Below are 55,234 nucleotides of genomic sequence, written 5' to 3'. Positions count from 1 at the left end.
ACAATGGCAAGAGCTGAGCCGATCTGAAGCCAGGAGACAGGAGCTTCGTCCAGGTCTCCCATACAGGTACAGGGTCCCAAAGTTTTGGGCCATCCTTGACTGCATTCCCAGGCCACAGGCAGGGAGCTGAATGGGAAGCAGGGCTGCTGGGATTAGAACCGGCACCCGTATGGGATCCTGGTGTGTTAAAGGTGAGGACTTCAACTGCTACGCTATCGCACAGGGCCCTGCCCTGGGATTTTTGATCCAGAATTAACAGGGCAGACTTGATTCTTTGGTTAGACACTGCAAAGACATGCGTTCAGAATGCTGGCAGCCAAGTTCCCTGTCTAGTAGAGAAAATCTCAGGGTTTAAGAGTTAAGCAGATAGGGCCCGCCGGTGTGGCCTAGCGGCTAAAGTCCTCGCCAGGATCCCATATGGACGCTGGTTCTAATCCCGGCAGCTCCACTTCCCTTCCAGCTCCCTGCTTGTGGCCTGGGAAAGCAGTCAAGGACAGCCCAAAGCCTTGGGACCCTGCACTCGCGTGGGAGACCTGGAGGAAGTTCCTGGCTCCTGGCTTCAGATCGGCGCAGCACTAAGTCATTGCACTCACTTGGGGAGTGAGTCAATGGATGGAAGATCTTTCCCTCTGTCTCTCCTCCTCTACGTATATCTGACTTTCCAATAAGAATAAATAAATCTTAAAAAGAAAAGAGTTAAGCAGATAGAGATGAGATGAACAAATGTGGGTGTGTGGGGCTTTGCCTGGAGGCTCTGGTCCCAGATTCCCAAGGACACCTGGCAGCTGTGGGTCTACCTTAAGTGCGGGAGGGGCCAGAGTGGACTCCAGATAAATCTTTTGGTTAAATTGGTTTGATTTGGGCTTTTGTGACTTGTAACTGTAACTGATAGCGTAGACCCATGGAGAGATCACCAACTTCATGCTGTTAGGATCCCAGAGCTCTGGGTTCCCCACACTTCCAGGGAAGAAATCCCATCTTCACAGCAATGAAAGCCGAGGCAGTGAGCGCCCATCCGTCTGTCTTTCCTCACTGCCAGATCAATTCATTACCACTGCTTTCCCATGTGGGACAGTGCAGGAAAGACTGCTAATGGGTCCTGAGGCTGTGGATTCTTATTCTGCCACAGGCTATTATTACTATGTTTACATATTTACCTTTACATTCCTGAAAGGAAGAGTGAGAGCAAAAGCCAGTGAGAGCTAGCAAAAAAGAGAGATCTTACATCCACTGGTTCACTCCCCAAATGACCACAACAGCCAGGCCTGGGCCAGACCAAAGGCAGGAGTATGGAACTCCATCCTGGTTTCTTATGTTGCTGCTGGAGTCCACGTACTTGGGTCATCATCTGCTCAAGGAAGCTGGATCTGAAGCAGAGCAGCCAGGATTCAAAACCAGCACCCTGAAATGGGGAGGCAAGCACCAGGTGGCAGCTTAAACTGTTGTGCCATACGCTTGCCTCTGCCCAAGGTCACTGACAATTCATACTGATGCCACCTGGGAGAAGAGTGATACTGGGGGTGGGGAAGAGCAGCACTGTGGTGTAGTGGGTGGCATCCCATATGGGTAGTGGATCATGTCTCACCCACTGCACTTACCATCTAGATCCTTGCCACCGGTCTGGGAAAAGCAGCAGAAGACGGTCCAAATATTTAGACCCTTGTCACCCACATGTGAGACCCAGATGACGCCCCTAGCTTTAGCTTGGCTCAGTGACATCTGTCATGGTCATCTGAGGAGTGAATCAGGGGATGGAAAATTCCTGTCTCTCCCTCTAACTCTTTGAAAATACAAACAAACAAACAAACAAACAAAAAGAGTGGTATTTCAATCCGTTGGCTGTAAACCCACTGAACTCTGGGTGGTTCCAACTGGGCCACCAAGACTTTGTCCAGGAGATGAATTTTGATAACTAAAACTGCATTCGTTTTTCAACAACATAGAAAAAGTGGATTTTTCCTGAGCTACAATCTCAGGATCAGCTGCAGGTGACCTTTTCCCCTGCAAGGAAAGGGGTGAACAAGCAAACGGAACAGAACAGCCAGTCTACTGAGAGAAAAAAACAAATCAGAGGCACAGAAAGCCACAGAGATAAAGGCGAGAAGCAAAGGGCTCTGGTTTCTCTCCAACACTGCAGGTCCCGACTTGTCTGCTTCAAAACTCAGCACTATCCTTGCCAGTTGAAGGCTATCAGATACCTCTGTACCCTGAAAACAGTTTTTTTTTTTTTTGGGAGGGGGGGACTCGGCTTCACTGAACTTAAGTTTTTTATGCCTCACTCAGAATTTCCTCAAGTGAAAAACAAGGGGGGCTAAGTGAGATGAGGTGTTGGTGAAGGTAGATTGGGGAGGCTAAGGCCATTTGGGTATATATAACAAACATCAGTCATGGGCCATACATTATTATCAACTTAAGAATCAGCTGGCTGTAGATTTACTGATTTTTGAGTTCTGCCTGTGGTTGCCCTATCAGGGTCACACCTAATTGTTTCACGGACCTCAAGTGGTCTGTAAGCTGAATGGGAAGCAATATAACGGGGACATGAACTGGCCCCATATGGGATCCTGGCACTTGCAAGGGGGAGGATTAGCCAACTGAGCCATCCCGTCAGGCCCACGCAAGACATTCTAATAATGGTATGAAGTAAAACAGAATGCAGAAACAGATCCATACATCCATCAGTCAGCTGATTTTTCACAAGGGATCAATATCATTCAATGAGTAAAGAAAAAACTTTCAACAAAACTTTGCCAGACACATGGAACAGCTTGACAGCCATCCAAAAAAAGTGAACCTTGACTTGCATCTCACACCATACACAAAGACAAATTCATGACTGGCTGCAGAACTAATATAAAACTAAGCCTACTGAGCTTGTAGAAGAAACCAGAGAAAAACATACTTGCAACCTGAGGATGGGCAAAGAGTTCTGGGAAGATAAAGCACTAATGATGAAAGAACGAACACAACTAAGAAATTGGTTTACCAAATTTAAACTGCTCATCGAAGAGTATCATCAATGGGTAGGTAAGTGGGTCAGTTGCTGCTCAGGATACGCCATCCTGGAGTTGACTGAGCTCAAGTCCTAGCTCTGCCTCCATCCAGCTTCCCAAGAATGCACAGACTGGGAAGCAGCAGGCAATGGATCAATGAGCTGAGTCCCTGCCATTCATGTATAAAATTCAGGCTCCTGGTGTTGGCCCGGCCCACCCCTGGCTGTTACAGGTATTTCAAGACTGAACCAACAGGTGGAAGATTTCTCTGCCTTTTGGTATACACACACACATACGTATATATAATTATATTTTATTAACTATATAGTATATATTTTCTCAATGATATGTATTATATTTTCTTAGTTATGCATACACACATATAATTAGGAAAGTAAAAATGTAGGAGCTAGAATGGAAGAACATATTTACAATGCATGTATAAAGGGACTATACCCAGAATATCAGAAACTAAATTACAACAACAAAAAATCACTAAAAAATAGGCAAACAAGTAGAACAGAAACTTAACAAAAGGAAAAAAAAAAAAAAACCACCAAGAACCCAATAAGCCCACGAGGCTCAGCATTATTCATATTCATTGTGGGTTGAACATCCCTTATGAAATGCCGGGAATGTTTCAGATTTTGCATTTTTTACATTTTCAAATTTTTATATACACATAATGAGATATCTTAGAGATGGGACCCAAGTCTAAACATGAAATTAATTTTATGTTTCACATATACCTTATATACATAGTCTGAGTATAATTTTACACCACATTTTAATTAACTTTGGGCCTGAAACAAAAGTTCCATAGCATGAAACTGTCCACTTATGGCATTTCGTTAGGGGTGGGAGGTCAAAAGTTTCAGAATTTGAAGCATTTCAGATGTTCAATTTATCCAAAACCAGTAAGATATCACTTCACACACTAAAATGGTTAAAAAAAAAACCACTAAAGCTTCAAAGTGATAAAGAACTCACACACATTGCTGTTAGAGGAGTGCAAATTTCTAGAATTGCTTTAAAAACTATTTGGCCATTTTTTCTTTAGCTGAAATATATATATATATATCCAGGAATTCTACTTTCAGATATTACACAAGAGAGATAATGTATGTTTACAAAAAGACTTTATTTCGTAGCAGGAAAACAAACTGGAAACAACCCAAATGTCCATCAACACAAGAGTGGAAAAACAAACTGTGGTGCATCACCAAAAGGGGAGGAGGTGTTGATACAGCTAAAGACACGGATGGACTGCAAACAAGACATGCAGGGAGTCTCAGAAGCTACTCACAAAGACTACATCTTGCACAACTTCTTTTAGATGAAGTCCAAAAACAGACCACATTAATCTAAGGTGATAACAGGGTTTGTCAGTGAGGTAAGGACTGACTTTGTACCTTGATTGGTGTATTAGTAACACAGGTGCATATGACAGAAAAAATACTGGATTATAAACTTCAGTTCTGTGCATTTCATTGTATGTGAACTTCATCTCAAAACAAATAAGGCTCTCTGCTTTCCCCGTGCTATAGACAGCCGACACCTCTCGTGCAGTTCATCCCTGAGACAAGATGGTGAAGGTCGGAGTGAATGGATTTGGTCGCATCGGGAGCCTGGTCACCAGGGCTGCTTTCAACACTGGCAAAGTGGACATTGTGGCCATCAATGATCCATTCATTAACCTCAACTACATGGTCTACATGTTCCAGTATGATTTCACCCATGACAAGTTCCATGGCACAGTCAAGGCTGAGAACGGCAAACTTGTCATCAATGGAAAAGCCATCACCATCTTCCAGGGGCGAGATCCCGCCAACATCAAATGGGGTGATGCTGGTGCCCAGTATGTGGTGGAGTCCACCGGTGTCTTCACTACCATGGAGAAGGCTGGGGCTCATGCCACAGTGCACGCTATCACTGCCACCCAGAAGACAGTAGACAGCCCCTCCGGGAAGCTGTGGCGTGATGGCTGTGCGGCTGCTCAGAACATCACCTTGGCTTCCACTGGTGCCACTAAGGCCGTGGGCAAGGTTATCCCTGAGCTAAACGGGAAACTCACCGGCATGGCCTTCTGCGTGCCCACTCCCAATGTGTCTGTGGTGGACCTGACTTTCTGTTTGGAGAAAGCTGCTAAGTATGATGACACCAAAAAGGTGGTGAAGCAAGCTTTCGAGGGCCCCCTGAAGGGCATCGTGGGCTACACCAAGGACCAGGTTGTCTCCTGTGACTTCAACAGTGACACCCACTCCTCCTCCTTTGATGCTGGGGCTGGCATTCCCCTCAATGACCACTTTATCAAGCTCATCTCCTGGTATGACAACGAATTTGGCTATAACAACAGGGTGGTGGACCTCATGGTCCATATGGCCTCCAAGGAGTTAGAGCCCCCAGGACCATGAACCCCAGTGAGAGCACCAGAGGAAGAGCGAGGCTGCTGGGGAGTCCCTGCCCCCACTCAGTCCACACCACACTGAGAATCTGCCCTTTCACAGTCTCCACCCAGACCCCCTGGAGAAGAGGAGGGGCCTCACGAGCCCTATCTTGTCATGCTACCATCAATAAAGTCCACCTTGTACCCAGAAAAAAAAAAAAGCAAAGAAACAAAAACCCAACCAAACAAGAAAACAGCATACAATCTCTCTCTCCACGCACTACTCTATCACCTGTATCTCTGTCCTTCCAGATAGCTGCCCAAGTCGCTAACCAGGACAAACCCTGATTCCTCTCCTCTCTCCTTCCCAAGGCAGGCGCTGGAGTCCTGGGTTTCCACCTCCAGGAGCTCCTGTAGCAGTCCTTTTCTCATCTTGCCCGTCTTACCATCTACGGTCTGGATTACTCCGGCAGGCTCTTCCCTGGTCTCCCTAGAGCCAGTTCTGTCCCATCGTGTTCATGGGACACAGCTGCCCCAGGGTTCTTCCTAAAATACAAATCTCATCATGTCACATGTGGCCTTCAAATTCCACAGTGGCTCCCCATGTCTTTCAGGATTAAGTTTAGTACAAAACAGAAATGAGCTCGAGTGCTCTCTCTAACCTTATGTCTGACATTTGTCCCATCCTGCCCCTTGCCTTTCTTATGCCTCCTCTGAGCTCCCACAGTAGTCTGAGAATGGGTTCTACCACAGAATTTTTTTTAAAAGTAAGATAAAAACATGGAGATAGCATGGAGGTATAGCAAGCTATCCTCTGCCTGTGGCACCAGCATCCCATATGGGTGTTGGCTCTGGTCCTGGCTGCTCCACTTCTGATCCAGCTCCTTGCTAATGGCCTGGGAAAGCAGTAGAGGATGGCCCAAGCCCTTGGGCCTCTGCATGCATCTGGGAGATCCTGGCTCTTAGCTTCAGATCAGCCAAACTCTGGCTATTGTGACTATTTGGGGAGTGAACCAGCAGCTGATAGATCTAGTTCTTCCTCTCTCTAATTCTTTCAAGTAAAATTAAAAAAAACTTCAAAAAGCAGAGTACATAAAGCAAAAGGATAGTTTAATGAGTCATTTGTAAAGCAAGCATCCTACTAATCCTCAACTTAGTAACAAAAATCAAACCCCAGAATCTCACCAGTCACTCTGGAAGCTTCTCCAGAAGGCCCATTCCAAACCCAAGTATTCCTGGTTTCCATAATAATCACTTCCTTGCATTTCTTTATAGCTTCATCACTCATTCTTACAAGGTTTTCATGCTTTATGAGTCTCATTCCATCTGTTGCTTCACTTCAATCTTTTTCTTCACAATTTGCTTGTTGAAGAACCTGCTCCATGTGACCTATTTCTCACAGAATGCTGCTCACTGCACATACACTCACATGAGGCTTCAACCTGATTGTCTTTCAACAGAATTTCCTGCAAATTGGCAGGTGGATTCAGAGGCAATGATCTGACCAGATTGGATCCCCTTGGGCAAGGCTCCAGGGAGATTTATTTTTATTGGACAGTCAGATACAGAGAGGAGGAGAGACAGAGAAGATCTTCCATCCACTGATTTACTCCCCAAGCAATTGCAACAGCCAGAGCTGAGCCTATCTGAAACCAGAAGTTTGGAGTCTCTTCCAGGTCTCCCACATGGGTGTATGGTTCCAAAGCTTTGGGCTGTCCTTGACTGCTTTCCCAGGCCACAAGCAGGGAGCTGGATGGGAAGCAGGACCACCAGGATTAGAACCAACACCATATGGGATCCTGGCATGAGTGAAGCGAGGACTTTAGCTGTTAGGCTATTGCACAGGGCCTCAGGGTGTATCTTGGTATCAGGAAGCCCATTTCTGGCTGTCTCTGTTATCGAGTGCCCATTGGCACTGTCGAGTGCTCAATGCCTTGATGTGCTGATTCGTCGTAGGCACCCTCATGTGCTGCTCTATCGTATCATTTGCTTTGATTGACCTACTAAAATCAGCTTTCAAGAAGATGCTTCCCTTGTTTGGTTACCCAGTGGTACAGCACATACAAGAAATACCTGGCTTGACTTTCATTTCTGTCTTTAAGGGAATCAATTAGCTCCTTGCTATTTTTGGGAGATGAGCAATTCAGGTTGTTTTTAAAGTTTGGAGAGTGTGTGTATGTGTGCGTGTGTGTGCTTTTAAAGTGGTTATAAATTCATGCATTTAAGCACATTTTATGGATTTCAGTTCTTTGGAATTACTCCTCTTACTGAAGTTCAAATTTGGCTCAGTCCTTAGGTTGTGAGACAACCTCAGGAACTGTCAACAGCTTTTTTTATGATCTGGTATACCAAGATGTTTCTGGTTCATTTTCACATGTCCTGCACAGACACATTAATCAGATACTTAACAAATTACTTTATAAAATAATATTACTGAGCACGGGGAGCTCCTTCAGATGTTCTGTTCAATTACCCAGAGTGACAACATTTAGCAAAACTGTAGATCATCACAGCCAGCATAATGACCATGATACCATCCACCATCACACTCAAATCTCCCCAGTTTGCACTTGTGTGCTTCTATTAAAGGTCTCTATGGTTGTATTTCCTGTGTAGGTTTGTGTATTCAGCACCACAGTCAAGCCCTTGAACAGTCCCAACACAAGGAACCTCGTGTTGCCCTTTTACAATCACCCCCACCTCCCTTCTGCCTTACAACCCTCACCCTAATCTCTGCCAGTCTGTAACAAACTCTCCAGTTCTAAAAACTGCATCATTTTAAAAAATGGAATCACATGTATTTTGCAGTGGACCCCCCTCATGCAGCATAACTCCCTGGAGAGCCACCCAATTCACTGTGTATATCAAGACTTGATTTCTTTGCGATGGTGAGAGGCACTCCATGGACATAACACAGTGTGAAAACACAGAACTGGGACAAATGTCACATGAGTAATCCAGCCCCCATCAAGAAATAGAATACTCCAAAACTTTCTCTCATAATTCTTAATTCTAATCCACTAAGAGGTAATCACCTTTTCATTTTCCAACATTGACAATTTTCATCCTAGAATTTCATGTAAATGGAATCATGCAGTATATTTAGTTTGGTGTATGGCTTTTTTCACTAAGCAGAACAGTTTTCAAATTTCATGTTTTGATGCCTACAATTGTAGTTAACATCTTTTTATTGCTAAGTAGTAGCACATAGCATGTTAACATACCATAGTTCCTATCCCAAGAAAATGAGATCTGCCTAAAGGGATCTGTAATTCTATATTTATAGCAACACAATCTACAACAGCAAAGACATGGAAACAACCCAGATACCCATCAAAGAGGAGTGGAAAAAGAAACTGTGGTACATCTAATCCATGAAATACTATTCAGTCATCAAAAAGAATTAAATTCTACCATTTGCAATCAAATGATCCCAACTAGAGACCATTATGTTCAGTGAAATAAGCCAATTCCAAAAGGACAAATATCATATATTCCTCTTATATAAGGCAACCTTCATGAAAAACACAGGATCAATAGTCCTTTCAGTACTCTTTTTGCTACAACTCGTGATTTTGGATATTTTTGTTTTTATTTTCTTTTCTTCAAAACAGTTTCTTTTCTCTTATTAAATTCTTCTATGACTCATAGGTCATATAGTAGGATCATTTTCTCCGGGAAAGTTTTTGATTTTCTTTTTCATTTCTTCAACACATTGGTCATTTAGCAGCATGTTATTTAATTTCATGGTGATGTAAATTTTTGAACTTTATTTCTGATGTTGATTTTGTTTTATGGATATTCATTTGAGGGAATGTATATAGTAAATGTGTAATAGAGACTATCCTATCCAGATGTGAAGATACAATGCAGTATGCATCTCTACTTCCAAACCAAAAACGGACTCCCAATGAAAATGTTAGATATATCTAGACAATACGATCCTGGACTGTCTGCCATTGTCTATACCCACAATGTCAGGATACACCTAGATAACAGAATGATAGACTTATGACTGATTATGAAGGACTATACTATTGTAAAACTAAGGGGAAAATCAGTGCGGGGAGGGATCTTAAGGAATGGGTTAGGGAAATCCCAGAACCTATGGAATTGTATTATAAAATAAAAAATAAAATTAAAAAATAATAGTTCTTTCAAAAATAAATATTCCTGTGGTGGGAGATTGAACTGCTTGGGTTTGGGGGTATGATAAGCTGCTGTGAATATTCTTTAAAAGTGCTTTTAATTTCTCTTAAGCAAATACCTAGGAGCCAAAACAGCTAGGTCCTTTCCCAAAAATTTGGACCATTTCACACTTCCAAGACTAATTTGTAAAAAACTGTAGCTGTTCCTCAACTTCACCACTTGCTGTTATCCATCTTTCTTTTAAAATATTTATTTATCTATTATTGGAAAGGAAGATACACAGAGAGGGAAAGATAGAGAGGAATATCTTCCATCTGCTGGTTCACTCCCCAAGTGGCCACAACAGCCAGAGCTGGGCCGATGCCAAGCTAGGAGCCAGGAGCCAGGAGCCAGGAGCTTTTTCCACATGGGTGCAGGGTCCCAAGCTTTGGTCCACTCTTGCTGCTTTCTCAGGCCATAAGCACGGAGCTGGATCAGAAGTAGAGCAATGAGGACAAGAACTGGTACCCATGCAGGATACTGGCACATGCAAAGCAGGGATTTAGCCACTAGGCTACCATGCTGGGCCCTGTTGTCCATCTTCCTAATGTTACAATTCTGGTGAGTAATCCGTGACGTATCATTTTGGTTTTAATCTGATTTTCCCTCATGACTAATGCTATTGAACACTTTCTTCATGCACTTATCAGAAACTCATTTATTTTCTTTTGAATTACTCATTCAAATGTTTTGTCTGTTTCAAAACATTTAGTAATTTGTTCTTTAAAATGTTTTTAATTTTTCCCCTTTTAAAAAAAGCTTATTTTGAGAAGAGATCAGATATACAAGAGTAATGCTTTGGGTGGAGTGAGTAGGGAGGGGAAAGGTGGTAGAAGGAGATGTTTCTGCCTTCCATCCTGTGTCCCCGGGAAGAGAGCTCCGCAAGTTGGCAGATTTCACATGCTCTTGGGAAGGGGAGAGGGCTCCTGAAGCCATCCCAAGCCTCTGTGAGGGGGAGGTACATCCTGGAGGCAGGAGGCATTTCAATGATAGATAATTGAGCAGGATATACAGAGATCAGGGTAAGCGTGGCTTCTAGCACACTCTCACATGATCCTGAACTAGCTACCTATTTGTACCATTCCACTCTCCCTTCAGAGATTTATGACTCTCTTTTTTAAGATTCATTTTAAATTTTTTTATTGGAAAGTCAGATATACAAAGGAGAGACAAGAGAGGAGGAAGATTTCCATATGTGAATTCACTCCCTAAGTGGCTACAACAGCCAGCGTTGTGTGATCCGAAGTCAGGAGCCTCTTCTAGGTCTCCTGAGTGGGTACAGGGTCCCAAGGTTTTGGGCCGTCCTCGACTGCTTTTCCAGGCCACAAGCAGGGAGCTGGATGGGAAGCAGTGCCTCTAGGATTAGAACAAGAGCCCGTATGGTATCCCGACACATGCAAGGCAGAGGACTTTAGCCACTAGACTATTGTGCCAGCCCCAGATTTCTGGCTCTTAATCTAAGGGTTGACAAAGGTATATATTAATCACATCTTCTGTAGTTACTTCTTGCTGATAAGGTGCATAGGGCTTGGCTATCCCAGGTTCATAACTCTATCTCATCTAACTGATCTCACCAGCTGGAGAACTTCCATTCAGTGCCAACAGCTATGTCCCTGCAAGTTCATCATTATTCCAAGATGTTTTTGGCTTCTTTGCACAGGAATCACCAACATGGGTGGTCTAATCATGCAACTTGTGCTCCAAGATCAGACCATACACCCACAGTTCTGGTTCCTGAGGTCAGAGATCCTGAAGTATCTGAGGCCATAACTAGATGAAAAGATGTGCTGCTTGCCAATGCCAAAAGCCATTGGTGGGCCTCCACACCAGTGGGTGCAGAGGCTTGGCCTGGGGAGGCTCCCTGCCTGGCATACTCCCAGCTCTGGCTCTCACACACACCAGCAGGTACAGTGCCTTCGTTCAGGGAGGTCCGTGGCTGCACTTCTGCCCAAATCAAAAGTCCTCAGTGGCTTTCACCCTGACCTAAAGACTGGCAAGCAGGAATAAGGGATCTGCTTGCTCCCTGCTCCTGCCCTCACAGATTTAGCATTAAATAGGAAGCTATGCTGGCACACTGGCATAGTTAACATCGGGTTGGCATGAACACAGCCCAGGATGCCAACCAACTATTGGCTGCTCATCTCCCAGCAGTGTAACCTTTACCAAAGCACAAGGCAACCTAGGCAGTTGCCAGTGGCTGGTGTATTTTGTCTATTTTTAACTGGGTTGTCTAATTACTGAATCCTAGGTTTTCTTTTTATATTCCTTGCCAGATTTATGTTTTGCAAATATTTCTTTCCAGTCTGTGATTTGCCTTTTCATGTTCTTTATAAGGTAATAATTTTTATGAGAAATTTCTAGTTGTGATAAAATTTATCATTTTCTTCTTTTATAATTATTGATTTTTTTTAAACCCGGAAAACCTTTAAAAATTACAAACATGTTCTACATTTTCTTCTAAAAGTTTTGTGGTTTTTGCTCAATGATCTATCATGAATTTTTAAAAAAAGTTTTATTTATTTGAAAGGCAGAGTGTGACAGAGAGGTAAGGAAAGACAGAGACAGAGGAGAGAGAGCTCTTCCCTCAGCTGGTTCGCTCCTCGAATAGCTGCAATGGCTGGCTGGGGATAGGTCAGAAGCTTGCAACTCCATTTGGGTTTTCCATATCGACGTCAGGGATCTAAGTACTGGGGCCATCTTTTTTTTTTCCTTCCCAGGGGCAATAGCAGGGAGCTGAAATAAAACCCTTGCAGCTGGGTTTCAAACCAGGACTTAGATATGAAACTCAGTGTTGCAAGCAGCAGTTTTATCTGCAGAATCACAACTTGAGCCCCAAGAATTATTAATTTTTTTTTGTTATGATTGGAGGCGGTGGTTAAGAACCACTCCTTCTCCCCGAAATCTGGCTATCCAATTATTCAAGCCACATTGTTACAAAGTCTCTTTTCTCCACTGAGTTGCATCATTAGTGTGTGGTCTATTTCCTTATTGTTTATTGTTTCACTGATTTGTTTTCAGCCAGTTATGTTTCTGACATCTTTTTTTCCTATGACTAATTGTGTCTCTGGTGTCAAGTCTAAAAATTCTTTACCCAGTTCTAGCTCTTGCAGACTGTCTGCCATGATCTTTAAAAAAAAAAAAAAGGTTCATGGATTTAGATTGTATTTTTAAGCCTAAGATCCCTTTTGGTTGACTTTTGACTAAGTGGACGCTTCAGACAGCAGGGTTTCATTTGTTGTCCGTGGCTGCTCAGCCAATCCGGCACCATTTGTTGAGAAGGCCCTTCCTTTTCCCTTCAACTACTTTTACATTTTTGTCACAAATCGGGTGAGCATATTTTTGTTCTGGTTTCTGTTCATGGAAATAATACTTCCAGACCACAATCTGGGTTTAGAGATGTTGATGTCCACTGCTGCTGTCACTTCTGGTCTACTCAGAGGATCTCTGTGTCTAATGGACTATGGGTTTCCTCAGTGTGGAAACCAGGTACTTTGTGGGAAGATGTAATACCAGGTGCTGAATCTCTTTTTCTTCTCCACCCATTCAGGGAAAGCATTCACAGTGACAACACATCTTCTTTGCCCCACTTGTCCCAGGCACTCTGAGAGCAGGATTTGTACTAAGTGATGATTTATTAATGCCTACTATGGTCTTGACGACAGTGTCTGGGAGAAGACATGGGTCAGCAGTACCTCTGGCTTTTCTCTGACTTTTGTGTAACTCACTCTTTCCCTCACAACTTCATGTCTCTGTACTCAACAACCCCACCAAACTTCATCCTATCCCTTTTCCAAGACTTTGGGTGGCTCTACCTCTAATTACTCTCCCTAATTTGAATGTTGCTCTTTTCATCATAATCCCATCGCTAAAATAAGGAGTTCTGACATCATTTAGGTCGTTCCAACTACAGCCAGGCCTCCGCACCCATGGGAATCCACACTCAATGATTCAACCAACTGCAAATAAAAAAACACTTGGGAGAAAAAAAAAATCATCTCTGTCTGTACTGAATGCAGGCTTTTCTCTTGTATACTGCAACTGCACTTTATTTGGTATTCTAAGCAATTCAGAGATAGTTTAAAATATATGGGAAAACATACATAGGTTACATACAAATACACTATTATATTTTAAGCAATCTTCTCATTTATTTTAAAGGCAGAGAGGGGGAGGGAATGGGAAAGGGAGATAGAGGAGGTGCAGGAGACGAAGGGGAAAGGAAAAGGGATCATCCATTTATTGACTCACTCTCCAAATGCCTGCCACAACTGAGGCTGGACCAGGCCAAAGTCAGGATCCCAGAACTTAAACTAGGTCTCCCATGGGAGGGGCAGAGACCCAAGCACTTGAGGTATCACCTATGGTCTCCCACGGTACACATCAGCAGGAAGACAGAATCTGAAGCAGAGCCAGAACTTGAGGTCAGCTCTCTCCAGGTAGCATCTAAACCACTGCATCAAATGCCCATCCATATACACCATTTCTGAGTGACTTGGCCAGCAACAGGCTTTAGTATGCATGGGGTATCCTTGAAGCAACACACACAGATAACGAGAAATGACTGTTCTTGGCTTGCCTCACTTACAAAGTAATTTTAAAGATTTATTTATTTTTATTGGAAAGCCAGATCAGATTTACAGAGAGAGAGAGAGACAGAAAGATCTTTCATCTGCTGATCTACTCCCCAAATGGCCACAGTGACTGTAACTGAACCAATCCAGTAGTAGCCAGGAGTTTTTTCTGGGTCTCCTACACAGGTGCAGGGTCCCAAAGCTTTGGGCAATCTTCTACTACTTTTCCAAGGCATAATATGCAGGAGCTGGATGGGAAGTAGAGCAACTGGGACAAGAACCAGCACAGGCATGGGATCCTGGCACTTACAAGATGAGGATTTAGGGCCCGGCGCGGTGGCGCAAGTGGTTAAAGGTCCTCGCCTTGCATGCCCGGGATCCCATGTGGGCGCCGGTTCTAATCCCGGCAGCCCTGCTTCCCTTCCAGCTCCCTGCTTGTGGCCCGGGAAAGCAGTCGAGGACGGCCCAAGGCTTTGGGACCCTGCACCCTCGTGGGAGACCCGGAAGAGGCTCCTGGCTTCGGATCGGCATAGCATCGGCCCGTTGCGCTCACTTGGGGAGTGAATCATCGGACGGAAGATCTTCCTCTCTGTCTCTCCTCTCTGTATATCCGCCTTTCCAATCAAAAAAAAAAAAAAATAATAATAATACAAGATGAGGATTTAGCCAACCAAGCCTTTGTGCTGGGCTCATGAAGTAATGTTAAAGATGTTCTGCTGCCTCTTCCTAAGGTCTTGGTGACCTGTAAATGATTCTCTGAATTCTAAGACTTCCCATATGACATCTCTTCTAATTATCATTGGCTCTTCACATCACCTATTTCTGCTAACCAGCTCTGATAGTGTCTCTTCTGCTTGCTTTAATCAGCAACCTCCTCACACTATCTTATAGTTCACGTTCATCTTTCTAAAATTTAAAATAGTCCTAAAAAATGAAGCATAATTATAATACTTATTTTTGGCTTCTTCAATTCAAAACCAGTGACTAACACTGTTATTGCCACTTTAATGTAAGATAGTATGAAAACTATCAACTGCCCTAACAGCTCCTCCCAGATGGTGAGTTCATTGTAAGCAAGAACTCTGCTGCATCTAAAGAGCTCTGAACCACTTTAGATTCCCGTTCTCCCCATGCCCACATCTCACCTTCTAATCTCCAAGCTCCCTTGTGAATGATGACAATATTCTTTCTGGGATACCATATACCATGCATTTCCTGAAATGTCTTATTCATATTCTTTCTTTCTGCAAAGGTAATTCTGACAGGTGTAAAAGAGTGAATCAGCTAACCCTTGATGAACCACATCTACATAGCCTTCCAGGCCAGCATGTTCCATGTGGCCTTCTGCAGGTTTATCCAAGAGGAGCCGGCTTCCCTGGGACCTACTGCCGGTGGTCATTTTTCTGGCGCTCAGGAGGGGCGTGCAAGAGACCCAAATTATAACTGTCAACACTGATAACCATACTGTTTCACTGCTAACTTAAGCCTAGTTTACTACATAAGGGTGTCTGACCCAGCCAACCTGTAGTGTGCCCCAAGAGATATCCCCACAGCAACACACACTGCGAAATTCTATCCCAGATGGATTTCCCTAAGTTACCATAGCAGCCTATCAATAAGGAGGTAGTTAAGCCATCACAATCATTTACAGAAAACAGAGCAAGAGCCCAAGACACCATTCTAATATCTAGTACAAAGTACTCGATATGATGCTTTCAAATTAATAAGTAGAAATGAATCATCATTACACATTCACTCAACCTTTAGAAGAATTAATCAACATTTTTCTCAACCTTAAATGGGTTTACTATAAGATCATAGCTTTGAGCATCTCCTAACACACACTCAAGAGGATGCTGCATCTACATAGAAATTCCATCACAGTTTTCAAACTTTGCTTACATTTTCATTTATTTGAAAGGACACAAGAGACAGAGAGAGGGAGATTTTATATCTCCTGGTTCACTCCCCAAATACTTCAAGCAGTTGGGGTTGGGCCAAGATGAAGCCAGGAGCTAGGGAACTCAAAGCAGTCTTCCACGTTGCTGTAGGCAGTTTGTAAAAAGAACAGCATGACTTGATATGGAACAGCAGGACAGACTGTGTCGGGAATCTTGAGTTCACAGAGTGCTGGTGCCAGAGACTGAGGTCAAATTCTGCAGGCAATGGTCTACGAGTGGGCAGAGTTCAAGAACAAGGTTGAGGCCTGTAGGCGAGGGTCTGCAGCTGGGCAGTGTTCCAAGGTCACAGGACTGTGTGCTTTAAGCTATCCTGGAGACAGTTATGTACTGGCTTCTAATCATCAAGCACTGGCTGGTTAACATCAATATGGGATGAAGCTATCAAGTTTATGTCACATCAATTCCTGTAATGTGACTCTCCAAGCAGTTCAATAAAAGATTGAGGCAACAAGCTTTCTAGGTCGACTTTCTTCCTCAGAGAAGGGGGCTTCCCTCTGGCTGCCTGCTTTTGTAGTCTTTATATTGTGCTTGTCTTATTTTCTCAATTGTACATTGCCCCCTCTCCAACCCTGGTCATGTTGCAGGCAGTACAGACATGAAAGGCAAGGATCCAAGTCCTTGAGCCAATCCCTGATTACTCCCAGAGTGCACATTAGCAGAAAGCTAGTGAACTGGAAGCAGGATCAGGGCTCAAATCTGGCACCACTTCATGGAGTATGTCTCAACCAAAGCACCAAACACCTGCCTCAACAGAACTTTTTAAATTCTCACTGTGAATATGAAGTGAAAGAAAAAATACCCTCTTCACTCCCCAGTTCAGGTGTTTTGCAAAAACAGCTTCCACAGAAATGGGAAATACTGAGATGAGAAAGAATTGATGTCTGCCCTCTAGATGAGAGGAAGTAGACACAGCTAATAACCCCAGTGAATAGAAAGGACTGAGCATGACTGCGACTTAGGAGCAAAAAAAATCTTGGACCTGAACTTGGTAGCACTTTCCATAGAAATGGTTCTTTCAATGTGGCTCCTGGCCCTCAACCTAAGATAGTCAACCTCTACCTGGAGCCTGGCCCTGGCTCCATTATAGACCTCCAAAATCAGAATTCCCATACTGAAGCCAATGATGTGCACTTTTAACCGTTTCATGATGACTGCATTTAAACAATTCTCAGTAAGTGATTGCTGCTCAACTGCAACCCTTTCAAGCCTCACAGCTCTCCCATGTCAGAGATCCAGTCATCTCAAGGGCAGAGCTGTAATCAAGTCACAGATGACCCAAGCAAATCCCATAACTCCCCTGGGCCTAGACTCCTTTTTACAAATGGGGGTGCTTGATACTACCCCAAAAGCTTGTTGTGAGACAAGAAGTTCTAATGCACACTGTACTGGCAATCAGGACTCTTCATTAGCTGTTTCCAGTTTTCCTGCTGCTTGGCCCGTGGAGGAGGACATTGTGTGGTCCCCCAGAACACTGTCACTAGTCAGTGCACTTTGCAAAGAGACCGATGTTACTCCTTGACAAAAACACTTCACTGCCTATGTGGGGCCCTCCCGGGCTCACTTTCCTCTCTGGCACAGCAACTGTTAGCATGTGAGATGATGGCTATTCAGGCAGTTTGCATCCTGGAATTATTAGAGTGACCCAAAATGGACCTACATCATGCATGAAAAATAATGTTCTAGGTTAGGGCATGAAGAAGTTAGGGCTAATGGTGTATGCTGGCCACTCCAGACATATAGCATAAGAAGCCCCAGAAGACACCATATTGAGGCGTTTGGACACTTTAAGATCACCGATTTCTTGCTTATTCTGAGATAATTTTAGCATTCTTCCAGAAACTGTGGAGGTGTCCATCTCTTACTGCCCCAGCAGGTCTCTGTTCTATCCCTCTCTTAGACACACTGCATGTTGGCAAACCCCCTCAATGTCAGTCTCAGCAGCTTGTACTTGTCTGTTACAGGACCCTCAGAAGGTAGCGGGGGATGGGGAGTGCTGACCTGACCTATATTTTTAGAAAAATATAGGTCATCCAGGGAAAGTTGGTTAGGTACATCAGTAAGGGCAAATGCTCACAATTTTATGGACATCAAATGATAGCTTCTTTCCCTTGGGATGTCGTGGGGCTGTTTGTCTGGCTCTTTGGAGCAAAGGCTGCAGTTTTGGTCTGGGATGTCCATAGGAGACCACACACTGAAACTTAATCTCTAAGGTCACATGGTAATGGAATTTGGTGGGGGGATGTTTGGGTAGGTGAGGCTCTAAGGGCGGGGTTCCAATGATGGGATAAGTGACATTATAAGGAAGAAAGACCTGAGCTAGGGCTTTGCTCTGTCTCACTAGTTGACACCCTCTGCCATGTCACGACCCAGCAGAAGCCAAGGGCCAGTGGATACCAGCTGCATACTCCAGGACTTCTTGGCCTGAAGAACTAAGCAAAAACAGACCTTTAATCTTTGTACATTACCTGGATTTGGGGATTTTTTTTTTGACAGCAACAAAATGCAGACCAAAAAAGCACCTGCACTGCATCTCCTTGGCGGTCAAAGAAGCCCACCTGTGGCAAATGGTCCTCAGCTGGCCTCTCAGGGCAGTGAGAGTCCTCCAATGCTTGGCTTCCCTCAGACTTGTCTGTGTCCCCAATCTGCAGTGTTTGCATCTAGAATAGTTCTCTCCCAGGGCCGCCCCCTGAGCAGAGGTGAGGATTCCCTTTCATTGATATGTCACGCTCCCCAGTGTTCCATTAGCTTTATTTACTGTACTTTTACACTAACCCACTGAGATTTCTATAACCAGGTAACACTTTCAAAAAAAAAAAGTACTTAAGCTCTGTCCTTCCTTTTTAGCTACTGGGCCTCCTGAGTGTGGAATCATGAAGTAACCCAAGTAACGGATGTCCCCAGCGGCTGTATACCTGGAAAGACCTGAACAATAGCTGCAGCGTATCTGGGATGGGTGGGCTTCGGAACAGATCCGACCTGTTCCACATTTTATGTGTTCTTAAGGATGTGAGAACTGGCTGGTCTGTGTGGCATCATCCTGTTCTTCCAGCAGCCCACCTGGAGCCCCCAGCCTCAGTGGGAGAGGCAGAGATCCCTACTGGGAAGTGAGCCTCAAGAGACGTGGCTCTCAGCAAGCCAGCTCTACTGACTCGAGCTGCTTTCCCTGCAGCTTAACTAACATGGTGATGTAGCAGCTCTACAGACTCACAAAGATCCTGAGAATCTCCAAAGGGGGAAAAAAAAAACACCTCTTCAACAAGTATTCAGTGACTGCCCACTGGGTCCCAAGCAGTAAATAAGCTGCCACCTTCTGAAGACACCAAACTGAACACACATTCACATAAAGGCTATGAAGAAAATGCAAAGTGGGTGGAGGGCTGTGTGTGTGTGTGCATGTTCTATTTTAGACAGGGATGTGAGGGAAGGCCAATGAGGGCGGGGTGTTTCAACAAAGTTCTGAATGGCTGCTAAGCCATGACAAGGGATGAAAACCTTGTGACAATGAAGAGAGGAGAGAGGAGGTGTGATGGCCAAGAACTCTAGTAGAAGGCTGACCTCCGAGGACATGAAATGGAAAAGGACTCAGAAGGGAGAAAGCAGGAAGGGACACTCTGAGATGGCTGTGAGAGCCCCAGGGGGAGTGCACTGGAATAAAAGTGATGGCTTGGTTAGGTTGTCTGAACTCCCACTGCTTCTGAGCAGGGTGGGCTCTGTGGGTGGCTTGATTTACTAGGCATCATGACAGGCCAGCAAGATGGGAGTATCTGCAGTGCGAGCTGCAAGGTGAAGGGGTCGGCAGGACACCCCTGGATTAACAGCCTCAAAAAGCAGGGGCTCTGGAGAAGTCTAAAACAGATGTCTGAGTTGTTTGCTGTGGGCTGTAGAATGACGGCCCTTCTCCGATCTCCCATAAAAGCCTCTGGTAAAATCTTGGTTCGCTTAATATCTGAGCGTGAGTAGATGTGTGGGGTAGAGGAAAGGAAGCTGAGAAAGGACTGAGCGATACCTAGGGATGAGCCATGTGAAAAGTGACTTGGTGTTTGCAGACCAGATTGGCAGCTGGCACAGCCATCTGCACGTGCCAGGAGGAAATGCACTGTGATGGTGGGAACACAACCTCTCACCTCCAGGAGCTTCATGAATAATATGTTTTTCTTTGTTGTCTGGTTCCTTTGAGTGAAGTGCTTAAGGGCAGAACCTTTGTGTTACTTTTCATCTTATGCCTAGAACCATAATTTGCCCATAGCAGATGCTCTATCAACATGAACAATCACCCTGTCATTAGCTGGTATATCAGTACAACTGACACGAAGATGATTAGCTACAGACTGTCCACTGCCATACAGGTTACTATGAACAAAAAAAGCCCATGAGCATCAGCAAAACTCAAGAACACATTCAACACTTGCTGTTTATAAGGCTAGGAGGAGGGTACCACGTGGATGTCAGTTGAGAACCCACCAGACAAGGATTCTGCTCTTAAGTCTGTGAATCCCAAATCAGGGATATGTCTACTCTAAAACAGAATCAAGCAAAGCAAAACCCTACAACATAACCAAACAGGTGCTTTGTGCTATACAAGAAGACAAAGATTTTGTTTAAGGAGGGGTGGGAATAGAGCCCATAGAGCATATAAGGATTATAAAGTCATCTAGTCTGGTCCTGCCAAGGCAATCACAGGAGGGACTCGAAATTCAATAAATCTGGGGTTGATGTTGTAATGTAACAGGTAAAGCTGCCACTTGTAACATTGGTATCCCATATGGGCACCAGTTCAAGTCCAGCTGCTCTACTAGTGATCCAGCTCTCTGCTAATGTGCCTGGGAACGCTGCAGCAGATGACCCAAGTGCTTGAGCCTCTGCCTTCACCTGCCAGACCAGGAAGAAGCTCCTGGTTTTGGCCTGGCCCAGCCCTGGATATTGCAGCCATTTGGGGAGTAAACCAGCAGATGGAAAATCTCTGTCACGCATCCTCTCTCTGTAACTCTGCCTTTCAAATAAACCAAATACATCTTAAAAGAAGAAGAAACTGAGCCTGAGAGAACCTCCATGACAAATGACTTGCCTTGGGTCACTCTGCTTGAGAGGGTGTCAGCCAGACTCCAAAGACTGTGCCATAAACCACAAGGCCAAGCTTCCTGGAGGAGCAGGCAGCTGGAGCTGCAAGCTGAGCAGAAGACAAGGGCATGTGCGCAGAGGAGCCAGTGTCAGCCAAGCCCTGACAGGCTCAGAGCTCCTGGAGGGCAAGCCGAGCCCTGAAGGGGTTAGTGAGAAAGGTCAGCTAGATTAGTTCACAGGGAGCACCCTCTACCAAGGGGGAGGGGGTTCTAACTGGCTGAATCCCAGTACTGAAGGTTCTGTCCCACATGGATGACTCAGAGATGGGGGACCCAACAGCCACTCCTAGCCTGGGCTCTGTCTCCCGCTCACTGGCTGGCTAGTCGTGAGGGCAAGTGACTTCACTCTGATTCCAAGTCCCAGGTTTGTTTAGTGAAGAGAGCACACATGCACTTCTACCTGGGGGAGGCTGGGGAGCATCCAAGTGGCAGGAACTAAACAGTAAGGGAGGATGGAGACTGCCCCAACACTGTGGGCAGACAAAATCCAGGGTAGGAAACTAGAATTGTTTTAACAGAATAGCTGCCATGGGTTAACTTCAAAGCCTTGTTCAAGGGCCTGCGTGGTAGCCTAGTGACTAAATCCTCGCCTTGCATGTGCTGGAATTCCATTTGGGTGCTGGTTCGTATCCTGGCTGCTCCACTTCCCTTCTGGCTCTCTGTAGTCTGGGAAAGCAGTCGAGGATGGCCCAAAGCCTTGGGACCCTGCACCTGTGTGGGAGACCTGGAAGAAGCACCTGGTTTGAGATCAGCATAGGTTCAGCCATTGTGGCCATTTGGGCAGTGAGCCAGCAGACGGGTCTTTCTGTTTCTCCTTCTTTCTGTACATCTGACTTTCAAAAAAATAAAACAAACAAACAAAACTTTGTTTGAACTGAGTAACTTGCAATAATTTACTCTAGTTTTGAATTTTTTAATTTATAAAGAGCATACTTTTAAAATTTATGTGACAGAAAAAGGTACCAACAGCATGAAACAGACAGTGCGCTGACCTGTTGGTTCACTCGCAAATGCCTGCAACAGTCTGGACCAGGCCAAAGCTGGAAGAGGAAGACTCAATGTAGGTCTCCCATGGAGGGGCCAGGAACCCAACTACTTAAACCATCACCTCTGCCCAGGGTCTGCACTGGCAGGAAGCTGGAGTCACGAGCCGGGAGTTAAATCAGGGGACTTTGACACCGGAATGCAGGTGTCTTCACTAGAATCTTAGCTGCTGGTCCACATGCCCATCCCTAAACTGATTCTAAAGTAACAGAGAAGGGGCAAGAGTTTGGTCTAGTGGTTAAGACACCAGTTAAGATGCTGGCATTCCATACTGAAATGTACAGGTCCAAGTCCTGGCTTTACTCCCAATTCCAGCTTCCTGTTGAACACTGTGGAGTTGAGTCCCTGTCACCCATGTGGGAGACAGTGATGGAGCTCCTGCTTCCAAACCACTGTATTTGAGAGCTCTCTCTGTTTCTCAAAATAAGCTCATAAAAACTAAAATAATAAGGGAAGATACCATGGCATTGTAGGCTAAGCCTTTACCAGTAGCATTGGCATCTCAGATGGGCACTGGTTTGTGTTTGGCTGCTCTACTTCTGTTTCAGCTCCCTGCTTGTGGCTTGGGAAAGCAACAAAGCATGGCTCAAGTCCTTAGGTCTCTCTGCACCCACGTGGGGAGACTCAGAAGAAACTCCTGGTTCCTGGCTTTGTATTGGCCCAGCTCCAGCCATTGCAGCTGGATGAGGCTGCTGGCTCTTGGCTTCAGCCTGGCCCAGCCCCTAGGACCCATAGGACCATCTAGGGAGTGAACCAGTGGGTAGAAAATCTCTCTGTGTATCTTTCTCTAGCTCTACCTTTCAAATATATAAATAAATCTTTAATTAAAAAAAAAAACTCAGGTAGGATTTCCACTATTTCCTAAAACCCCAGCTCTGTTCAGTTCAAGAAGTTATCAGCTGTTTCTGATTTTTGGTTTTGAAATTTGATGACAAAACCCACAGTGCTGTGTTCTGATGCAGGTACAGCACTCTCTGAGTGGGGCTGGAGCCCTAAGGGCCTGCTCCGCCCTAGCTATTCAGCAAGGCTTGCCTGAGATGACAGAACAGGGCAGGAGTCCCAAGATCTGAGCTTCATAGGGAGCCTAACCCTAAACATGGCATTCTTATCCTCAGTTTCCAACAGTGGTTATGCTCCTTTCCCTTACGAAGCAGCACTGCTGGCTTCTTGACCTGGACCATGTCTAAAACCTGTCCCCTCCCCACCACCTGCCTCCCAGTTCCATTCTCTCAGTACTGTGGTTCCCAGCTTGTGAAATGTCAGTGTCAGATCAACTATCACCAGATAAGTGAGATTACAGTTCATAAAACAAGAATGAATGTAGTCCTGAAATTCTTATGCACGAGTCACACTATGTCTGCACTGGATGTGACACTATAGCGCTCAGTTAGAAATCCACCCCACAGATCAATTACCCCACGCCAGCATCTCCGAACACCAAAGAGCACCCCTGCTGGCCAGCAGCCTTCTGGGTCTGCAGAAGCAATGCAGCCCCAACAAGGAATGTCTATGAGGGTACTTTGGAATGTCCACAGAAAATTCATGCTATCTTTTAATTTCATTTTTCCCTGAAGGTTCTGAGGTGCTCTGAATAGAGCTGAAGTGGACCCCAACCAATAAAGATGTAATACTCACTTTCCTCTGGCCTCGTCCCTGCTGGCTGGTGTAGTCTGCAGAGGGAATGGTCTGGCCAGTATCACCTTCTCACCACCTCCCACTTGGCCGCACACTACTTTCCAGCCATGTCTCTTTAATTACTCTGTTTCAGACAGTTCCACACTAAATGATTGTTAATTAACCTGTGAAATTACACATCACTTGAGGTTGGCCCATCTTATCCCAGCATCCTGATCTGTCAAAATGAGGCCAATACCCCCTCAGGGAATTGTCGTGTGTGGAAAGAGAGTGGATGGAGAGCAGTTAACATTGCGTGCATGCACACACACACACATACGCACACACCCACACACAGTGAACACACAGCATCTGGGGATGAATGGCCTCTCTCCTGCCCCTAAATTCCTTTCTCTTTCTGTGTTACCAAATTTCAAACCAACTCTCTCCACAGGCTAGAAACATGAACTATAGCCAGTAAGTGAAGTTTGGCTTTTCTGTTGTGGGCCAGGGAATAAACATGACAGGTGTAGAGTTCCCACCCCCTCCATCGCCACCGGGCCAAGCAGGTAGATGAGGAGTTTTTATTTTACTTGAGCCAACAAGGTTTGCAGCTCCAGGCCATTTTCAGTGATGCAGACAGTAAGTTGTATGATTCAGAGCAGGATGAACGGCACAACCCTGGCAACCAGAGAAACTCCCCTGTATAGGGACTGTCCCCAGGCTCCGCAACGTGCTCTTGGGAGTCTTGATTACAACTGCAAATAACGGAGAGCTCGTCACAAAGGTATCCATGGGTATTAAGGATAACAGGATCCCATGGGAATGCAGGAACAGGATGGCAGAAGGGATGGTCTCCCAGGGTCTAGAGCAGCAGATGTGAGCCCAGCAGTCCTGTGGCCTTCAGCAGCTGGAGCTCCATTCTCTCACCTCTATTTCTGCTTCTGTGCACCATCAGCTTATCAGAATTTCTCAAGGACCCGACTCAGAAGCCACTTCAGGCATTGTGATGTAGTAGGTAAAGCTGAGGCCTGTGATGTATGGCATCCTATAATGGGTGCAGGTTCAAGTCCTGGCTGCTCCACTTCTGATCCAGCTCCTGCTAATGGCCTGGGAAAGGCAGTGGGAGATGGTCCAAGTATGTGGGCCCCTCGGCTTTGGTCTGGCCCAGGCACAGCCTATGTTACCATATGGGGAATGAACCAGAGGATGAAAGATCTCTGTCTCTCCACATAAACTCTTTCAAAAAAATAAATCTTTAAAAATAAATAAATAGGGACCGGTGGCGTGGCCGAGCGGCTAATCCCACCAGCTCCACATCCCACCCAGCTCCCTGCTTGTGGCCTGGGAAAGCAGTCGAGGACAGCCCAAAGCTTTGGGACCCTGCACCCATGTGGGAGACCCAGAAGAAGTTCCTGGTTCCGGGCTTCGAATCGGCGCAGTACCGGTAATTGCGCTCACTTGGGGAGTGAATCATCGGACGGAAGATCTTCCTCTCTGTCTCTCCTCCTCTCTGTATATCTGACTTTGTAATAAAAATGAATAAATCTTAAATAAATAAATAAATAAAGCAATTTCAGCTGCTGCCTCAGCAGCCATAGGTCCTACAGTGGTCCCCAGTACAAATACCTAAGGGACACCATGCATACTTTCCCCATACGATGTCACATACAGATCCATGGTAAGCCTAGAAGTTGGCATGGCTTGTGGGTCTAATATCTTCCTCTCACCCCATCAGTTCTGATTAGGAAGTAGGGATGGAGTAAGGTTTTAGGGCAAGAGCTTGGCTGTCTAGGGCCATAAATTGGACTGCCCAAGTTTGAACCTGGGTCTGCTTTTGACTCTGGATTCCTGTTAATGCACTCTCTGGGAGGCGACAAGGCAATGGAGCAAGTATGTGGGTTTCTGCAACCCGTGGGAGAGATGCAGTTGGAGTTCCCAGCTTCCCCTTTTTGGTCTGGCCTAGCCCTGGCTATCACAGGAATCTAGGGAGTGAAATAGCAGGTTGAAGAGTTTTAATGCCTTTCAGACTAAAGTCAAAAGACATAATAAACAAATTCATATTCATAACTGGATAGTTTAACATATTTCCCTCAATAATTTCCAGAACAGGCAAAGTTATTAACAAGGATGAAGTGGATCTGAATATTAATAAACTTGCTCTAATGGTAGTGCATGAACCACAGACACAGAATACCTATGTCTTGGCCCTGGCCTATTACTGGTCGCGTGGGCATCTGACAAGTGAACATCAAATGGGAGTTCTGTCTGTCTCTGAGAAACTTTAAAAACAAACCAAAAGCAAAGCCTCCAGGCTTATTCCCTCCAAAGTCCTAAAGTGTCTAAGGCCAGGAGACTCTATATACATTTTTTCCCCTTTGCTCCCACTTACCCCTGCCACCAAGGCATGTTACTTCCTCTAATCAAAGATGGAGGGAATGGCTCTGTGGCACAGTGAATAAAGCTACGGCCTGTGTTGCCAGCATCCTATAGGGGTGCTGGTTTGTGCCTTGGCTGGTTCACTTCCTATCCAGCTCTCTGTCAATGGCCTGGGAAAGCAGCAGAGGATGGCCCAAGGACTTGGGCCACTCACTCATGTGTGAGATTCAGATGAAACTCCTGGCTCTGGACTTGCCCAGCTCTGGCTATTATGTCCATCTAGAGAATGAACCCGTGCACTGATCTCTTGCTCTGTCCCTCTCCCTGATCCTTGGACTCTGATTTTCAAATAAAATAGATAAATATTAAAAAAAAAAAAAAAGGAAGGAGCGACATGTAAAGACTCATGGCATGGGCCCAGCAGCGTGGCCTAGCAGCTGAAGTCCTCGCCTTGAAAGCACTGGGATCCCATATGGACGCCAGTTCTAATCCCACCAGCTCCACTTCCCACCCAGCTCCCTGCTTGTGGCCTAAGAAAGCAGTCGAGAACGGCCCAAAGCTTGGGACCCTGCACTCGCATGGGAGACCTGGAGGAGGTTCCTGGCTCCTGGCTTTGGATCAGCTCAGCTCTGGCTGTTGCGGTCACTTGGGGAGTGAATCAATGGATGGAAGATCTTCCTCTCTGTCTCTTCTCCTCTCTATATATCGGACTTCGCAATAAAAATAAAATAAATCTTTAAAAAAAAACCTGCATGGCAACTGAGAAAAAAAAAAAACAACTAGAAAACAGACCACTACCAGAAAACAGAAACCCACAGGGAACAAGTGACTGAATAGCCAAAGTACCACTTAATAGCTACTCGTGCTATCATGAAAACACAACTGCTCTGATATCCATGGAAACCAAAATCAAGGTGTTAGGATGAGGGTGGCTCTTTCTGCAATCTAGAAACAATTACAGGCCTGAAACCAGAAATCCTTCCCCCACAGCCCTGACAGGGGAGCATTTCCCTCTGGTCTCTCCAATCTCACTAGCCTTCATCATCGACGCCAGAGCTGTCATGAGATCTGGGGGACATGCCTTTCGTGAGCCTCCTCCAGTGGGGCCAGCCACTAAGAGGCAACCTCTCTGGGAGCTGGCACTGCACTGGGGAGATTTTCTAGAATAGTGCGGCTATCGATAATGCACAAAGGGTATTATATAATTTGGAACGCCCACAGGCAAAGACCCCATGGGGGTTTGCCTACTGCTTCAGCTCCCAGCAGGTGTGCAAGCAGCAGTATGTGTTCCATAAATAGCTAAGACAAAAAAAATCCAGAATTGGGTCAGGGCTTCAGAAAACCCACACAACACCTGGGAACCAGCGCTTTCTTCACTGCCCAGGGCCAATTCTCAGCAAAACTGAAGTCCTGTCCTTCTCCCGGGTCTGGTTTCCACTAGGAGCCAAAGACGCCGCTGATGGGACAGCAGGCGGCGCCAGCGCTGACAGATCATCACTCTTCCCTTGATTTTTGGGATCAGCAAGCACTTGGCACTTTGCTTTCCCTCCGAGAGAATCTGATTCCCATCTGCTGGAGTAAAATGCTGTTTCCAGTCCTCCCTGACTCACTGGATGAGAACAACAGGTTCACGTGTCAATCGCCAACAGAGTGGGGGCAGGAAGGGAGGGTCCTTATGAACTCCAATGGAACTGCATTTGGGGAAGGGGGAGCTTTAAAAATCTCCAGAAGCTGAAGTGAAGAAGGGTGTGTGTGTGGGGGGGAAGCCCCGCTCATGAAGCACTCTCGAGCTCAGGACAGGAATTTAATAATTTTTCCATGAGTGCAGGAACCACAGAGACTTCTGTACCAGACCCCTGGGACAAGCTCTGGGCTAAACACTGTTAGCATCTGTCAACACAAAGCCACATTCTGGTCCCAGATTACACTGCAAGGACTAGAACTCAGGGCTTTGTCATCTGTTCTTCTCTGACTTCCTAAGAGAAGGGGTGGCTGGGTTTCTTTAAAGATGGAGAAATCGAGCCTGGGGCTCCCCAGCAATGTGCCTGAAATACAGCCGTGTCGGGCCCCAGACTTGCTCCTGCGTTCCTAGGTGAGGGCTTCTGACGGGCTCCAAAACCTCTTCGGCTTCACTCCACGGCACACACAGCTCACTCCCGGCCCGGGGCGTCTCACGTGAGGGGAAACACCGCGGCGCGAGCGCTTCCTCGGAGCGGGTCCGCCGGCGGCCTAAGGGCAGCCCCTTCACCAGGCCGTCCCCCTGCCTGAAGCGGGCCCGCTCGGAAGCTCAAGCCTCCGCCTGGACCGAGGGGAGACAGCAGCCCCCCCAAACGCCAGAGCCCCGAGCCCCGGCTTCGGCAGTCCCTCCACCTCCGTCCCCCTCCCCGCCTCAAGCCCTCCGGGGCACGCGAGCCGAACGCACCGATCCCAGCCGCCCCTTACCTGACGAGGCAGCTCTGACGGCGGCGCTCGCCCCCGCCGCGGCGCCCTGGAAAAGCCGCGCGCCGCCCCGCCTGAACCGCAGCGCGCGGCGAGGACTGCGGCGCACAGCCAGGACGCCGAGCCCCGCCTGGGGGCGGCCGACGAGCTGGAGCTGGCGCGGGGCCGCGCCGTCACGTGGCGCGCGGGCCGTGGCGGGGAGGCTCCTTCGGGCAGGGCTCCCCGGCCCTTCTGGTGGAGGAGGGACTTTGGTCACGCACACGCGAGGCCCGAGGTGGGAGAGTCAACGGAATGGCCACGCGGCCCTGGGAGACGGGCGGCAGTTCAGCAGGGCAGCCGTGCGGGGGTGGGGGGGAGGGGGCAGCGGAAAGTGGGCTCTTCGGGACACTGTGTGAAATGGGCACACGGGGCCGGTGGGGTCCTTCAGGTGTCAACCTGACCCCTGGCTGGGGCCCAGTTGGCAACACACCTGGAGCATCCAGGGCCACGGAGCCAGCGCTGGTGCCTGCCACGTGGTAAATGTTGTGTGTTGGTGGTCGCTGAAGTGAACAGAAACAGCTCTGGTCCCGTTCTCTCAGCGCCATCACAGATGAGGGAGATGTAGTTATGTAAGACAGGGGGAGGGATGGTCAGGGGAAACCTCTTGCCAGAAGGTAAAGTGAAGCCAAATGGAACAGGGACAGCGAGAAAACTCTTGGGTTCTTGTAGGGGCGGGATGACTACGCCTTGGTGAGAGAGGAGTTAGAGTGGGTAGTAGGCAGTTAGGGTATTCTGGGTCCCCGAGTAAAAGAATTTCCCCACAATGTCTTGAACTCACCAGATGCACGTCTCTTCCAAGGGACAGTGGTGCTATTAGCATATCAATTCCCCACCTGAAGTATCGGCCATCCCCTCTGGCCATTGTGGGAGGGCCTCAGGCTGATCTCTTTATCATTGAAAGGAGAGCAGGAAGAAGTAATACACATCTGCCTAAGGCCTGGAATGTCCTATGTCTAGCACCTCTGTGGCCTTTTGTCCCAAGGCCAGGTACCATGGAAACTAGGAATTTTCTTTGTTCATGGAGAAACATCTTTGAGGGAAACCTTTAAAAGGTGCATTCCCCACCATTCATACGGGTTCTTATTTTCCTGCCACTATGGCAGAGCACTGAGGTCCTTTTCCTCCTGCCACTATGGCAGGAGGTAAGGGTCTTTTCTATCTCAAAGCCCCCTCCCGTCACTAGGACGGGAGACTTCTTTTCTCAACTTTTCTAATAAATCTTGCTTTAAAACTAAACTGTGTCCGCATGAAAATTCTTCTTTCCTGCGAGACAAGAATTTGAGGTTGCTGCCATACTCGGAGTCAAAATTCCTGCAACATTGGGAGAAGGGAAATGTTCAGTGTGTATTGGAAGCTTTCCCAGTTGAGGGGATACTGGCAAGTGAGGTCAGTAGGTAAGAGGCCAGGGTAAGGATTTTTACATTGTATGGAAAAGGAAAGCCATAGGAGGAGGGGACAAGGAAGGTGAAGCCCATTTGATGGCTTTAGGGCAGCCTCTGTGTGAAGAGGCAGAGAATGACTGGTAAGGCTGAGATAAGGGAGATTTGGATACATTGAGGATACAAATTTAGCTTGATGTGGGAAATTAGCATTTCCACTCTTCCAGGTTAGCACACTTCCCTACCCCCCCCCCCCGCCCCCAAACTTCTGGGCCCATGGCAGCGCTGTTCATTAAAATCGCTAGGAACTGTTGCTGTAAGGGGGGACATATACAGAGATGGTGAGAGATGGACTCCAGTGTGGACTTCTTTCGAATTTGAGATGTCTGCGTGTCAGCTGAGGGCAAACATTTGGATTCAGACTTTTGGATTTCAGAATAAGGTAGTCACAGAAGTCCAACTCAGGGAGAATGCCATGAACGCTGACCCGTGTTCAGGCCATGATTCCACAGAATTGTAACTCTCCCTCTATTGTCACTGCATGATGAATCTGCTCTGGTCAGAGTGAGACCTGGGTTACCAGGTAGCTGCTTTTTTTCACAAATGGAAAAACAAATCACCTAAACCTGAAGCAAGCAGCACAAGACACAAAGCTGTACGCACGGTTGCTGCACTGTTTAGGTCATTGTGACTTAGATCAGATTGGAACAGGACAATGGGCTTGCTGATTGATTCATCTGATTATTGAAGCCTGGCAAATCTGTGACTTGTTTAAGCCTTTGAAAAATGTACCATTGTATGAAACTGGCAGTCTTAATACTGGCATACTGTCAATAAGCAAAAGCAAGGGTTTTGGATTTGTGCCTGCCAACATTACCATTTTTAGTATTTTTGTAAAACAGCTAAGACCTTCAAAGGGAGGTAATCGCAGCTGCAGCTTTCCATAAAAGCACACCGTCTTCTCCATTAGTGTTGCCAGCATCACAGGCCGCACAGGAAATATAGAATTTAAAGAACAGTGTTTGCAAACTCCAGTGGGGCCCGCCTCCTTGCTCCGGTGCATGCCTCTATGCTGCTGCTTGCTGTTGACTCTTCTCCATCCATCTAGAGCAGATCTGCCCGACTTTGCACACAGGCAATTCATGTAATTTCTTATTGCCCAGTGAGTAAGTGAACATGTACAATCTCCTCAGCCTGGTGAACTCTGCTTTGCTTTACAGGAAAACTGGGCTTATGTTACAGTGGTTTATTCTGTGTCCACACAGTGGACACCTGGCTTCCATTTTGGCTGCTGAGGATATGATGTCCTTCCTGTTTACACCCTTGTTGGGAAGCAGAGCCTGCCTTTCATATAGAATTGGTTGCTTGGGACTGGCGCAGTGGCTCACTGGCTAATCCTTCACCTGCAAGCACTGACATCCTATGTGGGCACTGATTCATGTCATGGTCTGCTTCACTAACAGACCAAATCCCTCTTAAGCACTGGGAAGGAAGCGGAGGTTAATCCAAGGCCTTGAGACCCTAACACCAACATGGGCAACCTGGAGTAAGCTCAACTGCCTTGGTTCAGCTCAACTGAGGCCGTTGTGGCCATTTGGGGAATGAACCAGTGGCTGGAAGATATTTTCTCTGTCCTTTTTTCTGTATATGTTTTTCCAATAAAAATCATTAGAAGCGGTGGCTCCAAGTATGTTCACTAATTCTCCAGGTGACTCCAAAATTGCACATTAAATACTCTCCAGACTTTGAATCAAGTGCTCCAGACACTGTAAAGTCTGGAGTAATTGGTGACCAAGGCAACTTCTTGGAGCCACACTGGCTGCTATGATTGTGGCAGTGGAAGAGATAGCCCCAGAAAAGATGAGCTCCTCTCTGCACCAGATGTGTGAAGTAACATAGCAACAAAGGGTCTTGTCTCAGGTGCCTTGTCTCCCAGCCTGATTGTTTAGACCTCAGACTTGCACTTGGTTTCCCTTTTTAGTAAAATACTTTTCTTATATATTAAAAGTGAATTTTGGTGTTTGCAACCACAAAAAAAATTGGACTTCTACAGTCACGCAATAAAGAGCACAGCTGACACCATACCTCAGGATTTTGTTCTTTCTGTATAGACAGACCTCCATGTTCCAGGAGCCCACTAATTCTATAGTACACTTTAATCTTCGAAAATTGCTGTATTTCCTGAGTTCGTACTGACGTGGATCAGTTAAGGCCCATCAGGTTTCTGAATAGTGTGTGGTGGCCACTTGGCCATCTTGGTGTCTATGTTTCTGTTAAAACTGATTCTAGAGGTGGATGTAGAGATAAGTGTTAATCAAAACTCTATTCTTACAGTTCCCTAGAGTGTATTTTACAAATAGGAATGTTTTACAGTAATGTTACTTCGTCTCTATACTCCTTAAGATTAAATAAGGAATGACTTCATAATAAATTTTGATTTTATGCCACTCTTTTCCAGTCAGTTACTTTAGAAAAGTTTCAAATTGTTAACATACATTATGGTCTGTGTTTACTGGTCAAAAAATTTATCTTTTACGTATTGTGAGTTAATTTTTAGAATTTTCTATAACAAAAGAAAAAAAACAGATGTAAGTATCTAATGTATATTTCTCAAGTCATCTTGGTACAGTTAATAAATTGGATAAAGGTAAGAGACTATTTGGGCCTGTTTCAAAGACCACATAGAGTAACAGGTGCCTCTTATTGATTAATGAGTTTTATGGTTCCAGACACAACTGTTTAAAATCTGACTCTATATTTGCAAACCATCAAAAAAAAAAAAAACCCAAAACTCGTGTTGCTAAAAACAAACAGCAATTCTAATCAATTATAATTTTTAAAAAATAGTTTAAAGTAACTTATTGTTTTGCCCTAAGTAAAGATCACTAAATCAAGACACACAAAAATCTCTGGTTCATGATTTAAATATTTAAGCTGTTTTTAAAATATTTTAAGTCACTAGTGCATTTGTACTCAAGTTTGTCAAGTTGCTCGTGTTATATTCTCATTACTGTCTATAGTGTATAATTTAGTTTGTTAACCTGTGTTGTCTCATAACAGGCATCAGACCTTTGGGTGAATGTTTTCTAAACTGTTACTTAATAGTTTTCACTTAATATTGTTCCTCAGAGTAAACGCCCTGGTAACTCAGATTTGTTTCTTCATTTTTCCTCTATTCTCTAAAACTCCAGAGGACTCTCAGGATCTCCACACCCTGTAAAAGTAATGGCTATTTTTTCCTCTGTAATATCTAAACACATAAAAACTAGATAATCTAATTATCTCCTCATAAACATTACAACTGTTCTAAATCCCTCTGAGCACAGCCTGTGAGTTCTAAATCTACTTTATTAAATCTCTTCACTTGTTATTCTATCATAAAAATTCCCTCTACTATTAATACAAACAATACATTTACACACACTGCTAAAAATTTCAAAACATTATGTTTAGAGTGATCCATCCTATACAATACAGGTATCCCTTACAACCCTCAAAAACAATTATTAAATTACATATCACACCATAAAAAAGTCATTTTTTTTAAAAGAAAAAGAGAGGAATATCTCCCAGAGGCACTTTATCTCTATTTGTAACACCTAACTTTAGAAATTTGCCTCAAGGTGACTTTAATACTCCTGCTGACATTTTTTTCCACATCTACATTCTCTAATATGGCCTTATAGATCACTGTCCATAGGTTTCTCTACTGCTCGTCTGGCCTCAGAAGTGCAGCAGTTTCCATGAAAGCAGCCTGTCCCTAAAGAAAATGGACCCGCCAGTTCTTCCTCAAAAAAGAGGAATGTCACAAGACAAAGCTAATAGCCAAGGTACCACTTACCACAACCACCACGAAACCACCGGACATAGGGTAAACAAACAGCTCTCACATGAAGCTACCAATATGGTACAGTGTACAGGATATCTGTCTCCAGAGACACTGTTCTAGACATGACTGCCATCACCACTGTGTCCTCTGCTTCTGCTCCGGTATGTGTCAATGAGCCCACTGTATCATGTCTATTTTGGGTGTCTTGTGTGGGACTGGAAATGAGGCAGATGATTAACATTTCCTATGGAAATGTCATAGAAAACTTGTGGCCTCTGTCCGTAACCAGTCCGATGGAAGTTTATTGAGATGGAATCAGATTAACAAAGCCATCGAGACTCATGTTAGTGTTGCAGGAATTTTGACTCCGAGTATGGCAGCAACCTCAAATTCTTGTCTCGCAGGAAAGAAGAATTTTCATGCGGACACAGTTTAGTTTTAAAGTAAGATTTATTAGAAAAGTTGAGAAGAGAAGACTCCCGTCCTAGTGACGGGAGGGGGTTTGAGATAGAAAAGACCCTTACCTCCTGCCATAGTGGCAGGAGGAAAAGGACCCCAGTGCTCTGCCATAGTGGCAGGAAAATAAGAACCCAAAAACCCTAGTCCTCTGCCATAGTGGCAGGAAGAGAAGAACCCAAAACCCGTATTAATGGTGGGGAATGCACCTTTTAAAGGTTTCCCTCAAAGATGTTTCTCCATGAACAAAGAAAATTCCTGGTTTCCATGGTACCTGGCCTTGGGACAAAAGGCCACAGAGGTGTCAGACATAGGACATTCCAGGCCTTAGGCAGATGTGTATTACTTCTTCCTGCTCTCTTTTCAATGATAAAGAGATCGGCCTCTCACCCTCCCACAGTGGCCGGAGGTAATGGCCGATACTTCTGGTGGGGAATTGATATGCTAATAGCACCCCTATCCCTTGGAAGAGAGGTGCTCTGGTCAGTTCAAGACATGGTGGGGAAATTCTCTTTTACTCAGGGACCCAGAATACCCTAACTGCCTACTACCCACTCTAACTCCTCTCTCATTAGCTCATATGATTCTGTTGTTTGGCATGGAGGTGGCATGGCTGTTCCCTCTCCTTATATTGCTGGAAACTTCCACCATCGGGACCACATATGGAAACTAGTCCATGCTCTGCAACTTACGAAGACTTGGACAGGGACTGTCTCCAACCTGACTGGGAACCTCTTGGTGTCATTTACAAAAAATGCAACTGTTTATACTCAAGCTTGTGTTAGATTGCCCTTTGTGTTGCTGGTGGGGCCTGTACATTGGAATGAATCAGTGAATTCTGTCATGCACAAATTGTTCTTTACATACATGTTTATCTGCAAATAGAACTGCAACTTCTTCTGAGAATCTGTATACTTGGGGCTAAGTATGGGGCGGGAGGGAGTTTGTGTGGGGTTGTGGCTAGCTGTAAGACTGAGAAGGGAGTGGGATGAGTCAGCATCTATGTTAATTCTTCACACCTTGATTCAAGAGCTTTAAAAACAAGCTAAGGGCCCAGTGTGATAGCTCAGCAGCTAACATCCTCGCCTTCCGTGCTCCAGGATCCCATATGAGTGCCAGTTCTAGTCCTGGTGGCCCTGCTTCCCATCTAGCTCCCTGATTGTGGCCTGGGAAAGCAGGCAATTAAGGACAGTCCCAAAGCTTTGGGACCCTGCACCCACGTGGGAGATCCTGAGGGGGCTCCGGGTTCCTGTCTTCAGATCAGTGCAGCTTCAGCTGTTGCAGCTGCTTGGGAAGTGGATCATTAGATGGAAAATCTTTCTCTCTGTCTCTCCTCCTCTATGTATATCTGCTTTTCCAATAAAAATAAATAAATCTTAAAAAAACAAAAACAAAAAACCCCACGAGCTTAATGGTTTGTAGGAATGTGGATTGCAGCCACACTGGGATTACTGCCATCACTGCTGCTGTAGCTGGGCTGGAGTGCCCTTGCATCAGGGAGTGAAGACTGTATATGTTGTGCAAAAATGGCAAGGAGATTCAAAACATTCATGGGTTACCCAGAGACCAATAGTCAATTATATGCAGATAGCCAATTTAGAATCAGCTGTTATCATGCTGGGAGACCAAATACAGCCCATTAATGGCAACTATCTCTAAAATTTGACTGGAATGATACTACTGTAAGCCTGACTCCTGTGCCTTAGAATAATAGCACACAGTTTAACTGGGAAAGGGTCAAAAGACATTTGACTAATTGTGGTAATGTGTCATCTGAAATAGAGCTACAATCTGCTATTATGACAAGTTTTCAAACCCAGTTAAGTCTCATATGTGGTGATCAGTTATTGGAAGAGAGCTAAGGGTGTCTTGACTCTTAATCCCTTAAATAAGATTAAGTATTAGGGAAGTGGATTACTTGTGTCACTAATACTTCTTCTTGTATGTTTTTGTTGTAATTATGTAGTCTGGAGAAATTTCTCAACCTTCAAGCTAACTGCACACCAAAATATTATGCTTCAAACTCTTAAAAACAAAAGGGGGAAATGATATGGATCAGCTAAAGCAGACAAGAGCTCTGCAAAAGTGCCAGTTCAGGTGAGGCTCTTGGAAGGCTCAGAGCCTCTGGCCTGTTTAATGTTATTGTGTTTGAGGGCATGCTGACCTCAGTAATTCTCACTTTGTCTGCTTGACATGTTACTGCTTTTAGAATTAGCAAATTGTTACCAGTGACCACCCTGCTGCTATGCACGTAGCATGACTTTTGTATATTCACTTTAACTATAAAGCCCTATTTTGCCTTCCCCTTGGCCCACTATCTTGCAAGATAGTTGCCACCCTGCTTTATAATAAATTAATCTCCCTTATTCCTCACTAAGGTATTGAAGATTTCTCTGCACACCCCTCCTAAAACTGTTCTACACTTCAACTGTTGACATATGCCTTGGTAGAGTTATAAGCCATCTTAGACTATCCTAAAATCTGCCAAGTTCAGCAAATTATGCTTCAACACTATAAACTGCTAAATACTAAAATGAAAATAGATATGAGACAGCTGAATAGTACCCTACAGCCATTTTAATAAACTCAAATTGAAATGCCAATGAAGTAGTCACAGGATGTGGTTAAGAACTTGCATTTTTTAACATATGTTACTCAATTACCATGTCAATTAATTCCATAATGTTGTAAATTGTTGTTGGTGTTATGTTGTGGCTTTAAATTGATCGGGATGATATTTTGCCACCTCTGCCTTCAGACCAGAGATAGTCTCCCCAAGAAACCATTGAATTCATCTGGACAATAAGATGCTTGACTTTATGCTTGACTGAATTTGAACTATAACACTGCACCAAGGTGGAGGAATCCACCATGGGAGGAGGGTATGGGGAGGGGTTGGGGGAATCCCAGAGCCTGTGAAACAGTGTCACATAATGCAATGTAATTAATAAAAAACTAATTAATGAATTAATTAACTTCCCTTGAAAGGTTGAAGACTATGCCTTCTGCTTTACAACACTGCACATCAACATGTAAGCTGATTGAGGAACACGTCTAGGGTGAGGAACCTGTCAATAGAACAGGCAGAAGGAGACACAGAAAAATCTTTCATCCACTGGTTCATTCCCAGAATGGCCACAATGGCTGCAGCTGAGCCAATCCAAAGCCAGGAGCCAGGAGTTTCTTCCAGGGTCTCCCACGTGGGGGCAGGGTCCCAAGGACTTGAGAGACATTCTATGTTGCTTTCTCAGGCCATTAGCAGGGAACTGGATTGGAAGTAGAGCAGCCAGACATGAACTGGTACCCCTTTGGGATCCTAGCACTTGTGAGGTGAGGATTTAACTAACTGAGCCATCACACTGGGCCCATGACAAGCCTATTCTACATTTTTGTTCTTTGTACACTTGTTCTAAAATAGATGATTGGCTGCACATATGCTTAACTGTTCTACTGAGTGCACAAATAGCCTGGGAAGAATATCTGCTCAAGGTCTCCTGGGTGTCTGTAATACAAAAGTAGAGGAAAAAAAACCCCTATATTTTAGTTTAAAAGACCTGTGTTTAAGTTTACTGCTATGACCCTCAAAAGAGTAACATGTTGGCATTTGGATGCAAGTCTATATAACAGCCAGCGAATGTCAGAATGGGATCTTTCATAAGACTAAAGGAGGAACAGAATAAAACAGGAGTTGCTAAAGAATCCAGGATTTCTGGCTCTTCTTTGCTTGCACACCTGTTGCATGGCTTCTTGCCCTCTGACATATCTGCTTTAACACTTCCCAAACTCCCTGCTTGGGCATTTGGCTGATGGTCAAGGTTTGCATTGGGACGCCTGCACCCCACAAAGGAGTGTCTGGATTCAAGCTGTGGCTCTGCTCTGGCTTCCAGCTTCCTGCTGACATGAACCTAGAGTTCACATGTGTTCCTGCTACGCACAAGGCAAACGTGGATTAAGTTCCTGGTGCCCTACTCTGGCTTGGTCTGGCCCTGGCTATTGAGCATATTTAGGGAATGAAGCAGTATTGTCTCCCTAACAAAAAGTTCCCCAATTTATGTGGCCAATTCTTATTCCTCTAAATCTTGTGTCTCTTCCTAAATGAGCCCTCTTCACCTATGCATGACTACCCGTACCTATCAAGAAAGTCAGTTGGGCCCAGCATGGTAGCCTAGTGGCTAAAGTCCTCACCTTGCATGCACCAGGATCCCATATGGGTGCCAGTTCTAATCCTGGTGGCCCCACTTCCCTTCCAGCTCCTTGCTTGTGGCCTGGGAAGGCAGTCAAGGATGGTCCAAAGCCTCAGAACCCCGGGCCCACATGGCAGACACAGAACAAGCTCCTGGCTTCATATCGAGCCCAGCTCCGGCTGTTGCGGTCACTTGGGCAATGAATCAGTGGACAGATTTTCCTCTCTCTGTATATCTGACTTTCCAGTGAAAACAATAAATCTTTAAAGAAAATTTCTCCATCTTCAACTCAGTAGTTGCTTATTCAGCCCCTCCTTTGTAAAGATACAATGTGAGACAATGCCCTTCTTCAAGCGGCTTTTCAGTGACAGGGAAGACAGGACACACTTGTTTCCTCCATGCCCTTGTTCCAATTCTGTTCACCTATTTCCAGTAAAGAGTGCTTACTGTGACCCAATCCATCTTGGTTCTAGTAACTGAGTTACAAAAGAATGCTTCTATCTTAGCTTTCCTAATATCTCTATTTGGGAACTTTTAAAAAAGTTACTATCTCTTGGGCCCAATGCAGTGGTTCATTTTGCAAGTGTTAGGATCCCATATAGGTATCAGTTCATGTCCCAGCTGCTCCACTTCCTATCCAGCTCCTTGCTTAAGGCCTGGGAAAATAGTAGGGGATGGTCCAAAACCTTGGGACCTTGTACCTGCATGGGAGTCTGATGTGTTTAGCCCAAGAAAAGGATGAAACAGGAAAAAAAGCAGCTTCAGATTCCTGCATTTGTCCCCCATCCCAAATGTAGGTCCAAGTTTGTCTCTTCTAAAATGAACTGTGAACCAGTGTTCATCATAACGCTAACTCTCTTTGCAGGATCACGAAGAGAAACAAAAAGGAAGCACTTTTCAAAAACGGTTGCACTGGCAGCAGGAAGAACCTTTATGTAAATTAGGAGGCAAATTCCTACTAAGCTGGTATACTCCTCTTTATAACCTGCTTATAAAGAATTAAGATTTTTTGTTGTCATTATTTCCTTTAATGACCCCATTTTAAAAGTTTATAAAACTTAAATTTGTTTCTTTACTATCTCTTTTTACATATTCAAACTGTTAAACTCAAACTTTAATTCTAATGTCCCATTTCAGAATGCTTTATTTATCCACCTTGTTTTTATGCCCTAAATTTTAGAAAACAGCAACAAAATCTGAGCTATTGCATTTTTTCTTACTTCAGCCTGAGCATAAGCTGGAATCTGGGGCCACAACCATATTTTCTTCTTGCCCAAGAAAAGTGCTTAGAGTAGAATAAACCTTCTTAAAGCTGCTAAAGTCATGGCTGACTGTTATTAACCACGTTGGAACTTGATGAGTCTCAATCTCTCCTTCTGCAAGATGGCATCAATACTGATTGCATAGGGTTATTTTTAGATAATGAATTTAAAGTAATTTTTGGTAATGTAGAAGTCTGTAATAGTTAGAGGACTAGCATGCTGCCTCACAGTCTGTGAAAATACAAATGAAAACTATTCTTGAATGCCAGCACAAATCACTTCCAAACCCTTTATACCAAAGGATAACCATTTATAATCTGGAACATTTACCAAGTGTAATCATGCCAGCTGCTCTACTGCATTTTCCCACTTAATCCTTACAACACTGATGTAGACAGAGGTTTCTATTGCCCTGATTTTACAGTTGAAGAAAATGAAGTTCAGAAAGATTCATGCACCGAAGGCACCCATCCCAAGTGTTGGACTTGAAACCAAGTCTGCCTGTGTTTACTGCCATGGTATTTTGTATTGTGCTGCTCCCCTACTTCAGTCAGAAATGGATAAAAGTTACTACTACCAAACACAGTCATGAGGTTAAAAGACAGGCTGTCTGGGAAAGGTATTGGATGAAGCCCAGGAACCCACTTCTACTCTCTGCTGAGGCCCAACTGAGTGACAGGGAAGAATTTTGTTTAAGGTATAAACCTTAAGGACAGAAGACAATATCAACAAAAATGAGAAGCTAGAAGGCAGATGAGAAAGCAGTAAACACTGTAGTATGCCCAGGAGAACAAAATTAAAAGCCAGCATAGATAGGACAAGGGCAGAGGGAAGGGGAGGAGGATCACAGAATCCTCAAAAGGTCTAGGAACTGACTACTTCAAGTGCTCCTGGAAGCAGAAGTGAGGGGGGAGGTATTAACACGGGAACCAGGTGTTTGGCACAGTGGTTAAACTGACACTTAGTGTCCAAGGACCAGGTCCAAGCCTGGGCTCTCTCAATGTATGTTCTGTTAGTGTGTATCTTGGGCGATAGCAGGTGATGGCTCAAGCAGTTGGGTTCCTGCCATCCATGTAGGAGACTCAGGTTGACTTCCTAGTTCCTGGCTTCAGCTTGGCGCACTTCTAGTTCTTAACACATACTTGGCAAGTCAAAGAGCAGATAGGTCTTGGCCTAAGTCACACATATTCCTCTGCTTTAGGTCTCATCACAGTATCTCCCCTCACCTCACTGGCAAGGCCTTCTTCACTGTTCACTTGATTAGACTGGAAAAAGTCTTGTTACCCTAAAAAAAAAATGACATGCTCCACAGGAAATACATAAGGATACTGACAAAGTTTGGTCAATTAAATGGTCTAGCAGATCCCTCTCCTGCAAAGTTCAACATCAATCAGTTCCACCTACTCAGGAGCTAGGAGAAGTTGGAATCAAGACTGGCATCTGGTATCCAACTCGGGCACTCCTGGATGGCTCCCAGATGCACTACCCTCTCCCCTGTTTTCAAATATAAGTAGACAACCAAGGATGCAAATTCTACACTCCTGCTGTACCCCAGCAGACACCAGGTGATGACTCACATAGTTTGGGTCCCTGCCACCCACATGGAAGATCCAGACTGAATTCCCAGCTCTGTGCTTCAGCCTGGTCAAGTCCTGGCTGTGGCAGGCAGGAAATCTCTGAGCCTTTCAAACAGCCAGCATTTGGCACTGTGGCTTCCACCTATGATGCCAGTATTCCACATGGGCAAGTCCCGCAGCTTCACTGCTAATCTAGTTCCCTGAAAATGTGCCCAGGAAAGTGCTTGAGCCTCTGCACCCATGTGGGAGACACGGGAGACATGGTGGAGGTGCCAGGCTCCCGGCTTCTGCCTGGGCTAGCTCTGACTGTTGCGGCCATTTGAGGAATGAACCAGTGGATAGAATATAGTGCCCCACCTTTTCAACTCTGTCTCTCCTCTTTTCATTATAACTCCACATATCAAATAACTTAAAAATTCTTAAAAAGGAAAAGGCAAAAGACACAACAGATACTAAGAAGTCTAATACAGAAGAGACAGAAAAGGAATTCCCAGGATAATGGCGAAGGGTGTTCCCAGGATACAGCCACACATTAGGCAGAAGAGGCTGTCATTGCAGACAGGGCCAGGTCAGAAGGTCCCAGCGAAAGACTGAATTGGGAAAATGGAACAGTCTGCTGTGAACGAACACTGTGAGCCATTCAGGTAAGCGGCAAAACATTTAGCTGATGTAAAGTTCACAGGCAAGTTTAGGAAAAAACAGAAAACCACAAACCACCAAGTCCCCTAACACTATCAAATCAGCCCAAATCACACCACATGGTACACCAGGAGAGAAAGGCAAGAGCAAGTTATCCAATTTAAGGCAGTTTGGTATTAATCACAATATTGGGGTGGTTTCACCAATGACTGTTGCTTTGCATCAGAAAGCAGGATAAGAAAAATAAAAACTCAATTTATAAAAATTGGTGCATTTATTAAAAAATATAGACTAATGGGTCCTGTGCTTAAATGTCACTGTGGCTGACATCTATACAATGTAACACACTGGAGACAAAATTACCAAGGGAAGCAGAAACGATTGACAAGAGCTATTTCACACATTATTTCCTTATAATTAATACTTGCTAAAAATAGGATTGGGCAATTTGTTACACCAATATTCGTGGAGGCCGTCAATCACAGGCAGAAGGGAACACCAGGACCACAGTCTCTTCATTATTCCTAGAGTTTTACAGTTTAGCTGTGAAGGTCAGTTACCAGGGCTATGCTTGTTTTCAACAAGTCGAGTTTGTATGTTCCTTCAGTCAGAGCCTCATGCACTTTTCCAGGCCTATTCACTTGCGGAGGAGTAGAAACTGCATCCAGGTTCATCCCATGCAGCTGAGTGCGACGCTCCATCCTCATATGCTGTCCAACTTCTTTAAGATAAAAGGAGCTGAAAGACAGGCGAACCCCACGTAAGTTTTCCCTAGGCTGTGGCACATAATTATAAGATTGGATAAAAAAATCCTACAGGTTCAACAAGCTCTGAAAACATTTCCAAATAAAGGTCTAGACTTGGCCAGGCCAGCAGAAGGGATTCACCACCTTCCACAACTGTCTACTCCAGAGCCATCAAACCTATTACCAAGTTTACTCTTAGACCATCCCAAATCTTTTCATCAGGCAGCTCCCCTGGGGGGCAGAATGACTGAGAAGAAATGGAAGGACTGTGCTCTCTCAGGTAACTGACAAAGTTTATTTCCAGGATTCCAGTTTATGTACACATTACAAAACAACAGTTCAAGCTCCGTTTCCGTAGTGTAGTGGTTATCACAGTCACCTCACAAAACAACAGTTCAAACACAAGTCAGACTTAGATCATGTCTGTAATCAAAGAGTTCAAGGAAAGCTAACAAACCATCTTGGTCGAAGCACAATTGAGTTGGGGACTAGATAAGGAGCACTGTCTGCCCTGGGTTAGCCGACTAGACAGCGCAGATGCTTGCCCTTTATCCAGGCAAGTACAAAAACACCTCCAAGGATGCAGTGGGGAAGCCTGCATGCTGGGTGAGCGGCCCTTCGCCTCATCTTCCTGGAGCTGCTTCTCAACAGATTCCCAGCCTTGCATCTGTCACCCCAGCTTATCCTGCTGGATGTGTTCAGACACCAGGGTGACAGGATCCCAATTACTTGAGCCATTGTCACTGGCTTGAAGGCCTACACTAGCAGAAAGCCAGATTAGAAGCTAGAGGCAGGCTCAGGACCCAGGTACGTGGCTACTGGATGTGGGAATTTTAACCAGCGTCCTCACCACTAGGCCAAACGCCTGTTGCACAAGATGGACTCTTATTCAGCTACCAAGAGGAATGAAGCTGTGACACATGCTACAACATCGTACTACATGAATTAAGCTAGACACACAGGCCACATACTGTTCAAGGGCAAACTCAAGCATAGGAAGATCTTCAAAACCCTCATGGAATATGTGCATCATCAGAAAATCCCACAAATTTCAAAATTTTAGGCACATAAGATATTTTCCCAAGAATTGAAACCAGGAAGCAGGAGCTTCTTCCAGGTCCCTATGTGGGCACTTAGGCCATTTTCTGCTGCTTTTCCAGGCCATAGACAGGAAGCTGGAGAAGATGAGAAGCAGCCGGTGCCTAGATGGGGTGCTGGTGCTATAAGAGGATTACCTCGCAAAGCCACCAGACCAGCCCCTTCATGAACTTTTGAAAAGTGTCCTCACAAAATTCCATTTAAATTAAATGATCAGAATGGGTAAATCCAAAGAGAAGAATTTGGACTAGTGATTGGCAAGGACTGGAGAAAGGCAGAAGTGACAGCTAATGAATACGGTGCTTCTCCTAGGGAGAAAGAAAATGTTTCTAAATTGTGGTCTAGCTGTATAACTTCCACTTAGACTAAAAACCACTAAATTGTACACTTTAAATGGACAAATCATATCATATCCATATTATATTTCAACTTAAGTGATGATAAACCAATTTGTCTGAGGCCTGAAAGTCAGGGAGTTGGGGCTTGGCGTAGTGGTACAGCCAGCTCACCCTCCACCTGTAGCACTGGCATCCCATGTGGGCGCTGGTTTGAGTCCCAGCTGCTCCACTTCCAATCTAACTCTCTGCTTGTGGCCAGGGAAAGCAGCATAGGATGGCTCAAGTCCTTGGGGCCCCTGCTTCCATGTAGGAAACCCATAAAAAGGTCCTGGCTCCTGGTCCTGGATGGGCCCAGCTTTGGCCATGGCAGCCAGCAAATGGGAGATCTCTCATTCTTTCTGTAGCAATGCCTTTGCAATAAAAATAGATTTTAAAAAAATCTTAAGCACATTATTGTACCGTGAGCTAGGTGGGAAGAAAAGGGTTAGGAGAAAAATGTGGCAGTGGGGAGCTGCTGAAACTGCTAGAAGACTTGGGTGTTCCTGGTCCCCACGGGGAGGCTGACTAATGTCACAGAAAGGACTACCAGCACTGAGTAAGGGAGATCTTAGCTTCACCAAGGTCTTCTACTGGACGACCCTGGGATGGCCTTCATTTGTCCAAGCTATGTTCGCCTTCCTGCCCAGATCCACGAAGCTCAGAGGCACAAAGTGGGGGACACGTCACCTCGGAGAGGACCAAAACTGCTCCCCTCTCCTGTAGTAACTGTGCCTCGGTCCTTCTGAACCCTCACGCAGGTGCGGCATACAGAACGCAGCCTCAAAGCCACACCGTCCGGGGTGGAGGTGAGCAGCCTTCTGCCTACTGCACCATCGAATACAACCTCAGGCAGTCTCACTAGCACGAGACACTCATCTTCTTGTACACTCTTTGCTTGTCAGTTATTATTATTAAAGTAATTCTATACTTTATCTTCTCAGCAAATGAAACGGGAGTCAGTGCCGCCGGAAGGCGCAGCTCTGGATACTAGGTCAAGTTCATCCGCCGAGTCGCTGAATGACCTTGGGGCAGCCAGCTAACTCCCCGCTCTGGGACCAAGTATCAGATACATATATATATCAAATATATATATTAAAAAACAAAAACTCGGAGAGCTGCTCTAGGGCGGAACTTCTGGAAGCGCTTTCCAGTCCGATGCTCTGAAGGCGCGGGGAGCGGCGGCTCCGAACGCCGCGCGCCGGGCCGCCACGTGCACCTCGGAGACACCCTGCCCGCACCCCAAGAACCCGCGCTCCAGACGCCCGCCGAGCTCGACGTGCACGCCCCTGGCTCCCCGCAATCGCCCCACTCCGCCGCCCCGGGGGGACACTCACTGACTCGCAGCAGGGCCACGTAAATGAGGAAGTTGCGTATGGAGGAGAGGACATCCTCGCGCATCTTGCGCTTCATCTCCTCCGGGTCCAGCTTCGGCGCGAGGCCCTCGATTCGGAACATCGCGGCTCCCGGTCCCTTTCGCAGCGGTAGCAGCGGCGCAGCGACCTCTGCTTCGGCTCTCCAACAACCACCTCAGCCGTGGGCCTCGCACCCGGAACTCGGCCCTCCCCTACTTCCTGGCCACGCCCCCTCACTTCCGCGCGTGCAGCCACGGGAGCTGACGAGGGACAAGTCTCCTCAGGCCCCGAGCCGGAGCTGAGGAAGTTCGGCCTGAGGGGGGCGGTCGCAGTCCGAAAGTCTCCCCCGCGTCCTCAAGCCTGAGCGCGTGCCAACTGCTAGCACTCTACATCACAATAGCTAATATTCATTGACTGCGTGACCTGGTTATTAGACCCAATTAGAAAACGGATGTATAGAGATATTTAAAATAGCTTCCCCAAATCTATCTTAAAATACTTTGAGGGAAAAGAAGCATCTCGGAAGAGAAATGAAAGGACATTGCCGAATACAGTGTTGTGAACACAAGCTGATGAACTGTAGGTACTTTAAAATCATGATGGTAGTTTTCTATCTTGAGCATGTTTGAGATTTTTCCATGGTAAAGAAAGATGAAAGTAGTGAAAAGTGCCCAAGATAACCCAATTAGTGAACCATGAATGGGGTTTTGTATCTGGTTGGGCCATGGTGGGACCCCAGAACCACAGCTCCATTTCCTTCCTTGTAGAGGAAGGGCATAAGATCTCACACTCTTCAAAGTCCTTTCTAGTCCTAACAGTCTATGCATTTTGAATTCTGGTTGTGTCATCTAGGAAATTCTGGTCTGGAATTTGGGGGATATGAAAGTATCATCCCATGTGGTCAGAAGTCAAGAGTCAGGAGGTGTGTTTACAATAAAACATCTTATATCTCAATAGTGAAGCAAAATAAATTGGGAAGAAATGAGTTCTTAGATGTGACTCCAGTAAGTTATACCCCTAATACGGGCTGAATTTAGATAAACAATTCACATACAGAAGCTCCATCCAGGTCTTTTTTCTTTTCTTTTTTTTTTTTTTTTTTTTTTCCTTATTGGGATGCTTTTGAGTAATTTGCCTAGATTTTCAGAAAGAAAAAGAAAAAAAAATAGGTCCTAGTCGCCTTTTTTGGATGAAAGAAACAGGTTGTTATGATTTGAATCTTACTGATTCAGTGAAAAGTTACAGCAGCACCTGTTTAACAGGCAAGTGTGTGGTAATAAATGGATAACCTGTTCAAGGCAATACTCTTGTCATGTCAACTCCTTTAAAATGTGTAGTTCTTGTTCACCTGTGGAGTCAGAGGAGGATAACAGGCAGACCCTGGAGCATTTCTGTCTCAGAGTGGGGAATTTGTTCTGGATATAGCCTAGGAGTGTAAACGACACCTGTCATCCTAGTGAATTTCATCTTCCCCTGGCATGGCTACTCTAGTTGTGGTGGAAAAACTCACTGACCAAGATTAGGTTCCTTTCTCTGGCTTTTAAAAACATGCTTATTCATTTATTTGTCATGCGGGTGGTGATCTTATCTGAGTCCACTGGGTTTAGGTGAGACAAACAGAAAATACAACGGGAAGGCAGTGTGCGATCGAGCTATGTCACTCCCCTTTTTTTCCTCGTTGGAATGATGAGAGGCTTGATTCTAGTTTTTAAAGAACACCTGAAACTTTAAAATCGTGTAATTCTATGTTCACCCTTTCTGTTCTTCCTACATAATAACCCAAAAGACTCATACAAAAAAAAAAAAAGACTCAGAGCAAAGGATTTACTGCAATGAAAAGTGTGCATGCATAATTTAATATTGATATTATTTAGTCTCCTGCCAGAGGAAATAGCAGCTGATGTCATAACTTGTCTTGTTTTTCCATTTAGATCCCAGGAGGGATTTAGGAACCATTTCCTTTGCCTCGACTTCCCAGACAGCACCACATGCAATCAAAGTGTGCAACCTACCCATAAGACACTAAGTGCTTTCATTTCCCTCATTGGGTATGTGTGTTGCGGGGGGAGGAAGGGATTTGTATCTGCAAGTCCTAGGTTGACTGATGACTCATGCTTGGGAAATAAATCCAACATAAAATCACAGGGGCCTTGTGTTTTCTCATTTATAGGGAGCTGTCGACTGCGTATGGAACAGTTTGTCCCCCCTTCTCTTATGGATGAGGAGACTGAAGCCCAGAGGGTAGCTGTTAAGAAGCAGAGCCAGCTTGCAGAGGGTATTTCTTCTGGTTTGCGGTTTAGTACCTTTCCCTATCATATCTTCCTATTAAAAAAAAAATGCAGTTGCTTATTTTACAGGGAGAGAAAGAGAGAACACACTTCTATTTTCCAGTTCACTTCTCAAATGCCCACAACAGTAGGGATGAGAGGGAACCAGAGCTGGGAGCCAGGAATTCAGCCTAGGCGGGGACCCACTTACTTGAGCCATCGTGTCCACCTTCCAAGGTCTGTGTTAGCAGGAAACTAGAGTCAGGAACTGGAGGTGAGTAGAGGACGCAGACATTCCGAGCTGGACATCTCAACTGGTTAAATACCCATCTCCCCTGCTTCCTGCTTGTGATACAGGCCTCTGTCAAGTGCTTATTACTACAAAGAAATACCTGAAGCAGCTAATTTTGTAAAGAGAAAAGAGTTATTGAGTTGCAGTTTGGAAGTTCAAGTCAAAGATCAGATAACCCCATTAGTGTGGGCTCTGTGAAGACGGTGCATGGCAATGGGCACGTCCATGCAGAGGAAGGCTTGGATAACAAGTCAGGAAATTGGAACCAACTCAGTATTTCTTAATAGCCTTCTCTAGTGGGAACTACCTTCCACGGGCATGCCCTCCAACCCCTAACCTGAGGCTCTCCCAGTAGTTCCCACTCCTTAAGAAGTTCCATACCTTCCACTAAGCACCAATACTCTGGAGACTAAGGCTTAAATCTAAGGGTCTTTGGGGGAGGAGGGTGTTTAATGTCCACAGTAATATCTATATCCTAGTAATACTTTACCCATGAATATTCTCATTGCCAATCCTCCCCTCAGAGGTAAGAATGGGAAGAATGGGGTATTGTTAATCCCCTGTTTGAGAGGGACAGGATAAAGGGTGGCTGCACTCATAAACAGCTGAGGGAAGCCCTTCTGGCTGCAGTTCCACGCCCATCACCAGTGGTTAATCCGGATTGTATTATTATCCAGCTCTATGTCTCTCCTTCCTCATTCTCGCAGGGAATGATCATGGCTTGGAATTCCGAAATAAACTGGACTTTGAAATCTACTTAGGATCCAGGATGAATGAAGCAAAAATCAGGAAAGGACACTGGGATTCTCAATAGGGGTTGTTCTGTGATAGATCCTAGCAGATTGTATAACTTGTTCCCAGAAAAATTACTATCTGATAGATGTCTTCAGGGAGCAGCACATTTGGAATTGTTCAAGAGGAGTAGAGTCTTAACTTCAATGGTATTTGCCTTACCTGTTTTCTGTTCTGATTTTTTTTAAGATTTTGCTGCCCAGATGACTCATGAATATTTGATCTCTTTCCAAGTAGACTGCATAAATACTTCAAGTACAAGGAGCATGTCACTCACTCATTTTTTAATCCTCAAACAACTGAGGGTAGGTATCTCATTTAGACATGGTCAAAACTCAGCAAGTACTCTGTGGGTAAAGGAATGCATGGATTTCCTCTCTGCTGGTGTTTAGAATTATAAAATCACTTGCCTTGTTTATTTAGTTGAAAGGAAGTCATCCCCCAAGGAAATTAAAGCTTATAGAAAATATTTTATATGGTACTTATTTTTCACTGGACCAAGGGGTATATGAAATTCTTGAAACTGTACTGTGAATCTTGAGCTAATCTAAATGAAAAGATTGTGTTTACAAAGTCTCCACAAGTGTTCCCATGCCAGTTTATCTGCTGGCACAGCATCGTGCTGTTGTCTCTGTGTCTGTCTCCCTTGCTGAAAAAGGACAGGACTGTGTCTTCCCATTTTGGTATCCCCGATGCTGGCATAGAATCTAGCAAAGGAGAATGACCAGAATCTCCTAAGTAAATGTTTGTTGTGGAGCAAGTTGACTTTGAGAGCTGAAATTATGGGCGACGGGGAGAGGTGAGGAAGGACTTCAAGCTCGCAAATGTTATAAATGACATGTAGGCTTTGCTTGCTTCTTAGCATGACAGGCTGGGCAGCTCTCTACTGATGGACAGGCTTGAACGTCATTGTATCCCTACACGCTGTTTATGTTTTTGAGAGTCACATGACCCTTGTCCTTTGGCAGACAAAGAGCCCCAGGGTAGCTGAGCTGGTTCACACCAGGTGAGCTCTCAGGCTGCTGGCACATCTCAGGAGGGTGTGGATGACTGTATGTGTCTAGTGCATGAAAGCCAGCTGAGGCAGACAGCAAAAGAACTGGTTGGAGGATGAGTGATACCAGAGGAAGATGAACCTCCAGCTTGGTAAATTCTAGATCCAGCTGTCGCATTCAGAGACTGTGTGACCTTGGGCAAGCGCTTACTTCTTTGTCGATCCTGGAGTCCATGTTTGTGAAATGAGAACTTGGATTGACTGGACTCTAAAGTGCCTTCCAGGATTGATGGTGTGAGATCCTGTGATGAGTTTGAAAATTGTGGACAACAGTGGAAAGAAGCCGGTAAGTGTGTGTTAGAAACAGGTGGCTATCGATCACTGGTTCCATCCATGTCAGCAAAGAACAACCAAGCTATGCCAGGGATTTGTCTGAGTCATCCTGGAAGTAAAGACATCCGAGCACAATGGCTCAACATTGGGTCTTAAAGATCCAACTTGAATCTGTTAGAAGGAAGCTTTTCCAAGGATTGGAGGTGGGGAGCATGGAGGTGGTAGCACAGTGACAAATGATCATATTTAGGGAAAATTATGTTTATTGGCTGATAAGTCTTGATTATTTGTTTTGGGTTAAAATGATCCAAAATTTAAGTGTTGCTGATGATACAAAGAGCATTCTGTGGACCTTGACAGTAGCAGGCAGTGCAGTAAGGCTGCTTTTTAATTAATTAACTAATTAATTAATTATCTTTACATATTTTATAAGGGCACAAAAAGGTCAAGGGTTACAGGAAAGTGGGTAAGACCATTATTTCCACATTCTCTTTTTTCCTTCCCATATCTGGGGGAAAAGAGGAGATAAAGGGAGAAGCCACATCCAACTTCCCAACCATCCCAGGGTTCCCAATGTGGAGCATGCTCTGAGGGTCCTGCTCAAGTGATATTGATAGTTCAACAGTTCTGAACTGGTGCCGATCTCGCAATGCAATCTCTTCAGAATCTACTGGCTGGCTTTAGTTCACTTAGAGCTTCCTTTTGCTCAGATTTTCATTGCCAACATTTGGCTGGGGTAGTTGATCAATTTGTTCAAGACAGTGTTTTTGTTTTTTAAAATTTGCTTTAAATGTTCCTTTGGGGATCAGGGCACCATACTTCAACTCAATTAAGAAATATTCTGACATTCCAGAGATCTTTTACTTATTTACTTATTTACTTATTTATTTTTCACACTTAATACGTCATGAGTTCATAGGGAGTGGATTCCAGCCGCTCAGGCCTCTTCCCACTGGCTCTGACCAAGTGGATATCTCTGGGAGGTAGCAGGCTGGCACTTCAGTTGGACCCAGGGACCAACCCAGGGACTTCTTCTTGGCTTCTCTCTTGTTCTGATCATGTTCCTTCACACATTTCAGGAAGCTATCTCAGCTCTTAGAGTACCTAATATGCTCCATATGCACATTCATGCTCTTGGAGGGAAGCTTACTCTTAACTGTTTGTTTTTAACAATGCCTACAGCATGCTGGGTAACGCTGTAGACTGTCCTGGCTTTACTATGGTGACATTGACGAGACATTCCTTTCTGAACAGAACTCATGACCTCGATGTATACAATATCACCTTGCTTGTAAACCACATGTATGTGGTCAAAGGAACTACTGCATGTCCTCTAAAAGGCCTGGAGGGCACAGACTGGGTGCCTCTCCTCTTTCCTTTTGTGTATATCATGTTGGCAAATCACTGGAAGATTGTGGTTCTGGCAGAAGGGAAGGCAGGGCAATATTTATGAGTGGAGTTGCCAAGTAAGTGGGTTGAGGTGACTTGGAGTCTGAAGCTATGACTCACCAAATCTAGAAATTCAGAATTGACTTAGCCCAGGTGAAAAAACACATTTATTTTGAGGTTCACCTGAATGATAATATATTTGATGAAGCTATCTTTGATAATTATCAGATTCATTAAAGATAATGAAAATATCTTTGATAATTAAAGATTGCTTGGGAAACATGCAATATCTATCTCATTGGATGAACTAAGTTCTGGGTGAGTAAAGTAGAATATAGGATAATAACTATTGAAAAAGTTCTTGTTATTGTTTTTGTTTTTGTTGTCGTTCACTGTTCACTAGGACCAAGCTTTCTGAGAAGTGGGTAGAAACTCTCATTTTTGTTTCCCAGAGTCACACAACACTGAAGGATCTGGAAGCAAGCAGGTAAAAGGTATGCTCAGGCATGCTGAGCTCAGGTGACTGCTGTCACATCTGGTCCTTGTTTGTGTTTGTCCACCCGAGTATTTTCTCAGAAAAATGGTTGCATAATGATTCTGTTGGGGTTGGTAAAGGTAGATAATTGCTCAAGCTCTTCAAGGAGTTAGATGTGAAGTCTAGCAGGCAAAACACCAGCCAGATGTTAGTGTGGAGAATGCATCTTTCTTAGAGGGCTAAGACTGAGGGAGGCGAGAGGTCAAGTAAAGATCTCCCCCCCCCGGAGGAAAGGGAACCAGCCAGAATCAGAAAGAACGAAAGAAAATAGCCCAGTGTGAGGCTCACCCGGAAGAGGAGCCAACGCACCATGGCGGTGCTGGTTAACAGTATTGAACATTCACCTACTCCCAAGCAGGGCTGTAAGTCATTGAATGTAATTCTCACATCAAGCCTGTGAGGCAGGGTCTATTATTTCCATTCTAAATGGAAAACTTGGGTATAGAGAAGTTAAATATCCACCCAGGGATAATTAGATGGCAAGTTGTAGAGCCAGGGATCCAAACAGGCAGTTCAGGAGCAGAGTAGCTGCTGTTAATCACCATGCCTTGGTGTATGTGATCTGTCCAGATGGTCTGACTGCCTCCCTCTGGGGCTTCAGCACCAGCCTGGGATCGGAAAGGCAGTTGTGATTGTTGCCTGCTGCTGCACTGAACCCAGCAGACCCTGTCCTTGGTTTGCTACTAGAGACAGTAGGAAGCTTTGCTTGTCTCAGCATAGGGGCCACAGAAGCAGAATGCTAACCAGCTTCCAGTCTAGCACCCTTTACTGTAGTGAAAAGAAAAGGGAAACCATGGGTACTCAGGTACCCAGAGCTGAGGGAAGTGAGGAAGCAGCCTGGCTACTCTGCAGAGCATGTAGATAGCTATTCCAGGCCCTGTGCTGGACTTTGTAATTGCAGAGTCAGATCAGGGCAACCCTGTGCCCTGAAAGAGCCCTGTGCTGGTCATGAGAGACTTGCCTATCTGATCTCCTGGTTTGCAGGGGGCAGAAAAGACTAATCCTGACTCCTATGGCCACTCTTGGTGACATTTTAAATATTCCATTCACTGCCCACTAACTGAAGTCAGGAGATGAGTTGTATAACCTTTGGATCCCTCGATGAACTTTCTGAAGCAAGAATAAATTTCTTGCAACACAGAATCTGTGAAAAGACTGCAAGTAAAATGACAAGGGAGCTGTTGGGTATTAAAAAAGGAAAGGAAGGGAAGAAAGCTACTCTCATATTCCTAAACCTTGGGACCCCTTTATCTCAGCAGAGAGGCATTTATTCTCTGTGTTAACCACAGAATTTTCTTTTGGGTCAGGCCTCTTGCATGTCAATGAAATTTTGGTAGGCCAGGAATTTATGTGGTGATGAAGGTTGTGTCTGATATGATAGGTGGTCTGTTTTATCTCCATTTTACTTGTGGCATTATTTAAGTCTCTTTGTTTCACTCTCAGAAGTATTTCAAGTTGGAGGTTGAACTTTATGGCTAAACTGTCAGTGAGCACAAAACACCCATGGTTTCTCCCATTCCCACATCCCACATCAGGCTTGAGCTCTACATTTTAAAATCAGAAAGATTTTAGGATACAAACACCTCTTGTCTCCTCCCCTCTTTTAAAAGATGTATTTATTTATTTAAAGGTCAGAGTTATGGAAGTGGGGAGAGGGAAGAGAAATATTCTACCCTCTGGTTTAATTCCCAAGTGACTGCAATGGCCAGGGATGAGTCAGGCCGAAGCCAGGAGCTTCATCTGGGACTCCCCCATGGGTGATAGGGCCCAGTCACTTGGACTATCTACTTTGCTCTCATAGGGAGCTGGATCAGAAACGGAGCAGCTGGAACTTGGACCAGAGCCCATCTGGGATGTCAGCATTGCAAGGTGGTAACCCTGCCTCTTGCCTGTTAAATAGCCCTTTTTCCCTTAGTTGCCATCATGCCTAAATATGAACAGAACTCTTTCATTGGTTTGGTTGGAAGCATACAAAATTAAAATTTATGTTAAAGTTAACAGAAAACAAGAGATTTCCTTTAAAATAGAAAAACAGGGTACAGATTTATTAAATTATTCCTCAAAGGCACAGGACTGGCTCAGTTTGGCCTTGCCAGTTCTTTGCTCTCTTAGCTCTCCTCTCTAACCTCAGATTCAGGGACAGCCTAGGGAGAGGCTGCGGTGGGGTGCGCATCGGGACCTGGTCTTCCTCCTGAATCCTGGCTAGTAGGCAGAGGCTCTTTCTCCTTCTCCTCCTCCTGTTCCTCTCCTTCCTCTTTCCTACCCTCCCCCTCCTCTTCCCTGTCCCTCCCCTACTCCTCTTCCATCTTCTTCCTCTCTTCCTCCCTCCTCTCCTTCCTCATCTTTTTTTCCCCCCATATGAAGTTATCACTTGCACCACAGTAGCAGTGAATGTAAAAATTTTTAGAACCTTTACAAAGAACCAGGGAGAAGAAGTGAAATTGGTGTTTTGTGAAATTTCGTGGAGCACGGATCTCTCTTGAGCAGCAATCAGTTCCGTTTATGTGACCTCATTTAGTAACTCAAGTCAACCAGGATTCAGGCCAAGGACCCTTTCCCTGTGTTCCTGCTCGTTCCCCTCTCCCTGCCCACTCTGGAACACACACCTGTGTTATGATGCTGTGCTGCTGTTGCAAAATTCATCAGACTGGCTCTGTGACTTACTGTGACCTCAGCCACCAATTTGCTACACTTTTTTTTTGTAACTTTGTGATCTCTTTCAACACCTCTTTGTCTGGGATACAGCTGGAGATTAGGAGAACTATTAACAGACTATTATTGAGCATTAGGTCTGTCATAGATACTGCAGAGAATTACAAGGTCAGGCATTTGTAGTAAAATTTCGAAAGAGCTATAGAAATAAAGAGAAACCCCAATTGTTTGGTTTTGATGTTAGGAAATCATTGCTTCAAAGACCAAGAAATATGTAATAAAACTCACCAGCTCTGACTTCCACTGGCCCAACATAAGACAACTAAAGATCACTGCATACCCATTTTATG

At 45.0% G+C, this 55,234-nt stretch overlaps 2 protein-coding genes across 2 annotated transcripts; one reads left to right on the top strand and one right to left on the bottom strand.

Moving 5' to 3' along the window:
• Positions 1-4,543: 4,543 nt before the first annotated feature.
• On the top strand, positions 4,544-5,594 carry LOC121144679 (glyceraldehyde-3-phosphate dehydrogenase-like). Its single transcript, XM_040963070.1, has one exon. It carries the CDS (start codon positions 4,580-4,582, stop codon positions 5,405-5,407), a length of 828 nt encoding a protein of 275 aa, XP_040819004.1. The 5' UTR covers positions 4,544-4,579; the 3' UTR covers positions 5,408-5,594.
• A 36,734-nt stretch (positions 5,595-42,328) lies between these two features.
• Positions 42,329-45,853, bottom strand: TOMM5 (translocase of outer mitochondrial membrane 5). The gene is made up of 2 exons (XM_041004465.1): positions 45,613-45,853; positions 42,329-42,795 (listed from the first exon to the last, which is right to left on the bottom strand). The coding sequence occupies exons 1-2, from the start codon at positions 45,731-45,733 to the stop codon at positions 42,761-42,763; spliced, it is 156 nt and encodes a 51-aa protein (XP_040860399.1). The 5' UTR covers positions 45,734-45,853; the 3' UTR covers positions 42,329-42,760.
• Between the last annotated feature and the right edge of the window lie 9,381 nt (positions 45,854-55,234).

This window comes from Ochotona curzoniae, unplaced genomic scaffold (genome assembly GCF_017591425.1).
Source record: "Ochotona curzoniae isolate NIBS_2020 unplaced genomic scaffold, NIBS_Ocur_1.0 scaffold_3208, whole genome shotgun sequence".
In the NCBI taxonomy this organism is placed as follows: domain Eukaryota; kingdom Metazoa; phylum Chordata; class Mammalia; order Lagomorpha; family Ochotonidae; genus Ochotona; species Ochotona curzoniae.
The sequence above is the reverse complement of the archived record's forward strand: the minus strand, read 5'-3'. Positions and strand labels throughout refer to the sequence as shown.

Excerpts from the sequence above, each read along its gene's own strand:
- LOC121144679 (XM_040963070.1), top strand. The coding sequence starts at position 4,580 with ATGGTGAAGGTCGGAGTGAATGGATTTGGTCGCATCGGGAGCCTGGTC.
- TOMM5 (XM_041004465.1), bottom strand. The coding sequence starts at position 45,733 with ATGTTCCGAATCGAGGGCCTCGCGCCGAAGCTGGACCCGGAGGAGATG. Across the intron at positions 42,796-45,612 it reads CGTGGCCCTGCTGCGAGTCA|CTCCTTTTATCTTAAAGAAG; the intron begins GTGAGTGTCCCC and ends CCTGTCTTTCAG.